Raw genomic sequence first — 72,089 nt, forward strand, 5'->3', positions numbered from 1 at the left:
TTTTTTTTTATTTGGTCGGGTTGTTGTCTCTTTGACACATTCCTCATTTCCATTCTCATTTTTATTTAAATATAATACTAACATTTAATTCATGGTATGTAGTTTGACTCAAAATATTATCGTCGAGTGACGTAGCATTGGCTGATCCAGGAGCGTATTCCGGGAGTTGAAACTCCCTTTTATCTTCAAAGTTTTTTTTTAATGACATGAACGTTTCATGGTGTTCAGGGTGTTGGACCCCCTTTCAAAATGGCCGGATCTGCGCCTGTGTAGAAATGTTAAAAAAAAAAAATTGTATTTAGAAAATAAATAATTTTAAAATATCCTCTTTAGATATGGCTCCTTATTTAAATGTATCAATTATAGGCTTTCGACTCTCAATTGTCAACAATAAACATACACCGTGTAGAGCGCCACATGCTACAAAATATAAAGTGTCGCTCGGGGTGTCAGATTTTGCATTAAAAAATAAAGAATGTTCAAGAGGTAGAGGCTTCCAATGAAAAACGAATAAATTTGCATATGAATCATGTTTAGCGGTCTTTATCTAATACTTTTTAACTCACCTGGCCCACAGGTCCAAGTGAGCTTTTCTCATCACTTGGCGTCCGGCGTCGTCGTCGTCGTCCGTCGTCGTTAACTTTTACAAAAATCTTCTCCTCTGAAACTACTGGGCAAAATTCAACCAAACTTGGCCACAATCATCATTGGGGTATCTTGTTTAAAAATTGTGTCCTGTGAACCGCCACACTAACCAAAATGGCCACCATGGCAAAAAATAGAACATAGGGGTAAAATGTATATTTTGGCTTATAACTCTGAAACCAAAGCATTTACAGCAAATCTGACATGGGGTAAAATGTATATTTTGGCTTATAACTCTGAAACCAAAGCATTTACAGCAAATCTGACATGGGGTAAAATGTATATTTTGGCTTATAACTCTGAAACCAAAGCATTTAGAGCAAATCTGACATGGAGTAAAATTGTATAAGGTCATGATGTATCTGCCCTAAAATTTTCAGATAAATCGGACAATGGGTTGTTGGGTTGCTTCCCCTGAATTGGTAATTTTAAGGATTTTTTTCCGTTTTCGGTTATTATCTTGAAAATTATTATAGCTAGAGATAAACTGTAAACTGCAATAATGTTCAGCAAATTAAGATCTACAAATAAGTCAACATGATTAAAGTAGTCAGTTGACCCCTTAAGGAGTTACTGCCCTTTATAGTCATTTTTTAAATATTTTCATTACTTTGGTTAATTTTGGTTAAGTTTTTACAAAATGTTTTCCTCTGTAACTAAAGGGTCAAGTTCATTACAGATAGAGACAATTGTAAGTAGCAAGAATGATCAGTCAAGTATGATCTACAAAGCTCATCACCATAACCAAAACACAATTTTGTCATGAATCCATTTGTTTCCTTTGCTTGTACATATACCAAGGTGAGCAACACAGGCTCTTATGAGCCTCTAGTTAATTCAAGCACATCTACTATATATATATTTATTTAGGGGCCAGCTGAAGGACGCCTCCGGGTGCTGGAATTTCTCGTTGCATTGAAGACCTATTGGTGACATTCTGGTGTTGTTTGTTCGATGGTCGGGCTGTGGTCTCTTTGACACATTCCCCACTTCCATTCTCAATTTTATCATAATGACATATTGAAAACTAAAGGTACTTAATTTTTTTCTGTTTTAAGTCATATAAGACATGTTCTTTCGATTTCATAAATAGTAAAAGATGACTCAAAATATTTTTGTTTACGCTGGAAAAGGACTTTTTTTCCTTTTCAGGTACTATCATGTTCAGCATGTAGTGACGGTTGTTGCTCAATGCACCGAAACATGAAGGATGTTCATAGATCGTGCCGGAGCCACCAATAGTCAAACTCGATCAAAGTTCATCATCAGGCTCCACCCAAAAGCACTCGTGCACACCACAAAAAGCACTAACTCCAAAACAAATTCGGTTACTCTCTTCAATGAAACACTCACCGGAATCTTTATCATTCAATGGCAATACAGCTTAAAGGAGACATGCACACGATGACACTTGTATTCTTAACAACTTCAAAGTAAGAAGGACGAAAGATTCCAGAGGGACAGTCAAAACTGCGATTCAAAATCTTGAGAAGATACAATTTGGCTGCTGATTTTCTTACTTTTATCAAAATGGTGGATTTGATAGATGGACCAAAAAGTATTGAACACATTACAGAAAACTTATGTGAGCGTAGAATGGCCGACCCCCAAGACGCAGAAATAAATGTTCCAAGTCAAAAGATACTATCAGTCTTCATCGCCATGAACCTTGAAACTTAGTATCCAAAATTTTCCCATAATCTCTGTTTTAGATATCTTGGTTCTAACGGGGAAAAAATTATCATGTTCCATGAGGCTGACATGGTTTCTTTGATGCAAGATGTCTACTGTGATTTCATTAACAGAATTTGATTGTGTTCCAAATATGTTACTTACACTAGAAAGAACCGAATTGATACAAGAAAGGCAGTTTCCCACAAGTTCCGTTAGCTGAAACAATGACGCCTGTAATCTACTGATCACAAACACAAATCTCGACTGATATTAACTGTCACCTACCATTCCTTCAAACTTTTGGCGGGTTGCGAGCTCTTTACGGTCTTTGAATCGTAGTCCTAAGACTTTAATCGCCTCGCGTAACATTTTACAAGGAAAAAGTTCAGAAAACTTGTCCATACCCAATAATTGTTTGCTTTGTATTTCTTTGGTCGTCTAATTGTGTTCTTTTTTCCTTTAAATTCATTCCAGCTTCAAAACCGTCACCACATAACATAAACTCATAATTTTGTTGGTTACGTTACATATTCAATACAGGGTTAAGAATGTCTGAAGAACGATAGAACCCAGCAAGGATCACACTTTGGGATATCTACATGTATGTGCATGGTGATGAGGTCTGATAGTATCTTTTGGCTTGGAAATGAAAAATTAATACCTACGCCTTGGGAATCGCCCATTCCGCGCTCACACAAGTTTTTGATAATGTATCCAATACTTTCTGGTCATCCATAAAATTTAAAAATTTACCGTAAAAATATCTGTCTTCAGTTTTCAAAAACCTCTTAGTTTTTTGGCGATACTACATTTCCGATGTTATTCTGTTTGCCATGAATTTGATCGTCTCCAAAAAAAGACGAAGAGAAATATTGTCGAAAGGCATATTTTTTTGCTTTTACTATTCGGATTAAAGAAAGAAAATCAACAGCCAATAAAGTTTTCGTAGATTTGAATCGCTTTTTGAAATTGATGAGAATAGCAGTGTCCTCGTTTTCAGGTCTCCTTTCAGCTCTATTGACATTTGATGATAAACATGCCGGTGAGTTCATTTGAGTAAGTTGCAATAGACCAATGCCCTGGATAGTGTTTTTTTCATATCAATGAAATCAAAAATTTAAAAAACACTAGCTATATATAGAGTCAATTGAAAAGAAAGACGAATAATATTTAGTCCTGTCTACCTATAACCATGGCAATGCTTGTTTGAGCAACGATTTGGTTTCTTGTCATGAATTTAGTTTTTTTTAATAGACGACAAATTTGATTTTATTTTCATTTGTTTCTGCATATAAAAGTCTATATGTGGTAAAACAGGTTTGAATCATGGTATTTAATGATAATTCATTTATTCGATAGACGTTGTCGCTTTAAATACACATTCTTAAGTTGTTCTGTCACGGAATAGAGTTCCTAGATAATATAAGTTCCTAAAGGAAACAATTAATTTTCTGGAATATTAGTCCCACTGAAATACATTTTACAGTAAATTTTCCTAACGGAATAAATGGTATAGAATGTTTATAATAATGTTTCCGGTGGAACCTCTGTTAGACGGAACAAGTATACGATGAAAGTTCATTGTCATCAATTCCACTAACCGATTTCAACCATTTGAAAGATTCAAAAGATTAGTAAAATCAAGCATAATATTCACTAATGTCTACATGTATTGATTTGCATATAAATCGTGTAAATCGGTCTTTATCTGATTTTTTTTTTATTCAAACACACCTACTAGGTTATGATAACATATACAAAAGTGCAAGTACTCCATTTCGCCTTTTTTTAGTCATATAAGACATGTGCTTTTGAGTTCATAAATAGTAAAAAATGACTCAAAATACTTTGTTTTAAAGCTGGAAAATGATTTATTTCCTTTCAAGTCACTATCATGATTAGAAAAAAGTCACTAATATGGCTCAATGCACCGAAACCTGGAGGAAAATCATGGAGCAGACCTCCCTTTAAGATTTTGCCGAAGCCACTTGTATCAGAAACAGCTTTGCATAACTGTTGTACATGCATACGTTTTGAAAACAAATCACAGAGACGTGGCATGATTGCAAATCTTCATAAAACCACATTCAAGGAATACTTTGAAACAATACAACCTATGAAGATGAGCCAAGCACACTAAACCATATAAGTATCTATTAAAGGCTTTGACAGACATTCAATGGCAACTAGTGATGGTAAACTAAACAAAGACCTCAATCGAAAAGCACCAATTTACAGCCTTTTACCTTTAAAACAAAATATTGTGTTCGCTTAAAACTGCAAATTCGATATCTATAATATATTTATAGACAAATAGAACATTAAAGATGATTTTTCATATGCAATAACATTCATATTGTGGTTTTCTGATGTGACAATGTCTATGGATGTATGTCTGCCAACACCTACACTTCTGATGATGCTATTTCATTTAAGTTGTATTAGTTTTAAATTCACAAGTATCCCATTATGAACATGTGTATTGATAGTTTCAGTTTCATTATGATTTTTTTTAATATACTAGAAATCAAAAGATTTATTATATTTATAAATAAAGTAACAAGCGTTTTCTTTCAGCAGCAAATACATTTTGAATTGAAAATGCTGTTTACATATGTACAAGACTGAACAATAAACCAGTATATTATCATGTTTAGATTTATGGTCTATTGTGGTTAGTCCTTTTGAATTAAAATCCTTATTGTTCAGACACTGCCATTATAGGGTTACATGATTTGTTTTGTAATTGTAACATTTGAGTGCAGACTAAGTGTTAACAAAGACGGTCATGTCTTTCATGTAAACCCCGCGTTAATATATATTGTTGAAATGCTAAATGAATTAATGATATTTAATTGTATACAGAAGAAAATGACATATCTTGTATTTTCATCCTAATTGTTATATTTAAGCATTCGACCTAATTTTTTGGAATTTTATTAAAAGTGTATTGGATTTGTTTTCAATTTCGGACCATCTATAAAACTTTTTGTTTGATACTGAACTGATAATATTAGTTACATAGTGTGCTAGTGACCTAATGCGGTAAATATGGGGTCAGTAAATTCCATATGGGGTGAGAGCAAAGAATTTACTGATCCCATATATACCGTATTTCGCCACTAGCACACTATGTAACGAATTTATCTTACCGACTATCTTAACGTGTACAATTTAGACTAGTGACCTATCAAAATGAGCAAGTCTTCAATACAGATAGCATTAATTAACATGATTAAGAAACTACTTTCTTTGATCCTACAAAAACAGATAGCAACAATGACAACTTGTTAGATTTGAATGATTTTAAATCTGTTTTATGAATTTTTTTCACTTTATCATCACTTCCTTCGTCTGTTGAAACCTTTAAAAAATTTTCTCAGTACGTATACTGTTTTATTTTTCTAAAGGGACGTAACACCACTACTAACCGTGTATGAAATAAGCCCCGCCTTCATTTTACCTTATATGGAATATAAAGGGACGTAACTCCACTAGTAACCGTGTATGAAACAAGCCCCGCCTTCCAACTAACCTTATATTAAATATACACAATTTCCACGTGGACGCTTTTTATAACCAATCATATTCCTAAAAATGTATAGGAGGTAATTAGATAAGTATTGATATTCATACATCAATTTAATCTGCAGTAACCATGGTAACTTATAATTGCTATATCTCAGATTTGGTTGAGATATTTAAAGAGATTATTCGTCTCTTATACTTGATACTTGATAAATCACAAGAATCTTTGGGTCCCATCTCTTCGTACTCTAGGTAAATATTCAGATTTTTCAGCCCTAAATCTTAATTTAGACAAGCAAAGCGTTATGTTGTTTGATTTTGAAGAAAACATATTTGGTCAAGAAATTGGGTTTAAAATTCAAAACGTCAAGTCTCAAACCAATTTACTCGTACATAGCCAAATAACTGCAAAGAAAATAAACGGATCAGTAAACATACACATACACATTAAGATAGTCGGTAAGATAAATTCGTTAATATAAACTCATCACTAATACCAGGAATAAGTTTTGTACTTACGCCAGACGCACGTTTCGTCTACGCAAGGCTCATCAGTGACGCTCGAATCCAAAAAAGTTTAAAAGGTCAAATAAAGTACGAAGTTGAAGAGTATTGAGAAACAAACTTTCTAAAAGTTTTGCCAAAAACAGTTAAGGTAATCTATTTCTGAGGTAGAAAAGCCTTAATATTTCAAAAATTCAAAAGTTTTGTAAACAGTTGATATTTAAATATGACTATATCAATGATAATTCATGTCAGCACAGAAGTGTTGACTACTGGACTTATGATACCATCGAGGAATTAAAACTTTACCAGCAGAGGCACCGACCAAGTGGTTGTAAATAAACTCATCATAGATATCAGGATTAGATTCTGAACTTACGCCAGACGCGCGTTTTCGTCGACAAAATACTCATCAGTGACGCTCGAATCCAAAAATGTTAAAAAGGCCAAATAAAGTACGAAGTTGAAGAGTATTTAGGATCACAATTTCTAAATTTTTTTTGCAAAATACCGCTAAGGTAATCTACTCCTGAGATAGAAAAGTCTTAAAATTAAAAAATTTCAAAGATTTGTAAACAGTTAATTCATAAATATGACTATATCAATTAAAACCAATTCTTCAGAGAACAATTGAAGGTCTTTTCACCTTGATAATAAGAATTAAATTTAAAAAAAGATCTTAGAAAAGGTCACTCCTTGTTGATGTAATTTGGTACCTCAAACAGATATAAAAAAAAAATAAGATTGATAGGTATATGCAGAAGACTTAATTGTTTTATAAAGAACAAAAAAGAATTTAAAGCAAAGGTCAAAATCTAGAACGGTAAGTTGATCTTTGACCTTGACCCCAATTTCAAGGTCATAGGTCAGTGATCTCAAATCAAAAGACCCTAGGTCAATCACTTGTATTGTTATGGAGAAATATCGATTTCAAATGCAAAAGGGGAGAAAACTCCTATAAGGGTTGACCAAATCACTTCGACTTAAATGGGTTGAAGTTGCCCCTTATTGTAAACAGTAATTTGGCAAACACATCATATCATTAACTGTTACAGTTTCTTTTAACTATAGATTACAAACAAAATCCAAAATTTAGAATATGACGTTGACCTTCAACCTTGACCTCAAATTCATGGTCATAGGTATGTGAACTCAAATCGGAAGGCCCGATGTCAATCACTTGTATGGTTGTGGAGAAATTATGATTTCAAATACATAAGGGGAGAAAACTCCTATAAGGGTTTACCAAAACACTTCGACTGAATAGGTTGAAGTTGCGCCTTATTGTAAACAGTAATTTGGAAAAAACATATCATATCATTAACTGTAACAACTGTTTCTCTTATCAAATGATCTTGACCTTTGACCTTGACCTCAATTTTCTTCAGATGGACCAAGGAGTTCATATCAAAAGACTGCAGGCCTCAACGACTTATATCGTATGAATTTGTCCAACATATCGGCTATCTTAAATTTTTAAAGGGAAACAACTCTCATAAGATGTCTTCCGATCACTCCAGTCAAAATAAAACAAATCGTTCTCAAGAGTAGACAAACAATTTGGTAAAAACAGTTTGTAAAAATCTTTTACGGTTTTGAAGATTTAGCGATAACAAGAAAAAAGGGACGCGGGAAGATAACTCCTATAAAAATAAGTGTTCGCTCACACAGGGTGGGTTTTAAAACCCCCATTGCTGTACAAACTCATTGGCCAGACATCCAATCCATAAGTTGTAAAACAAAAAAAAGCATCTCAGACGGCAGAAGAGAAAAAAAAAGAAAAAAAATAATAATCAGAAGAAAAACAAAAGGTTTTTCCACGAAAAGTGGAAAGACCTAATTAGTATGCATATCAGCACATAAGTGCTGACTATTGGGCTTGTGATACCATCGAAGAATTAAAACTCAATCAGCTCTTTATTTTTTCATGATTATTGTTCATCTTCTTTGCAGTACACATCCGCCAAATCTTATAGTATATGCACCAATTGTGTCTCTTTAAGGTAGATCATAAGTATATACTTTTTGAGACAGAACTTTCTTACAATTTGCAAAATGAAGATTTTACTATGTTTTTTTTCAAAAATTAAATAGAAAGTATTGGTCAGAGTGCTATTTTCCAAGCTATGAGTCGTTGAAAATTGCCACAATTTGGTTAGTTTGTTCATAAAAAAAGTGTGCATAAAAATAAATCTATGAGATAGAATTTTGAATTAAATTGTGAGAATTCAGGTGTCTTCTGACATCAGACTCGGACTTCTCTTGAATTGAATTTTAAATGTGCGTATTGTTATGCATTTACTTTTCTAAATTGGCTAGAGGTATAGGGGGGGGGGGTGAGATCTCATAAACATGTTTAACCCCGCCTCATTTTTTGCGCCTGTCCCAAGTCAGGAGCCTCTGGCCTTTGTTAGTCTTGTATTTTATTAATTTTAGTTTCTTATGTACAATTAGTAATTAGTATGGCGTTCATTATCACTGAACTAGTATATATTTGTTTAGGGGCCAGCTGAAGGACGCCCCCGGGTGCGGGAATTTCTCTCTACATTGAAGACCTGTTGGTGACCTTCTGCTGTTGTTTTTTTATATGGTCGGGTTGTTGTCTCTTTGACACATTCCCCATTTCCATTTCAATTTTATTCATAATATGTTTTAAGAAATTAAAAAGAAAACATGGTGTCACCCAACTCGTTTTCTTGCTACAAGTAAAAATAAAAAAAATCCCAATTAGCCCAGTATAAATTTTGTATTAAAAGAGTTATCTCCCCTCAAATTGCTCATTTGATAAAAATGATTTTATAACCCAAACAATTGATATTTGTTAAAATATTTTGTTTAATACAATTAATTAACAAGTTTTCTTTATAAAGAAAAACAGTCTAACCATTAAATTGAAAATCTTTCTTCAAATGTGCAGATTTAGGCAAATAACTAGACCGATTTTGTACTGTGATTGTGCAATCGAAGATGGTCATCTCAATTCTTTAGATAACCGTCATAATTCTTTTTAATTGGTTATTTCGACAAAAACGTACAGTTATCTTAGTAACTTTTTTCTTTAAATAATCTTCCAAATAACTATATTGTTAAAATTTAGCTACAACAAATTTTTAAAGGTAGATTGATGGTATACCGCCATCTTGGATTGTACAATCCCAGTAAAAATTCGGTCTAGTTATTTGCCAAAATCTGCAAATTAAGAGACAGATTTGCAATTTTATGGTTAGACTGTTTATCTATATCAGAAAAATTGATGATTAATTTTATTATTCCGAAAATTTGAACAAATATCTTTTTTGGGGGGTTTAAGAATCACTTTTGCAAATGAGCCACTTAAGGGGAGATAATTTTTTTTAGTAAAAGCTTATACTGGACTAATAGAGCAATTTTTTATTTTCACTTGTAGCATAAAAAACCAAGTTCGGTGACATCCTTTTTTCTTTTTCTTTTCTTAAAGCATATAATAAAACCTAATATCTTCTTACAATTTATTTTCAAAATTCTATCTCATAATTTCATTAACATTTTAACCAAATTTAGGCAATTTTCAACGAATCATAGCACGGTGGCCCATACTTTTTATTACATTTTTGAACAGAGCATAGTAAAATCTTCTTTTTGGTTAATCATAAAAAATCTGTCTCAAAAAGAATATCGTCGCCGGTCTTCTTAAATGTCGTATATGACTTTTTTGGCTAAAAATACTTTTTGACACCAATGATCTTGGCGGGAGGAAATCTTTGGTATTACAAAATAGCATACAGTTAGACCAATTAAAATGTGTAAAATAAGAAATATTACAAAATTGCCAATGTCAGTTGTTTGTAAAGTTTGCTTTGTTGTTTAAAAACTTGAAAATCGTTAGAATGGCTTGGGGAAAAAAATAATTGTACATTGTTTTATTTCTGTGAAAATAATTTAAGTTCTAGGATAATCCAGAAATGTCTTTTTTATTCTTTTTTTAAACATTCATAAATTATTAATTGCATTGTTTGCTGTTTTAACAAATTACTTAATGTACAGCATTCCATCAAGTATCCATGTTGCATACATGTATAACTGATATCCAGGGAGAATATACAGTAAGACTTATCTTATTTTATTCATAGCCATTTCTATTTTCTTTATAAATAAACATAATATCATATATAATCTTATCGAAGTACTAAAAGATGTTGCAGACACTATGTCGTGAACTTTACGGAGATAAATCCGTTATCGTTTTTTTAATATAATTATGAAACATATACCAAATTATGAATGAGATACAGCGTGGTTACTGTTTCTGTTAATTTTTGTTAATTTATACCTTTGGATTTATACAATTCTCTGTAAGTGTTTGTTAATACTACAGAATGGTAAGTAAAACATGATTTTTGTTTGTTTCTGATAAGGGACTGTTCAATATTTATCAGATGGATGGGCCGGTGCAAGCACTTTTTTGTGGAAATATTTGGATGGTCGAGAACTTTTTTAATCAAAGCACTGAAAGCGCTGTAGGCAGTTAACCAAAAACCAAGGACGTTCTCAAACAGGAGGGTGTACAGTGACCATAGGGACCCCCTTATAATTCATTTGATTTGTAATATTGTCCCATATAAATATATATGGTTTAAGATTGTGGATCTCAACCGTTATAAATTCTCAAACAGGAAGGGGTAGAGTGGCCCCACGAACTCCACCTATATTTCATATGATTTGTTATATTGTCCCATACATGAATATATATGGTTCAGGGGTGGGGATCTTGACCGTTACTAAGTTCTCAAACAGGAGGGGTGGAATGACCCCCAGGGAATTCCTCTATATTTAATTTGATAAGTTATATTGTCCCATACATGAATAAATGTGGTTTAGGGTTGAGGATCTCGAATGTTTCCTAGTTCTTAAACAGGAGGGTGTACAGTGACCATAGGGACCCCTTTATTATTCCTTTGCTTTGTAATATTGTCCCATACTAGAATATATATGGTTTAAGATTCAGGATCTCAACCGTTTTCAAATTCTCAAACCGGAAGGTGAAGAGTGGCCTCACGAACTCCACCTATATTTCATATGATTTGTTATATTGTCCCATACATGAATATATATGGTTTAGGGGTGGGGATCTCGACCGTTTCTAAGTTCTCAAATAGAAGGGGTGGGGTGATCCTCAGGGACTCCCCCGACACATTTCATTTGATTTGTTATATTGTCCCCTACATGAAGATATATGGTTTAGGGGTGGGGATCTCGACCGTTACCAAGTTCTCAAACAGGAGGAGTGGGGTGACCCCAGAGATTCCCCCTTTATTTCATTTAATTATATATATTATATATTGTCCCATACATGAATAAACATGGTTAAGGGGTAGGGATCTCGACTGTTTCCAAGTTCTAAAACATGAGGGGGTGGGATGACTCTAGAGACTTCCCCTATATTTCATTTGATTAGTTATTTAGTCTTATACATGAATGTATATGGTCGAGGGGTGGGGATCTCATCCGTTTCAAAGTTACTCCACCTATATATCATATGATTTGCTTACATTCAGGTATCATATAATATAGTTTCACTATTTGTGCCTGTCCCAAATCCGGAGCCTATTTCAGTGGTTGTCGTTTGTTTATGTGTTTGTTTTTCGTAATCTTTTTATATAAATATAAAGGCCGTTAGTATTTTCGTGGGGAAAAATTTGGTTGATTATATAGGGAATCATTGAAGCATTTACTGGAAACCCCCCCCCCCCCCTCTTAGGTCAGTCAGCGGGCCCCCTTAAGAAAAGTTCTTGATCCGCCACTGGCAATCATACCACATCTTTTTTTTATATAACTTTTTTTTTAACTACCCATCAAAATTGAGAAGAGAAAAATACCCCATGAAATTGCAGTAATATGTTTTACTTTAAAAGCAACTATCATGCATTAGTTTTACCTACATTTATCACTGATAAAGAAATTTTATGCTGTTACTAGGAACACATATATTGTTAGATAATTGACTGTTCCCAGCTGTCACATTGTATTGGATTTTGACATAAAAAATTGTGTACAAAATATTTTCTGCTTTTTCTTTCTTTTACATATATCTTTTGGTTTCCAGTTCTAGTGTTTATATCTATTTACCATTCATGATGAATTTTGTCACCTATCTGATTTTTTTAGTTGACCGCCAAACCCGGGATTACCCTTATCCGATTCCGGAATCAGATCCGATATTGTAATTGTCTTCTCGCCCCAGCCATTTTGTTTTCAATGTTGTTTTTGACAGATAGTGAGATACGATTTTACTCGGATTTACACATTATTTGTCGGCGATTTTCTGTAAAAAGCTAGCGGTTGAATGAATTGAACATCGCTGTCATGAATAGTAATGATCAAAAAAAAGTTTGAGATCGTTTATTAGGAAACTTAAAACTGTTTGCAAAGTTATTTTTTATTTTCTTTCAAGGTCCGTCGGGCATGTCGGGCGTAGCTAGTAACCAAGTAGAAAGTCCGACTGCAAAAGTGGAAGGTCGCAGGCCTCGGACCACCGCTAATCTGAACCCCTGCGTCCAAATTGAAAAGATGTAATTATACGAAAATTTCGTCTTCTAATTCCAATTTGCCGCCAACAGCGTGATCAGTTGAACTTATTTCAATAGACTACTGACGTAGTTGACTACGTACTGTCGACAAACAATATTCCTACGACTTTTGCAATATGGGAAATCTGAACTACTTGTCTTTAGAGATTTTCGGCGATTAAATATTTCGCACATTTGTTCTTTGACATCTTAGCCGAAAGCTCAGGGGATAATAAACTTCATAAGGATTCCTAATGTGCTCTACTTCCCATGTGCAACTTCAAAACTTTTGGGAAATTTAAGGTTTTTCTGGTTATATTTTTTATAATTCAGAATGACAAGTATGAAAAAAACCAGTCCAATCAGTTGTAAATAACATTATATTCAGCTAGATGATAACAATGGCACGTATTTGAGCATTTATTGGGAAGCACACAAATCCAGAGTGCTCGCAAAAGGCAGCTTAACTGCCAAAAAATATAAAGGGCACGGGCCAGAACATATCATATAGGGAAAATTTTGCTATCAATTTTATCGGTGTGTAGGAAATTTCTTTTGCAGGCACTCAAAACAAGTCTCAACAAACTGGTAGGTTGTTTCATTTCTGTTAATTTTAAGGAATACAAAAGCTAGAATTTTCTGCTCGGACTATCTTTTAAATTATTTTGACCTTATAGTATACCAAGTTGTTTAATAGTTTGGTGTATTGCTGTTAAATTTATGAATTTGATTGATAGGTAAGGTAAGAAAAAAAAACTCAAATTTTCATGTTAGGCTAAATTCAGACAGTCATCTTTAATTTTTTTTAAAACTTTTTCAAATCAACTTGGATTTTCATAAAACTCAACAGCAATCTCAACTATATATTGATCTTACACAAAAGCAAATTTGTTTGGTACTTTGGTGTATTGCTGTCATTTTTATGAATTTTATAAAAAGGTAAAAAAAAAAAGCTATAATTTTTAAGTTTAGGCAGAATCTAGATAGTCATCTTTAAATGTTTTTATAACTTTTTTTAAATCAACATGAATTTTTATATAACTCTACAGCTAATTCATATACATATTGATCTTACAGAATGCCAAGTTGATTGGTAGTTTGATATATTGCCGTCATTCCTACGGATTGAATAAAAAGGTAAAAAAAAAAACTCAAATCTTCAGTTAAGACTAAATCCAGATAGTCATCTTTAAATTTTTTTATAGATTAAAATATTTTGTTTCGGTCTGGGGATCTCAACCGTTTCCAAGTTCTCAAACAGGAGAGGTGGGGTTACCACAGGGACTTCCCCTATAGACTTCCCCTGTATTTCATTTTATTTGTTATATTGTCCCATACATGAGTATATATGGTTTAGGGGTAAGGATCTTAACCATTTCTAAGTTCTCAAACAGGAGGGTGTACGGTGACCTCAGGGACTCCCCCTATATTTGATTTGAATTGTTATATTGTCCCATACATGAATATTTATAGAATAACTAATCTAAGAATTCAAATAGAGAAAAATATTCAACGAGTGACCGAACAACACATTAATTCACAGTTTATTATCTGTGTTGTTCGGTCACGAGTTGAATATTTGTCGATATCTTAATTCCTTAGTTAGTAATTCTCTTTATTAAATTTGCAATTGCCTTTTTTTTAAAGAAATACATGTAAAACATGAAAGGAACTATATCTTTTTAATCTACGCATTCACAATTTGTTTTGATCAGCCGTTTTTGACGTCTAGACAACGCCTATTGTTGTATATCGTCAGAAAGTGAAATAACCACGTTTATTTCACATATGAAATTATCGGTTTTTATTCAACTGGGAAATTAATGTAATTCATTCAACCAATGTAATAAACAGGTTAAGGGATGGGGATCTCATCGGTTTTCAAATTCTTAAACAGATGAGGGTTGGGTGACCCAAGGGACTCCCCCAATATTTCATCTGATTCACTATTTTGTTCCATACATGACTATATGGTTTAGGGGTGGGGGTCTGGACCGTTTTTTAAATTCTAAAACAGGAGGATGGGGTGACCATCAGCGACTCCCCTATATTTCATTTGATTTCTTTATATTGTAACAAACATGATTATACATGGTTAAAGGGTTGGAATCTCGACCGTTTTCAAGTTCTCAAACAGGGGGGTGTGTCTCAAAGAATCCCCCTTTACTTTATTTGATTAATTATATTGTCCTGTACTCGAATATATGGTTTAGCCTTAGGGGTGTGGATCTCGACCGTTTCTAAGTTATTAAACGGGAGGGGGTAGAGTAGCCTACAAGACGCCACTTATATATATTATATGATTTGCTTACATTCAAGTATTATATAATATAGTTGCATTTTTTGTGAAAATAAAGTGAGAAATTTCTAGCTACTTTAATTGACCCATCAAAATTAAGAAAACTTGAAATACCCCTTTAAAATTAGCAATTTGCATTAATTTGTTTATACTTTAAAAGCATCTCACATGCATTTTCATCATTTATCACTGATAAAAAAAAATTACACTGTGACCTTGAACATATATATTATTAGATATACTGTTTCCAGCTGTCATATTATATTGGAATTTGACATTAAAATTTGTCAAAAAGTAATTGTTAGTGTCTGTTTGAAATACTTTCTGCTTTTCCTTTCTTTTATATGTATCTTTTGGTTTTCAATTCTAGTGTTTATATTCATTTACCATGCATAGATGTATTTTGTCATCTGCCTGGATTTTTTTGTAGTTGATCGCCAAAACCCGGAATTACCCTTATCCGCTTCCGGAATCGGAACCTATATTGTAAATTTTGTCTTCACGGCAGCCATTGTTGTTGTGTTTACAATGTTGCTTTTGTCAATCAGATACGAGTTACTCGAATTTACACATTGTTTGTTGGCGTTGTTCTGTATAAAGCTAGCGGTGAAACAACATGGACATCGCTGTCATGAATTTTAATGATTAACATATATTTTTAGATAGTTTATTTGGAGACTTTGGCGAAAAGGTTTGCAAAGTTATTTTTTATTTCTTTCAAATACGTCGGGCGTAGCAACAAACTAAGTCGAATTTTTCGCGTGCATAAATGGAAGGTCTCGGACTACCGATAATTTGCACCAATTTGACAAAAAAAAAATAATTTCGTCTTCTAATTTGAAATTGTGGCCAACAGCATGAACAGTTGAACTTAATTATTATATCATAGACTACTGACGTTGTACTACGTATTGATGACAAACAACATGCCTACGACTTTTGCCATTTAGGAAATCTCAAGTACTTGTCTTAAGAGATTTTCGGCAATTAAATATTTCATACAATTGTTCTTTGACATTTTAGCCAAAATCACAGGTCATAATAAACTGCACAATGATTGCTAATTGGCACTATTTCCTATGTGTAACTTCAAATATTTTAGGTGATTCGACGATCATTTAAGATTTTTCAGGTCATATTTTTTTGTAATCCAGAATAAAAAGTATTAAAAAAGTGTTCAATTAGTTATAAATAACATAGTAGCCAGCAAGATAATAACAATGACAAGTATTTTAGCATTTATTGGGTGGAACACAAATCTTAAGTGCTCACATAATGCAGCTTAAATGCATACAAACGACATTGAATCTTAAATACTGTATATTATCTTCAAATATACTTAAGCTTTGTAATGTTCTAACAGGTTTATCGCCTCCCTGTCTCTTTTTTGTAAAGCAATTCCAGTAGGAGTCATCCCAAAATTGTCACATGCATTAACAGATGCACCATTTTTAAGCAATAGTTCAGTAACATCCTTGTGGACAGACGATACAGACTTGAAAAGAGGTGTCTGTCCTAATTTCTCTGCCATATTTACAGATGCCTTACTTTCAAGCAGCAGTTTCGTAAGATTAGTGTTTCCTGCCTGAGCAGTCAAATGCAATGGTGTTATACCATGTTTATCAGCTTGATTTACGATTGCACCTTCTGCTATTAACATTTGAGCCATTTCTGTGTTACTCTCTTTGCATGCTAAATACAGTGGTGTCAATCCATCCTTATCCGTTTCGTTTACCTTGGAAGCAAATAACAATAACAGTTTAATAATGTCTATCTTTTTATCGCGACAGGCAATATATAGCGGAGTTAAGCCTTCATTCTCTATTTTATTTATGTCAGCTCCGTTTTGTAACAGAATCTCTATCAAGTGCGAATAGCCTTGTTCACAGCAAATATGGAGAGGTGTCATACCATATTTATTTGTTTTATCAATTGAGACATTGTGCGCACACAATTCTTCAACAACCTTTTCATGTCCACCGAAACATGCAAGATGGAGTGGAGTGCATGATTCTTTATCTATGGCATTAGCATTTGCATTGTTTTTCAGAAGAAGGGAAACAACGCCTTGTAGACCACGTTCACATGCCAAATGTAGTGGTGTTTTCTTATATAGGTTTTTGCAATTTACAATTGCATTGTGTTCTAACAACATCCTAATGATCATATTGGCATTACCATTATTACAAGCAATATGAAGTGGTGTTTCTCTACTTCTGTTGTTGAGATTAACATCTGCATTTTTCTCCAATAACACTTTAACTATGAGATCATGACCGCCTTTACAAGCCCAGTGGAGTGGGGTAGATTCTGTTCTATCACGTTGATTTATGTCAACATTGTTTGAAAGTAACAGCTGAACAATTTCAAGACATCCACCACTACAACTGCTATGTATTGGACGTTTTCCGTCTAAACTTTCTTTACAGGTGTCAGCACTGCTATTTAACAGGAGCTCAGCAATTCTACAATATTTATGCTCACAAGCTAAATATATTGCAGTTCTTCCTTTGTTGTCAGCAAGATTGATATCAGCATTATTTTTAATCAACAGTTCAACAATTTCAACACATCCTTTCATCGAAGCTAAATGTAAAGGAGTGTGTCCAAATGTATCCGTTATATTAACCTTTGCATTTCCATGCAATAATTTTTCAGCTATGCGTATATTTCCATTACTACAAACAACGTGTAATGCCGTTTTTAGATCTTTTATTCGTTGTTTTATTGTAGCACTCTTTGACAAAAGAACCGCTACTGTATCTGTATGACCACCAGCGCATGCCAAATCTAAAGGTGTATTTTCATTTTTATCCGTTTTGTCAATAAATGCTCCTTTCTTTAGTAATAACTCTGCTGTATGACTATGTCCCTTGAGACAAGCCAGATGCAACGGAATTTGACCAGATCTATTTTCTTTGTTAACCAATGATTTGTCAAAGTGTAAGAAATATGTAAGATAGTCGTCATAACCTTCTAAAGATACAGCATGCACAACTGTTGAACCATCATCAGAGTTCTTTAAGTCATTCCGTTTTAACATTGTTTTAATATACGAAATAAACGCTTCTCTGAATTGTGGAAAGGCATTCTGCGTATCCGTTATTACATCCCAGAATATCCCTTGTTTTATATCGATTAGGATTCGGTCAAAGTATGCTTTTTCTAATACTAGTGGAATCATAATTGTCAACTTTGGAGGATGTCCTTTCAGAGACAAAAACTGAACTCTATCCTTTAGAAACGACGTCTTACTATATTTCAGTAAACTTCGTAGGATACGTTGACTCATGACATGTGCAATTATATACACCAAAGTTTCGTTTATAAAGGAAAACCCATCTTCCGTTTCCATGCAATAAGATCCAACTAAGGCATTTAGACAAAAGAGTATTAGCTGTTTTGATGGTACTTGGGTATAACCTATTTCATTTGCCAAACCATGGATAAGTTCATTAAAATGTCTATCTTGATTCTGATTATTGTTATCCTGGATAAGTTTTTCTTTTTTTACATTATTGTTCGAAATCACCATTAGTGCTAATGAAAAATAATGCAAATCTTTCGTTTTATTGCACTGTTCGATCTCTTCAGCGACATAACTATACGGTGTTGAAAAATATTCTACTGCATTTTCTTTTGTATCGGGTGAATATTTCGCGCACAGTGTAGGAAAGAATCTAAACTTCATAATGACTTCATTGCCTAATTGGTCTATTATCTCTGCATTTAAATATGATTTTCCTATTTTTCGACGATTGTCTTCAGTCAGCTGTAAGTCTTCTCCGAGAAGGTTGAGATGAACAAAAGCTGACTTCACTGTTACAATGTCAACGGAATTATACATATAAGACCTACAAGTTGCTAGTATCTTAAAATCCTTATTTCTATCTAAAAGCTTAAGAACCAAATTACCTTGTTTACTCCACCACATAGTATCATAATCATGAACACTATACTTTCCGAATATATCATCAATTACAAATATCTGTTTCTTATCTTTAGATGCATATTTGACTATGTCGTCTGGGTTTGTAACAATCAATAGTTCGCACTCCTCAGTTTCCTCCAGAGTTAATGCTACGTGAAATGCCAGAGATGACTTCCCACTTCCTTGTGGTCCTGTAACAAGGATACACTGATCCTTCTTCATGCTTTCCAATATCGCTTTGGATGCCTCGGTTTCAACAAATCGATGCAAACGTTCTTGCCACTGCTTCTTTTCATAATTCTGTAGTTCTACAAAAAATTATAATCATTTAAGCAATTATTCAAATTTTTTTTCAGAATTATACTGACACAAAAAGTCAACCTGATTAACTATGTCACAGATTTTGGTGAAATTTCTTGTAACTTGATCTCGTAGTTTGATGAATTACAATCGAAAGTTTCAATTTATCTCTTTCATTTTTTTCAAATCTTATTTAAGGAAGTCTAACAGTATCTTAGTTAAAATATTCATGATCCATCTATTTATATCGAAGGGTTAAATATTTCTCAGTGATGTCCTGTCATGGCTTTGTTTGAATTTGGTTGTTAGATTTTCGGTCAATAATGTTTGTCTCTAATATTTAATTAACTGTGCATTTGTATTCAGATATCGCAGATCGAATTTATTCGTTCATTGTGTAATAATACGTTTTTTGATTGAGTTAAATCTGCCAATGGATATTTTATCGTATGTTTTTCTATGTTGTGATGTTATGCTATTGTTTCAGAAAAAGGGAGAAGGTTTGGATCCATTAAAACGTTTAATCCCGCTGCAGATGTTTGCACCTGTCCTAAGTCAGGAATCTTATGTACAGTAGTTGTCGTTTGTTTATGTAATATATATGTGTTTCTCGTTTCTCGTTTTGTTTATATAGATTAGACCGTTGGTTTTCCCGTTTGAATGCTTTTACACTAGTAATTTTTGGGCCCTTTATAGCTTGTTATTCGGTGTGAGCCAAAGCTCCGTGTTGAAGGCCATACTTTAACCTATAATGGTTTACTTTTTAAATTGTTATTTGGATTGAGAGTTGTCTCATTGGCACTCACACCACATCTTCCTATATCTATTTAAAAAAAAGTGACTTGTTGTTATGAGAGTCACTGTTGAATCCTGTGTAGACGAAACGCGCATCTGGCGCACTACATAATAATCCTGGTACCTTTGTTAACTATTGTTACCAGTTTTGTAGTGTACAACTGTTTTTTAATCGAACAGTTTTTCAAAATTTGACACTTCATTGTGATTTTTACTTATAATGATGATGCTCACTACAGTTCAAGTAGGTACAATGTTTTGTTTTTAAATTGTTTTCAAAAAACTTCAATCACATGATATTACTTTTCAACTAAAATGTACTTTAATTTAACAGACAACTTTTCTGAATACCTTAATAGGTCTTAACATTGTAATTTTGAAGTTCTCATGAGATTCCTAATATATATGCCAGCCTATGAAGGAATACTGGCAGAAATATGTTATGCTTACACATTGTATTCAAAATTGATAACGTTTAGCGTTATGTGAGTCATTGTCTTAAAATGCTTAAACATCCTGATTTAATTATTGACATGGACAAAAATACACAAGTTAAACTGAAAGTCATAGATCACAACAATATTTGGTAAAATCAAAGCTATGGTTTTCAATAATTATGGGTCATTCACTAATGCGCCTCAAAGTTAGGAACTCAAATTAAATGTGTACACAAGAAGCTACATATACATGCAGAAATATTGGACAAGTTGTTATTTTTATCAAATCACTGAGTATAACTATTTGTCTTGTATTGATTCAGTGTAAATATTCAGGAGTTAAAATTTTACAAAATACTTAAATTTAAGAGAAGGTTTTGTGTAAAAATAGCGATGTTTACAAGATACCTCATTACAGAGGTCTTTTAAGCTAGGCATTTTAAGTACCTGACGCAGCATACTAGTGAATCTTTGTAATGTACTGTTGCAGTGTAAAATACTATGGAGTTATTAAGTTTCACAAGGTACTAACTTTCTTTCAAGGGAAGGTTTTGTGTGAAAATTGGGGATGTGTTTACCTTGAGAAACAGCACCACAATGGGCTTTCAAGGTTGAATATTTAGTTACCGACTGTGCATAATTATTTTTTGGTACTGATTCATTGTGAATACTATGGAGTTCAATTTACCAGTTATTAAATATTCACAAAGTAGCAAATTTTTGAAGAGAAGGTTTGGTGGGAAAATAGAATTGTTTTATCTTGTGCAACCGCATTACAGACGACAACAGCTGCAAATTGATTGTAGTATATTTATTCAGGCCAACTTGTACAATTTGAGATAAGCAAAATCTATTTTGTATAGTATGCCTTACCTTTGATGTTTTCTGGAATTGGATTATCAAGCCTATTCTTTAATTCTAAGTTTTCTCGCATAATAATTTCATATTGTATATGTCCATTTATGCTGCCTAAAATTGAAAAGGTAATGTGAAACTTCAAGAGAATACATAGTATTTATAAATGTGTGCTACTGTATCTAACCACTACATAGTTCTTTTTAAGTCGTCAGAATAAATGTCAGTGGTTTTGTCTGTGTAAATCATTTCCATACAAACCTTGCAGATACATCAATCATTTTGCTTTGATATGAGAACCTCTGTTTACTAAAATTGCCATTGATTTCTAAACAAAATAAAAGCTTTTACCTTGAGAGACTAGTTATGACCTTCTGATAGCATATTAATCTATTGCAATAAAAATTTATAATTTCAAATAAAATTTGTAGATTTAGCTAACTAAGTCCTTATATTTGTATAAAATAACATTCGTTTATAGTGGAACATTGTTAAAACTATGAATTAGCTGCAATCAAAATTTGCTTGCTAGTCCCTCTCTGTGATTACAAATAGATAACTCTGGCTCATTTCCCAATCAATCTGTCATGAAGGGAAGTCATTACTTGCAATTTTAATTCATAGTCTATTTCAAAAATGATAAAAAGTTCTTTATATTGGTATGTAAAAATTTTAAACGTTTCAAATTTATGAAATTATATTCGTACATCAATTGTTTTGATACATCAATAACAAAAACTGAAATATATTGCATTGATTCATTTAGTAATTATTCAAAATTATATCAGAAACCTAAACGTAATTATAAAAAAAATGAACCTGTTAAGGGGAGACAATTCTCGTATAACTTTTTCGAATTGGCACATAATACCACGGAATGTCACTCATAATACAAATGGCACATCCATATAATTAATTAACAGCGCAAACGCGCTCCACTTTCAATGATGATTCTGAATTATAAATATAACCAAAAGTTGTTAATCTATAGATAGTGAAGACTAATGAAAGCTAACCCACTGTAAAAATATTTTTTTGCACTTTTTTAAAACTTCCTCAGGAAAAATTCTCTAGCCACTTGACTTTCATAGCTCAAAATTAACGTTTTTACAGAATATTTACAGATTATTCGCTTCTCAAAGTGTAAGACGCAATAAAAATCGTATGCTTGCACAATCTTACCGACATACGGATTTAATTGAGTCCTAAACATTTTGACATTTCTTCGTATATTTTTTATCGAAAACCGGTTTAAACAAATCACACGTACGTGTTAAGATCCGACTAAATACCTATTTCCCGATATGGTCAGGTAAAATTGCTACTTCTGAATGATAAAGTCATAATCTAGTACACGAGAAAGAATCAAGACACTGTTCAGTTTTCTACAAAAGTAAAATTGCCTATCTATTTAAAGAAAAATGCATGCTCTATCTTATTAAAGCAATCGGTTTAAACAAATAAAACCGAATACAGAGACTATCAAATTGAAGTGTCTTTTTAACTATTATTCTTAATTACAACAAAAGGCTGTCAGAGTGAAGCACACCGCATGCAGATGTCGAACCCTGAACTAATGAACATGAGTTAGCACAATATTTAAGGTAAAAACAGTTCTGAATTCGTATTGTGATTAAATGTTTGATACAACGTAGGTTTTTGACACTATGTAGTCGAAATACTGTAAAATGTTACCCAAAAATCAATCGTTGATGAAATATTTTTAAAATTAACTATTTCTGTTCAAAGCGAAATAACTCAAACTTATTTACACGGCGCAGTTATGTAAATCTAAAATTAGATCTGATTTAACCACTAGCACAATATTTCTCTAATTAGTTATCAAAGGTACCAGGATTCTAATTTAGTACGCCAGACGCGCGTTTCGTCTACACAAGACTCATCAGTGACGCTCTTATAAAATGAGATATAATGTTTTCAAATTATAATCAAACATAATTAATATTTTGAAATATATTTTTCTTTCACTTGTCACCAACTAAAATATGTACAGATCTGCAGCTTATCTGCACAATATAAAGTGACTCAATAAGATAATAAGACATTAGAATAACTTTTAATTTCTGAAAGGGTACAACATTCAAGTAGTACAAATTTAACTGTCCTTCATCTAGTCATATGAAACAACATATCTTAATTTGACGAAAAAAATCGTCAAGCGTTTTCATATACTATAAACCAACTTAATTTCGCGAGCGATTTATTTTCGCTACTTTCGTGATTAGAAAAATGACGCGAATTAAAATCGTCGCGAATATGTTTAACTTGGATCTTACCTTCTCTAAACACCTCTAGTAAATAAGAATGTCGCGAAATTAAATAGCAGTGAAGTTGACTAGATAGGGCTAAACGCGAAATAAAGTATCCGCGAAAATAAGTTGGTTTACAGTATATGAACGGACACTGTTTGGCAGCCGACCGCCCACACACCTGTGGTACATTCCCAAATCAATAACCAATATTTCCTAAAATTTGTTAAAAATTGAATAATAAAATAATGATCTAAAATAAAATTCTCCATAACCATGTGGCACCGGATATGTTTTAATAAAAGACGTTTTTTCTCCACAATTATAGTCCAGTCACACTAAGATTTAACCTTAAACTAATTGCAACAGAAAATGTTTTAGTTTTTAATGTTTTAATCTATAGCATTATGCCCTTTATATACATAGAAAAAAGTCCCATAAAACTTAACTTGAGAAAAACTCAAAAAGAGCATTATTTGTCAGACTCAATTATATAATATTCTGCTCATGAAATGTACAAAACCGAAGTGTTATGGGTAGTTTAATTTTTTCGTGCATTTTTCATTTAAGAAATTTCAAATTTGAAGCTTTGTAACCATTTTGAAAAAAATAATGTGAAAATTTGGTATTGTTTCTATCTGTATATTATATTTTTTACAGCAACTTACCTATCTAAAGAAACTGTAAACCACAAAAAGAAGATTACACGCTTAATTATTTTTATTAAATGTTAGATTCTTTACCTTGACATGTTGAAAAATTCAATAAATGGTCAACTAATGAATTACGAAATCTATATTATAACTTGATAAAATATATTTAAACACCTTTAGAGTTTTTAGTTATACTCTAAAGACTGCTAAAAAATCAAAAATCAATACATTTTGATGAATATAAGCGGTAAAGTTATTATTTTGTATCAATTTTTTTTTTAATTTCTGCCTTTTTGCCAGAGTTATCTCCCTTTTCAATGCAAATCTCCTTAGGAATTTTAAATGGTGATTTTTTTAGTCTTCCTCATGTTAGATATTATTGGACATTTTTCTGTATATATTTGGGATATAAGGCTAAGGAGTAAAACTTAAAAATCTTCTGTTGCAAATACTAGATTGCTAGATTGACTGGACTATAAACAAAGATTATAATTTGTTTAGAATTTTCTAATTTTAGTATTCTAGTAAATCATATAATCCTTTTACTTGTATAAACTAGCTTACCACTAAGAGACCTGTCCAGGAAAACCGCACGCTTCATGATGAAAGCTGCAAATAAGACATATCAAAAAGCTAGTTCTTGTAAATCAGGTAATAACAGTTCAGTGTTTTTCAAATGTATCTTATAAGACGACGTCTTCAAAATCACTGCCAAGACGTTAATAGGAACATTTTCATTTAAGTGCACTTACTCATATGAGCCATAGGCCGACGAATTTGAAAGTAAACCCATTGTAGGTTCTCTATGATTTAAAAACCGTCATTGTGTCGGATACACACATAATTTGAGTGATGGGCTAGCAACTTATTTGATAAGGTGAATGTTACAAAGTCTAGATCAACTGAAGTGTTATATTTCACATCTAAACTCACATCTTATTTTAAATGTGCAACCAACGAAAATTCGCCATGTGAATTTTGATTTGGACGCAGACAGTTCAGCGCTGAACGTGAGTTTAAGAAAGTGTTATTTATTTTTTCTTTGCAGTTACATTGCGGAAGTTATACTATCTTTATTTCAACTAAATATATTCAAAAACAGGCAAAACAAAAATAACTGAAAGCAATTTATAGACTTTGTGCGATATGTTTATTACGTATAACAATTTCGAACATTTCGTTGAAACCATATATAACAGGTACTATCCATCTCTTCAATATGGAAACTTGTTGGGGTTGAGATTCCGACGGTTTATGCACATACACTGTCGTAAGGTATTAACTCAGAATAAACATGCAATTCAATACGATATATTTACCTAGTGCGAACAAAATTGCAGCCACAACTAACACAGTAATGACAGTTTTATATTCGTTTGACGAGTTGTATGCTGAAAAAAAAGTTGATGTTATATTCGCTTACTGTCTTTACCACTTCTACTTAGTTAGCATGCTTACAATCATTTGTTCCTTTGATTTCAGTAAATTAATGGGTTAAATTTTATTGCAGAATTTTGTTAAAATGTATACTTGTATCAGTAAGTGTAGATCTTTTTCAAAGATTCTGACATTCAAAAATGCACTACCTTTAAATAAAGTTAGTTTTGCTTTCACACTTAAAATGTGTTGTGTCCTAACTGAACATGCTACTGAATAGTATAAATTGGCGCAGTAATTATGATAGACATAGATACCTATATTTTCTGTCTCTTTGCTATTTGGAATGAATGATGTAGTCGGTTTACTGTCTTTGTCACTGTTAAAATAGATTATCAAACTTTTATATTAACAACAATTTCGAAATTGACAGATGTCTTTCAATGGCTTGAAACTTGCCAAGAAACACTTATTTAAAAACATGCCAGGCATATTTAGTAATGATGACTGCTCGATAAACACGTATGTAGATGTTTTTTTTTTTTATTAAAAGTAAAGCCGCATTTATAGTTTGATTCCCGAAAATATGGAAAAAATATTATAAAAAAAAACAAAGTGTTTTGCATAGCTATCAAGTTTTGTTTGTTTGAACACTGGTTGAATTTGAGTTCATAAGGTTTATATCATGATATATATATTTTTTAACATTGAATGACAAAACCAGATTACAGAATTAAACACTCTATACAATGTGATAGCAAAAAGAATATTGTTCAAAGATCGCAGTCTAATTGGAAACTGGCGAGTACAAATGAAAGTCAGAATTTACAAGAGAATACATTTGGCGTAATATATGAAATACAAACTGGTAAATTGTGCTTTTTAACTTGGGTAAATCAGGAAAGTAATGTTGGGATGTAAAATATAACACACACACACGCTCTGTAACTGACAACGAATATCATTCATCGGGATGTTCTTCTTAAGATTAGTTATTTTCACCCACCATTGCAAACATTGTAAATATGAATTAGTAAGTAAGTTAGTCAGTCAGTGAGTAAATTTATTTACAGTCGGCACTTATGTTCAATTGAATATAAGGAATGTAAGCTTTCATCTATTTACAAATCAGATCAAATATTGATTTAAAGATCTAGGGAATCAATACACAGGTACATGTATACTGCTTCAATCTCGAACAATATTCACAATCACCTAGCTAATCATCCGATCCGACTCGTCTCAATTTGAATGTTTGAACAATATACCGTACGTTTTGAAAACAAAACCTTCAAAACTTGACTCGACAGCAAAACGGAATGCACTTTTTATTCGAAATTTAAAATCATTGATATAGAAGTCGTATGTTGTAAAGAAATAATTTGTGTCCTAGAACGAGATGAATTATTTTTCCAAACGTGCATTTCGAGCACATAGCAATGCATAGAACACTTCATAAGCTGATGAAACATTTGAAACAACAAATTCGGTATTAAAGTAATATGAAAGTAACAACGTGTGAACTTATATAGTATATTTATTGGAAATTCATACACAACAACATAGAATAAAAATGCTTACCGTTTAAGACGTACAGGTGGAACAAAAGATGCAGTTAAACTACAACCAATAGTGGTGAAATGCAAGAATTTCTCAGAACGTGAAATTATACAAAAGGTTTCCAAACGTTTGAAAGTTACCACATTCGGATAAACATCAAATCACATGGTCATTTGCAACTAGGTAGGGTTTTATGTACAGAGGTGTTGTAAAATGATTCAATATTAGTGTAAATATTTAATAACTGACGATTGCATTCTTAAAAAAAACATATTCAGTAGAATAACAGGAGACTAGCTATGTAAAAGGTAGAACTAAATTGAGTTTGACATTCAAAATGAGATTGTGTGATATTTCCAAATACTACGATTCTAAATGTAAGTTTAAACATTTGCAATTAAAAAAAAGTATTAACTAGGACTGCTATGAGAAACGACATTTGCAATTAAAAAAAAGTATAAACCAGGACTGCTATGAAAAATGACGTTTTTCGGTCATATAAGGGATCCATAAAACCAGTGTAAATCTTCTTTTTTTGTAAAACGAAATAGATGTGGTTTGTTTAACAATGAGACACCTCTCCACATGACTGTTAAAAATATTAATTAATATTTTGCTCGTAGATTGTTAAGTTGTGTCAGTTAATATAATGATATAAGCTTGCATCAAAGCTAATTAATAGCATGCTATATAAGCATTACATATTGCCAAATAGGATGCTCACTATAACCATGATAATAACTTATATAACATTATATGTATTGTCTTTAAAACTTATCAAATATATTACTTTTGGTAAAATGAATATATTCTATAAGTCTAGACTTGTTTGTTAAATAAATAATTCTTTCTCATCCATACTATTTTCGATATGGCACTGTTCAAAGTTAAATATGTTATATATATATATACATTTTTTGTAAATATAAACATATATATTACGAACTTCGTCTTTGATTTCTAGTACATTTTTTTGTCGATTACAGGGCTCTTTTTTATGTTAGTTTTCTCGTTTGAATTGGTTTACATTGTCTTATCGGGGCCTTTTATAGCTGACTATGCAGTATGGGCTTTGCTCATTGTTGAAGGCCGTACGATAACCTATAGTTGTTAATGTTTGTGTCATTTTGGTCTTTTGTGGATAGTTGTCTCGTTGGCGATCATACCATATCTTCTTTTTAATATCTTTTTGTATAATTGATAACACATGCTAGAGGTTGTCAAAACGAAACATATTGGGTAGATTATACAAAAAGAAAGAATCGTTATTTGAATTGACAATAAACATATAAAATTTAGACCTTTGGTGTTCTTCTTTTTTACAATCCATGATTGCAGAGACTCCCACACTTCCTAACATTATGTTAATTAAGTAAACATAAATGTGCAAACAATATAGTGACATGCATAATGTTGGTTGTAACTCACCCATTGTAGTGTATTAAAGCACAAGTAAACGTTCCTGTCCACACTGTTTTGCTTATACATTCGTAATCTGAAAGATATATATAAAATTAATGCAGAATGATATATGGGCCATCGCTTGTAAATATGCATGAGTCAATGTAATAATTTTAAAAGTGACGCCACCTAATCTCGAACTTGATCTGTATTTTGTGGTAAACAGCATTGTATGTAAGTTGTATAACAATTTAATAAGGCAAACTAAAGTTGAAAAACTAAAAACGAATAATAAAGCAACTTATATGTTCATAAAGAAGCAAAATTCATGAACAGTACACGTGGAACCACCTAATTTATACTTGAACACCTTTATATTATTTAAATGTACATTTATTACTCATATTTAACTTTTTTCAATCTAATCAACATGCGTATTCACAAGATGAACACTATTCATAAAAGTTTCACAAGGTATTTATTGGCAAGTGCATAACAAATACCAGTTTGAGCATGAGAAAAAGTGAAAACGATACATTCCATGAACAAAATAGAAATCCAGAATTTTATTCAGTGACCACGCAGCTCATATTAAAGGCAAAACAAGAAAGCCACAGAACACTTAAGGGCAACAATTGCATTCATTTTGAAGTGAGAAGTAATAGTGATTGCATGTTATTAATCATTGGAAGACAATGAATACTAGAAAATGGAGCTATCACCTTTGTCAATAATTGGGTTCAACTACAATTATTGACAAAGAAAGCTAACTCAATGATATTTTAATGAATGAGGGTTTAGATGGGGCAAATGATTAAAGAATAATGCCCTGAAAAAATAAAGATTAGAGAATAACGGGCAAATAAAATGAAGATTAGAGAAATGCCTGGTCTAATTTTGTGAAGATAAGAGAATAAAGGGGTTATTTTTTTTTTAAAGATTAGAGAAAAAAGGGGTGAAAATTAAATATTTACAGAATAACAGACCCTCCCTCCAGACCCTCATAGGTACTAGATTCGTTTACTCTGCAAAATAAATGTAATAAATTAATAGTTGATTATAAGGTTATCGTTGCAATCATATACATTACACTGTTACCACAACAATCACCATGAAATATATTTCATCGAAAAAATTATTGAAATGTTCATTGATAGGAGGTATTGAATATATGGTTCAAATTGAATGCTCTTTTTTTATTTAAAAATAATGATATATTCTGGAAAATTGATAACTATCAAGACTACTCAATCAGGGTTCTATTAGCATTAAAGCATTCTTAAAAGACACAAATGACCGATGATATTTACCAGGCGTCATGATAAAACCAAGAGGACATGGTTTTTTGTAACACGAACAGTCTTCCTTTGAAGGTACACAGTAACAACTTTGTTCTGGCTTTATAATAAAGGCATAACTCCTTGTGTAGTCACAGCGACACTGTCTGTCAGAATCAGCTGTTCCCTCAGTATGGATAACTTGTCCTTCTTCTTTACAATATGTCTTTTCAAAGATACATGCTGACATTCCATTCGTAGAAAAGGAAAATGGCTGATATCTGATACCTTCGCAATCTCTTCGATCAAGATCGCCAACAATAACTAGTTTGTGTCCTGTCATAAAAAAATATAATACTATATAACTAATATCATTGTTTATGGTTTAATTTTCTTAATTTGATAACATGTTTATCCCTTTATATGAGGTTAACGTCATTCGAGCACTGCAAAGAAGACGTGATTCGAACAACACATTATTTGTTATTAGATGCGAACCCTTACATTAAAGTTCCTTGATTTTATAGACAATGTAGAAATAACATGATAGTGAAATCACACATTAACTTTTACATTGTAAGTTTCCAGACTATATAAACTGGTTCATCACTTAAATTAATATTCGTTGCCAAATTTTGCAGTTATAAAGGCCATATATAACACCTCATGCTTACAAAACATAAAAGCGTGTTTGCTATATTGAGAGATCGAGTATAGCTTAACTTAAGGATTTGTAAACAAAGGGAAGAAGGGTAATCAAGTATCATTTTTGTTGCTTTGAATCCTAAGATAAAAAAAAACATTTTTTCTGATCAAAATTACACACGTACTCCTTCTGTTCATAAGACTTTGGTCTGACTGACTTTAAAGTTTTGTTCGACCCGAAGTCTCTCAATGAAGGCAAAGACGCTACCGGTTTAACAGAAAATATGTGATGCTTCAAAATGTATTTGATACAGATATTGTGTGTGCAATTTATATATCTGTGTACGGAATATTATCTAATAAATACCGTAAATTATCATATGTGACCACCTCCTGCATTGTTCGTTCGATGTTTAATTCGCATATAGACAGGTTTTAAAAAATCTACATAACCTTAAATTACGTATTCGCAATAGGTATATTCGAATAAAAAAATATGGATGAAATTGTACTAGTTTTCTTCCAAGAAAAAACACACACAGGTTATTTCGTGTCGATGATTGTTTTCGTAGAAGTGTATTAACACGTTGCGAACATCGTAAAGTATCTAGTTAATATACAATAAATTAACATATATAAAGAGTGACTGATAATATTTCAATTTCTGTAATCAAAACACAGGTAACAAACCTGCTGGATCATTATACGATCTCGTGTCACAAAATTCTTCAAACTCATCAGTATTTTCATCAAATAAACAGTGATAACCCTCAGAAATGTTACATTGACTGGCAGCTCTCAATTTCCATTCAGTTCGGGATGGACATTCAAACTCAGAGTAGCTTAACACTGGTGTTGTTACAATAATCTATAAATAGAACAACTGTTATGAATTACAAACACCATTAACGACTGAATAAAGAAGAGAAAAATAAATTCAATATACGTATAAGCGATGCGGTATGATTATCTAAATGTAGATCAATGTTCATCAAAAACGTGATGAGTCGCATATATGAAGGATTAAACATTGTCTTTTCAAGTTAAATGTTTAAGTTGCAATAAACTGTTTATCCTAAAAGTTTTGTTGCACGCGGTCGTTTAAAAAGTTTTAATTGAAATCAACATGAATCCTAGGGGATAATGTTATTATTTTTCAAACGTTACAAAATCTAGATTCCTAAAATTCCAATTTTGTAGAAACATTACGACTTTGGCACGATTTGTTGATTAAAATGTATTGAAAGTTCTGTTTATTATTGTTATATTAAGGTTGTTGATATTAAACTGTTATTGTTGATATCATTTTTTCGAGCAGACCAATGAAATTAGTTTCTTTAAATTGAACACTTTCACAATTCAATATAAAAAAGAAGATGTGGTACAATGGCAAATGAGATATTTATACACAGGCAAAATTAGCTCACATGAATTTCTCATGAATCTCACGTGAATTCACATGAAAAATGTCATGTGAGATTCACCTCAAACGAGCTTATACATGAAACCAACGTGAAATTTTTCATGTGAATTTCACGTAAATTGAGATTCACACGAATCTTACGTGAATTGTTTCACATAAATTTCACCTGAAATTTACCAAAACAAAATGATATTTTTCATGATTTTAATTCAATTTGGAAATTTAGATGTTATTTGACATACTATATCTTAAAACAATCATGTGAATTAAATCACATGAAAACAAATTACATGATTTTCAGGTGAAATTCACACGAGTTTCCAATAAGATTCGCGTGAAACTCACAAAAACTGATTTCATGTGAGTTTCACGTATAAGCTCGTCAGAGGTGAAATTGATGTAAATTTCACGTGAGATTCACATGAACTTAAATTCACGTGAAATTGATGTGAGTGAAATTTGCTTGTGTAGTTTTAATTCAACAAATAAAGATAGTCGGTAAGATACATCCATTACATAGTGTGCTAGTGACCTAATATGGTATATACGGGCCTGGGGTCAGTATATCCATAAAAGGCGATAGCGAACGAGCTTCGCTTTCACTCCATAGGGATGTACTGACCCCATACATATCGTTTTAGGTCACTAGCAAAAATTGTGTATTATATTTTACTAACTAAAGATATTTAAGTTTAAACATATTTTATTTGCTCAAAGCGAAAAAGGATCAGACACAAGTAAAACATACTTATAAAGTCTTCTCCACAATACAATATATATAACAATACAAATTGAACATGAGCATGCATCATATAATATAAACAACATACATATTACTTATCTATACTGAAAAAAGTAAAGGGAATGAGGAAAGAACAACAGAGATTGTAAGTTGATGATGATAAAGATGATGATGTGCGTTTTACCTATGTTGATACTATACTACGAGGAATCTTTTTGATCTCTTTATAAAATTGAATACTTGTTTAAGAATTTGCACATTTTGATCATAGGAAAGAGTTTCTTTTCCAAAAACCAGTAGAGTTAAGTCCAAATCGCAGCCTTCGGGAAGCCAGCTGAGACCATTAAACAGAATAGCCCTTTCATTTAAATAGAAAGGACAATCGAAGAAAAAATGGTACATGTCCTCAATATCCAAACCACATTTACATGTTGGATCAGATATAATGTTAGCTCTAAACAAGTCACAATTCAAGAACGATGCCGAACATCTAAATTGGGTTAATATTATGTTCAATTTTCTTGGACCATATAAATAATGTTTTAAAATAGATTGATTCTCATTTCGAATTTCGTAGTTTTTTAATTCTAGTTTGAATTTTGATAACGAGTCTACATTTCGAACTGATATGTTCAAATTATTCCAAAGTTTAATTGTTGATGGGATAAAGGATTGGGAAGTCAGAGTCAGCCTGCAAAATGGTAAAATGATATCTTGTCCATTTCGCAAGGGATATTGTGTTGTACTTTGAATTTTAGGGGGCACAAGGTTACATAAATATTCAGGGGCATTATTATTCTGAATTTTATAAAATAATTGTAGTTTTCTTCTCTTTCTTCGTTCCTCTAAAGTTTCCCAACCAACCTCTTTTAAGACAGTCTCAGAGTGTGTGTAAACAGGCAAGCCTGTTACAATTCGTGCAGCTTCAAGTTGTAGCTGTTCTAATTTAATTGAATAACCTTTTTCGCAATTGTCCCATACTTCAGTTGCATATTCAACCAGATGCTCCGCAGGGCGTAGCTTTATACGACCGCAGAGGTTGAACCCTGAACGGTTGGGGCAAGTATGGACACAACATTCAAGCTGGATTCCGCTCTAAATTTGGATTGTTATTAAATAGTTGACACAGCATAGGTTTCTGACACAGAATGAATGTATTCAAATGAACTTAAAATTTTTGTTTTCTCTTAGAGCAATTCACTATGCTGTTGAATATTAATCCTCTCAAAAAAATGTTTGAAGAAATTTTCTTTTTATTTATGAAATTTCAAATGAGAAAATTTTAACCCAATTTTTTATTCACATCCCCCTTTCCCTTATTCCAAAACTAATTTCAATTAAAATATTCTAATGGAGTTTGCAACAATTACTACTCATTTAAATACCTGATGTAAAAAAACTGCTTGTTATCACTGAATGGTAAAGATTATTTAAATTTATCAGTTGGTAGTAAAAAGTGAATATACATTGTATATTGTATATAACAAAGATTTAAGTTGATTCTGGACAAAGAAAGATAACTCCAATTAAAAAAAATTCTTGCAGATATTTCTTGCTTACTATACTGGACAAACAAAGATAACTCTTAATTAAAAAAAAAATTGCTATTTCACAATATTGTGAAATTAGATATTTCTTGCCATTGCACAATACTGTGCAATTGAAAAGACTTGCTATTGCACAATACTTATTATAATAATTTTAGATCCTGATTTGGACCAACTTGAAAACTGGGCCCATAATCAAAAATCTAAGTACATCTTTAGATTCAGCATATCAAAGAGGCCCAAGAATTTATTTTTTGTTAAAATCAAACTTAGTTTAATTTTGGACCCTTTGAACTTTAATTTAGACCAATTTTAAAACTGGACCAAAAATTAAGAATCTACATACACAGTTAGATTTGGCATATCAAAGAACCCCAATTATTCAATTTTTGATGAAATCAAACAATGTTTAATTTTGGACCTCGATTTAGGCCAACTTGAAAACTGGGCCAATAATCAAAAATCTAAGTACATTTTTAGATTCAGCATATCAAAGAACCCCAAGGTTTCAATTTTTGTTAAAATCAAACTAAGTTTAATTTTGGACCCTTTGGACCTTAATGTAGACCAATTTGAAAAAGGGACCAAAAATTAAGAATCTACATACACAGTTAGATTCGGCATATTAAAGAACCCCAATTATTCAATTTTGATGAAATCAAACAAAGTTTAATTTTGGACCCTTTGGGCCCCTTTTTCCTTAACTGTTGGGACCAAAACTTCCAAAATCAATACCAACCTTCCTTTTATAGTCATAAACCTTGTGTTTAAATTTCATAGATTTCTATTCACTTATACTAACGCTATGGTGCGAAAACCAAGAAAAATGCTTATTTGGGTCCCTTTTTGGCCCCTAATTCCTAAACTGTTGGGACCGAAACTCCCAAAATCAATACCAACCTTCCTTTTGTGGTCATAAACATTGTGTTTAAATTTCATTGATTTCTATTTACTTTAACTAAAGTTATTGTGCGAAAACCAAGAATAATGCTTATTTGGGCCCTTTTTTGGCCCCTAATTCCTAAACTGTTGAAAATAAAACTCCCAAAATCAATCCCAACCTTTATTTTGTGGTTATAAACCTTGTGTCAAAATTTCATAGATTTCTATTAACTTAAACTAAAGTTATAGTGCGAAAACCAAGAAAATGCTTATTTGGGCCCTTTTTGGCCCCTAATTCCTAAAATAATGGGACCAAAACTCCCAAAATCAATACCAGCCTTCCTTTCATGGTCATAAACCTTGTGTTAAAATTTCATAGATTTCTATTCACTTTTACTAAAGTTAGAGTGCGAAAACTAAAAGTATTCGGACGACGACGACGACGACGACGACGACGACGCCAACGTGATAGCAATATACGACGAAAATTTTTTCAAAATTTGCGGTCGTATAAAAATTGGTCTAATAAATACTAGATATAATTTTTCCAAATTTTGTCGGCTAAGTTGATATTTAAGTTTTCGCAATATATTCAGATGTTTTTAACACTATTTAATATGTTTTCAACATGGTTGTTCCATTTTGCGTCACTTCTAAATGTAACCCCTAGATGCTTATGAGATCGCACAATTGGTATTTTTTTGTTATTCATAGTAAAATTAGGGTCTTTTATCTCATTATTTGAGAACATCATAATTTCTGTTTTTTCAGGATTGAAAGACATAAGCCACTTTCTTGACCATTCATCCAGCTGTCTTAGGTCACGACTAACAACTGACTGTATAAGTTCCTCGTCATGACCCGAGTAGCTGAACGAAGTGTCATCTGCAAATAGTCTGCATAAAGAAGTTAACTGTTCAGCAATATCGTTAATATATATAATAAACAATAAAGGACAAAGAACGGATCCTTGGGGTACACCAGCTGAAACATTGCAAAAAGTAGAGGATGATTCATTAATGATAACCTTTTGTTTTCTTTGGTATAGGTAGCTAGTGAACCAATTTAAAAGATTTCCCTCAATGCCATATGCTTTTATTTTATGTAGTAAGCCAATATGCCAAACTTTGTCAAAGGTCTTCGAAAAATCACAAAAAACAAAACAGCAAATTTCTTTTGTTTCTAGTGCATTTAAGATACAATCATAGATTTCAATTAATTGATGCACTGTTGAATGTTTTGGCAAAAAACCTGATTGGTATTCATAAATTAGTTTGTTATTAAATAGATGATTATATACATGTTTAAAAAAAAAACTCGTTCCATAACTTTCCCCACGCAACTAATTAAAGATATTGGTCTGTAATTAGATGGCAAAGAAGAGTCCCCCTTTTTGAAAATAGCTATTACATTTGCAATTTTCCAGCTGGTTGGATATATACATTGACTTAGGGACTTGTTGAATATAATTTGAAGAGGTATTGCAACTTTATCTGGACAGATCTAGAGCATCCTGTGGCTAATCACATCTGGTCCCGAGGCTTTATTTGGATCAAGAATATTAATCATATCTATAATTTCTTGAGTAGTGACATGTATGTCACAAATTTTATTGTTAGATTTAGTTTCAAATTGTGGTAAGTTGATATTTTCTTCATTTAATTTGGAGATTAAATTAAAATACTTGTTCAAAAGCTCACATTTTTCTTCATCTTTATATGCTATTTCGTCTATTTTTTCGGTATTTATAATATTTTGAAGTGGGGGGATGTTATTTGATCCATTGTTAGATTTGATTAACATTTTCATAATTTTCCAATAAGTTTTTGTATTCGATACATTATTTAGAATGATGTGGTCTAAATTACTTTCTAATTTTTCTTTAGCAACTTTTTTCATATTATTGACCCTATTTCTCTGTCGCTTGTACTTCAAAATATCAGATTGTTTTTTAGATTTAAAAGCCTTTTTTCGTAATCGATCTCTTATGCGTAATTCTCTCCTAAGCTCACTATTGAACCATGGTTTGTCTTTTTTCGTATAGTTACTTGTTTAGTAGGTATGCACTCCCTTGCAATGTTCAGAAAAGTTACAGTAAATATTTCACATAATTCATTAACATCCTTGTCATCGGGAAGAATGGCATGCCAATCTGTTTCATTCATTATTTTCAAAAATTTATCTTTATCCATCTTATCATATATCCACACTTCTCTTTTGAAAGTACGTGACATTGATGACGGACACTCAAGAAATATTACTGCTGCATTGTGATCAATAATATTTGAGGGAATATCTAAAACATCTGATAGATAATATGACATACAGTCACTTATTATAATGGGGTCTAAGAGTGTACTACTTTTATCAGTAACTCTTGTTGCTTTATCAATTACATTTCTTAGATTGAACAAGTCCATAGTTTCAATAAGTTTATTATTATTGACATTAAAGAGATCAGAATTTAGATCACCAGTTATCACTATATTTTCGTTTAATTGAAAGGCAGTTTCTATTGCATGATTTAATCGTGCCCAGAAGTCAGTGTCCGCATTCGGTGGACGATATGAGTGACAAAGAAGGAAGTTTTGACCTTTGGCTCGTATTTCAACCCAAAGTGTTTCATCAAATGGATTTTCTAGTTCGCCTTTTCGGACGATACCGATATCATCTTTCACATAAATCATTAATCCACCACCAAAGTTGTTTCAATCTTTCCGTATAATGTTATTGAAGGAATCTAATTTTAATTGATCTTCAGATACACTAGGATCTAAATGTGTTTCTGTTACAGCCAGGACATCAAATTCGTCAGTGAAATTATTTAAGAATTCTAATTTGTTTCTAATACTACGGATATTTAAATTACATATTGATATGGATTTATCGATTTCACTAAATCTGACACTAGAGGGTGTACTCGATATGTTATTTTCATCTGGACCAGGGTTTGGTTCAATATTTCCGACAATAAGAATAAAATGAAGCACAACCAACAGAAAGATAATGTCAATCTTTGGATGTATAGACTGTAGACATGCTAGTGAAAGAACATAAAAGGAGCAATGTAAGTTAATTTTTAGTATTTCTAAATAAGTATAATAGTTATAATTTATAAAAGTACTACTTTTCCTCTTGCTACATGTACAATGAAATAAGCCAATGGCTGTCCTGTAATCCTTAATGCTGACTCCCATAATGTTTAGGGGGTTCAGATATTAAGTCTAACGCCATTTTTCGTATGGTAACTTGCACACATCATCATCATCAGAAAAAATAGAGAAAGTAAATATAAAACAAGAAAAATAAAAAATAATGGTGATGGAAAAACAAACGGATTTCAGAAGGATACCTGGAGTCATACTGGATGATAAAAATGGGATTTTGCTTAACTTTTACTATTTTTATAAATCAGTGTGAACCGTGATCTAGCCACTATATTTAAAAGACAAATTATATGAGCTGTAAAGTTCAAACATACTGTTGGTTTATAAAAGACGAATACCTACCAATATGGTAATAGTATTAAACACTTTATACTTGCAACTTGAGTATACAGTTTTACATGATATGTATATATATAAATCAAACATAAATATTATGTACAATTGTGTGTGCACACAATACTATTTTGTAAAGAATTTAATCAGTATCTCCTGGTTTCCTTTAATAGTGTTTAATTACAACAATAAGATTTTTTTACAGACAAAACTATGTACACGGAGAATATATTTGTACATTTACATGCATTCGATTATTTCTTACTATCATATTTTGGTTCGTGTTTGGGTTAGGCAAGGGCGGTCTGTTTGACTTTTATATTTTTAAAAACTTCTTTTGATCAAAATCGACATTTTTCGTTAATAGATTTATTTAATTACAAGCTATAAAAATGTACAATTAAGCTGATATGATTATAAGCAAAGTTGTCGAGAGAAGAACCGAACATGTGTACGTTCACTATAGAATGTCAAATTTACACTGCTTTTTGTTTTTATTTTGAGTGATTGAGAAACGGTAATTTTATCAACTGTTGAAAAGATCTTACGATATGTAAGACCATTTTACTACTTAGCCAATTTGGGATGACCGTTTTTATAGTTGTCATGATGTGGAAACATATTTTTGGGATTTTATTTTATTATTGAATTACAGACTTTGGTTGTATTTTGGCCACCAGAACAACTAGAAGAAAATCCGCTAAACGGTTATAAAGTGTAATTAATTTAACCGTTATTAGAGCATATATAACAGGGAGGAAAACAGAACAAAACAGAACAAAATGAACTAAACATGAAAATAATTAAATCAAACATAAAAAAAAACAAAAAAACACACACACACAAAAAGCCCACATATAACAAACAAACAGTGTCTAGGTTATAAAGTATTAGTAAACTTTTTTTTAAACTTTTGTTGATAAGATATCAAATTTTAAAGCTTGAATAAATCAGTTTTTGTACTGAACTGTACTGTAACAGTTGTATAAAAGACTAATCTTCAAAGATAACATACATTAGCAAAATATTATCTTAGATAGATTCTTTAATTTAAAACTGACTGTGTAGTGCATTTGTTTTAGAGATATCTAGTTCAAATGTGTAACTATAAAATAGTGATATTGATATATTGAAAACGAGTTTTAACAAGTTTAAATACTTGGTTTTGGGTAAAAGTTATCAAAAGTATAAATTGGGTTAAACAATTGTAACACAAATTCCAAAAGCATAACGGGTCATTTAGATGTGATTAAAAGTAAAGGTGCGTATCAATTCAAGAAGTTTCAACAGATATATGTAATGAACAATTATCGTTATAATGTATGTGTAGTAATGTAGATACCTTGTACATGTCTTAGGTCGTGTATTAGCTATAAACCATGATATGTTAAAATACTTACAAAAAGTAGACTCAACCAATTGAAGCAAAACATGTTGTATTTTTCACCCATAATTGTAAATCTGAAAGACAAAATACTATTCAGATTCCATAAATTATAATTCAACATCGTGTCATGGTACAAGATAATCTCATCTTAACGTTTATTGCATATTTAATGTACGCAATGAATATACAACTGCAGATTTGTTTTGTTTCGTTCTTTTGCAAGAGTAATATAAACAACAAACAAACAATTGAAATTTGAAATTTGGCTGATTATTTGTCTTGGCATTTATTCAACAATATTCAACAATATAAACCAACAAACAACCAACATCAAGAAACTGGCCAACAAGTTAAAACTTGATGACAATTGGTCACTGAAGGTAAACCAATAGTAAATGCATAACAATTTCTAGCTGCTGGACAGATCCATAACAGCTTAATGAACGATATTTGAATAAATCACTGCCTGTTGAATCATTTTGATGATGACATCCAACGCACTTTCATTATTGAACGGAATGCCATGACGATAGACACTTTTTTGTTATTCCTGCAAATTCCTTGAAAATTCATGTTTCATTGAATTTGCCGATAAATATTTAAACGTCTGACACTTTTGATAGTACATAACAATCTAATAGGAACATTCAAAACATTTGGACATATTCACCATGTAATCTGAAAAATAAACTAAAAACAGCAGCAATTTTGTTTGTTAAAGGGAGGGATGGTGGGTTGTGCTATCTTGAAAAATACTCGTGGAATGAAATTTAGCGGAAGCACGTGCTTATATATGACCAAAGTCAACGAGGCGCTTCAAAGCATATTCTTTCGTATGTTTAAATATATGGTTGTAACTTGTAATTATTTAAATGGCAAAACGTATATAATGGACTGACGACGTACATTCGAAACACAATAAACAGCTTAATGTATTTTTAATGCAATAAATCAATTTAGTCATTAGATCATTAAATTTTATTAACTTCAATATTAAACATCAATTTATAACCTATGATAAAATATTTTTAATCAAATCTCAAGAGGTTTTGTTTGATGAGATAAACATGTATGCGTTTAATATGAGACGAAACTATCTCATTTCTGTAGCCGAAAAAAATAATCATAGAATAACTAATCGAACAATTCAAATAGAGAACAATAGTCAACGAGTAAAAGAACAACACATTAACTCACGAATGCATTCTTAAAAGGGCATTGTTTGATTATTTGGCTAAACAGAAATATCTCAATTTACCATATTGTAGACTTACTTTTCTTAGATGTTTTATAGTATGAATATGGAATGAAAGTAATGCATTATTGCTGCTTTTGTTAGACAATAAAAATCTCTTACCTGTAAGAACAAAATAAACCAAAACGATACGCACAGTCAACGTTATATGTGATAATGTGGCCATATCGTCATGTTTCATTGTTGAGTGTATAAAGATATCTTAATTAAGAACACTCCAAATGAACACTTAAAGAGACATATCTTATATCTAGTATATTTTTCGGTCATAATTTTTTGTTAATGTAAGTAGACGTTGATGAGATCATCATTAAAAGAAAATAGAAAATTGTCCAACTAAAACCTAACACCCAGAATGTCAACATCCACCACAAGTTTACAGACATTCTAGATGAACACGAGCTTTAGACGAACACGAGTGGTACCTGGCCTATCAACAATGACATTGTCTCTATTGAAGTGGACATAATACCATCAAAATTACAAAAGAAACCAAGAAAGATCCTCTTTACAAAAAGTCAAAATGGCAAAATGTGAAAGACGACTTCAGAATATTAAATTCACGGCCAAATCACTCCATGATAACCTTTCCTCCTTGTAAATGACATCTGGAACCTATTTGTAACATCACTTGAAGATAGCGTTGATAAAAACTTACCAACTAAGACTACTCGTAAAAGGATAACTGCCTATGGATAAACACAGACCTAGGAAGAAGGGACAGAACATACAAGAAGAAAAGAGAAAATCGTGAGATAAAAAAAAATACTGCTTCATATAAAGACCTAAAGAGCAAACCCAAGAGAGAACTTAGAATTAAGCTATAAATATTAACTACTCATTATTCATCCTTATAACGCTATCTATTTCAAAAAGAGAATTTCTAGTTTATTCTCTTTTTTCAATGTTTTCTATTTGTGTAAACAAAAACCTCCAACAACAATTTAACTGCCATGATTGTAACACTACATATATATATAATTATGTTTGATGATGGTATCAAATAACACTATACAACAAAACTTTGAGAACAATCTCAAGAAATATACACGTGGTACTTTACATGACCAAGACACGTAGAAATTATTTTAACAAGTATTTGGGAAATTTCCCCATAATGTTGATAACAAGTCAGATATCAATAGTTTGGGAAATTTCACCAAAAAAGATGATGACAACAGAAATCAATAGAATGGGGAAATTTCTCTAAAAATATGTTTACGAAAAAGAAATCAATAAAATGATGAAATCGCCACTAAATGATGAAATTTTAAAAGAAATCAATAAAAATTTGTAAGGGTTTCTCGCCTACTTTTGCTGTAAATTGCAGGCTCAACAAAAATGAGGAAAAAAATCAATAAAAATATTCCTCTCGATACAATCTTCTGATTTTAAGAAGCTTCTGTCCAAGTTTGGTTAAAATCCAGGATAGTTTATGAATCTGATAAATGTTTTAAAAACAACTGCAGACTGTACATGTATGTATGGTTAACTGGCAGAAAATATAAGTTCATTTAAAAGAAAAATACGGAAAAAATGGATTTATTTTTTTACAAAATTTACTTCTGGATACTATTTTATGATCATAATTGATCTTCTGTCCAACTTTGGTACAAACCCAGGATAGTTTAAGAAAGTTATTAAAATTTTAAAAACTTTAACAACAGGGTAAATGTAATGTTTCCCCGCAGAAAAACTAAGTCCATTTAAAAGTAAAATATGGCAAAAACGGATTTATTTTTTTACAAAATTTACTTCTGGATACTATCTTATGATCATAAACAAGCTTCTGTTCAAGTTTGGTTGAAATCAATTATAGTTTAAAAAAGTTATTAAAATTTCAAAAACTTTAACCACAGAGTGAATATTTGTTGACGCCGCCGACGACGCCGACGACGACGGAATGTAGGATCGCTTAGTCTCGCTTTTTCGACTAAAGTCGAAGGCTCGACAAAAAGGGAAAATTTCCCCTTAAATGACGATGACCAAAAAGAAGTCAATAGAAAGGAGAAATCTCCTAGAAAAAATGATAACTAACAAGAAATCGATAGAATGGTGGAATTTCCCTAAAAAAATGATAACGGAAACGAAATCACTAAAATGGGGAAATTTTCCCAAAAAATTGATAACCAAAAAGAAATCAAAAGATGAATTGTATATTACTTTTAACTAAACACCTAGATGGACCGAGCCTATGAACATTCAAAAACAACCTTTACACAAGCCTTGTATATCATAGAAATAAGTCATTTAGGATCAATGTATTTATATATTCTGTGACTGTATCTTACATTAATTTGCAGGATCCTTTACTATAGATAATTTAGCTGATCTGTAACAATAACATCTTCATGCCTTATATATCATGTACTGTAGTACGCCGCTAGATTAAAACTGACGAGGAAAGGTAACACATGGCCAGCGAAAGCTCTATTATTGTACAGCCCAGGTGGTCGTGTGGTCTAGCGGGACGGCTGCAGTGCAGGCGATTTGGTGTCACGATATCACAGTAGCATGGGTTCGAATCCCGGCGAGGGAAGAACCTAAAATTTGCGAAAGATCTTTAGATTAATATAACAAAGAAGTGTATAAAGTTTTAAGCAATAATCATAAATTATTTTTGAGATACGGCGCAACATGTAAAAAAAACTCCCCCTTTTTTTTACAAAATACTCAATAACTCAAAAATGAAATTTTGAATCATCACCAAAAAGTATACAGATCTTTAGATTAATATAACAAAGACATGTGTAAAGTTTTAAGCAATAATCATAAATCGTTTTTGAGATATGATGCGACATGTTAAAAAACCCTCCCCCTTTTTTACAAAATACTCAATAACTCAAATATGAAATTGGAATCAACTTGAATAGTCTTTTTGCCAAACCCAAAAATAGCGGAAATGGTATCATAACCAGTTAAAGCATGAACTGCAGGGAGAATGTTAGCTAGCAAAGGTGAAAGAGATTCACTTAACTCATGGATTGGTATATACCTTCTACAGTCCCTAAGAGAATTAGTTGATCCCGTCAAAACCCACCTTTGTTCAGTCCACACAAGAACCTTAAAATAATGAACACAGAGCACAAGCACATCTGTATCGAAACACTTGACTATGATTCGTCCCCTTCTATTCAACTGCTAAATTTTATCAGAGTGTATAACATGAAGCAAGATTCTTGTGTCTGCTTCTTCGTGCGAATAGAAAAGTCTGGGAGACCGATTTCATGCTCATTAGAGAGTTGTCGCACTATTTCTGGATTTAAACTAAATATTTATTTTCCTCCTGGAATATATCAGACAAATTGCTGCTCAGATAATAACCAAGGAAAGTAATCAGAGCTTGCTTGTTTTTGTTGTTTGATAGAAATTCTTTCCAGTCTGGAACAGTTCGGCTTTCACCGATATGATCAACTTTTAGCGTAGTTGTTGTTGCCGATCGTCTATGTCGCTCTGCTGATTTTATGGAGTGTTCAGTGTCATAGCGATCGAAGACAGCAACAACCTTGTCTGTAAATCGGAAGCATGATTGTACCTGCATAATGTAAGATTTGGCCAAGTCTCCACATGTTAAGATCCTTTTAACATCAAATGACTGAACTGAGTTCATGCAATCTCTTATTAGTACGGTACCACTGTGGTCGAATGAAGGAATGTTAGAAACTGATCCTACTAAATTTTCCAATTCATGGGCAAGATCAGACATATTTGTCTTCCTCATACATTTGTTGTCATAGTTTCATCGTCATGAAATAATGCAGTGGGAATGGGACAAATTGAATAGGACAAAACAGTTTCCACAGGTACGTCATCTCTACATTTAATTAGAGATAGTGCACGTCTAAACACAAGCTCGGGATTCAAATGACCTTTTACAACTTGCCCAGATTTGCATTTAAGTTGTACTTTGGGGTTCATATCTTCAAAGGTCTTTAGTCCTGATCTTTGAATGGGATTATAGTAAATGCTACTTGCCTTGTCTGTTGATAGAGATGACTCAACAAATATCTTCATTTTAGTTCTTCCAGTTTCAACTGATTTTAACAGTGAATCTTCAATATCGTTAGTAATGCTTAAAATGGTCTTTCGGTAACACATATACGAATATTTATTTAGTTATATGTTAAAACACGACTTGTGTTTTGGCAACTCAAATGTTCTTGTGCATATTTATATAAGACTAGGAAAAAAAGTCACCGGAAAAAAAGTCACGATATATGTTAGAGTAAAATTATTTATGAACATGAAAATGTCGCTACGTATATATATGCAATAAATAATTAAACTCTTAAAGACCTTCCGTCTAGCAAGCCCAAACGGGTCATCGACTGTAGCCAACGTACACCCCACGGGCGTACATTTATATTTTTATTTTTTATATTCTCAAACTAAGTATTTATATATACACTAGAACACACCCGTTATATCGCGGGTCTGTGACTGAATTAAAGAATATAACTATGCGTAAGCCTTATTTTAGTATGTGTGATGTCATCTGATAAAGTCAAGCCGATTATAAGATGCACAGTTTTCTCTGCTTTCATCATCTTCAAAGTTCTGTTTAAACCCGTCGACCTGGAACTTATCAATTATTGGTATTACTAATTTTATTTGGAAAACAAAAGCCTTGAAAAGAGCCTGGAAAGGAGAATTGTTTAGTCAACAGCATTTTCCTTTATGAGTTATAAATAAAGTTGAATTATTTGATTCGCTGTTTTACGTCATTCCGGATAACAAATTGAAAACTGTACATGCTGTACCTATACGCCTTATTTTAAGTCAAGATTTTTATCATTCGTATTGTCATCTTAGAAAGCCATACTGATTAAAATACTACAATCGGGAACATTGTGAGTGACAATGATTGAATTTAGTAGTGTCCACCCTGTGATTACGACCCTCGTATATAGCAAAAACATAAATACAGTAATTGGTGGTGCGCCTGTCAGATGCGGAACGTACAGAAAAGGTAATAGGTAACAGGTGAATATACTAATGGTATCGGTATTGGATTCGACCCGAAACTTCTTAATTATTGGCAATATCAGGTATGTGGAAAACAAAAGGTCTGGAGTGGTGTAATAATTTTTTAGTCAACAGCATTGTACTATATTAGTTATATATAAAGTTGAATTCTTTGATTCATCGTTTTTACGCGATGACGGCTGACAAATTGGACCTCGTAATTTTAGTATTGTTACGAATATGGTATTATATCAACAGTTTATTCGGAACTATATGTTCTTGGCTTTTACCCTTATACATTTACACTACTACGTCATACCAAGGAATTCTGGGATTCCCCATGGATTATTAGGCAGTCATTACCCACGGGGGGGGGGGGGTCTCTTCCTATATAAAGGTAACATACATGTATGTGCAGCTGGAATGGGTCCCTTTTTTGATCCGTCAAATATATCAATGGGGTGCAATTTTACCGAGGAAATATATCAATAGGTAATAATTGACCGATTGTGATATATCAATGGGTGATAAATATATGAATGGGTTATGATTTCGCTGTGAAATATATGTATAGGTAGAGATTTCACAATTATTCAATATATGAATGGGGGTATTTTTAAAATCCCAGCTGCACACCTGTACCCAAAATCCCATGTTGAGACTCCCCCGTGTCATTACCCAAGTTGTTATCCAGATCGGACGTCCCAGATTGACGAGCGGCCTAAAAGACGACTTATGACTCAAGCATAGAATTATGATATTATAGGTAATATACTACATACACATACCCCTATAAAATCATTACAGTATTATACAGTCATTCACAAAAAATGGGTACAATTACAAAATTACAGTGTCGCCGGCAAATAACCACAAAATGCAAGCTTAACATATGTCGCAGATAATCTTTTTCATGTTCTTAGTGATTAATATGTATACTAAAATAAAATTATATTCTTTTGTGATGTAAATCGTAAATATATTTGTGTGATTTTCTATTCAATATACGGAAATCACACCGTAATTCCGAATGTCGCCAAGAAAAACTCCAAATATCGGTGTGAATTAAAATACTTCATTTCATCTAAATCATGATTAGATTTGCATTTTTTATTTGACACTATATTGATTTTTATCAACAAAAATATTTTAGAATCAAAAGTTATAATATACACTTTGATTTACCCATTAAACCAATGTCGCCGATAAACGTATAACCTACCGTACGTAACGTATCTTTAGGTACAGTCAAAACATATTTATATGATTGGATATCATGCCCAAACTGACTTTAAGCAAAGTTGATACATCAAATATTAAAATCCTGCCTTTAACTTTTATTGCAATGAAACGAAAAATAAAAAAAAATCTTCTTTTTCTCTTTTTTTCGATTGTCGCATATAAGAATCTAACCTACGTAACGCGTATTTTAGAAAAGCTATTACCTGTATATGATAATACAATCAATGCTGTGTATACGTATTATCATTGAAGTGTCAAGGTTATAACCTGTACACATTCTCTTCATTTAAGATCATATTACGCATCACTAGAAATGTAGGTTTTTGTAGCTTTTTACCGCGCACATTCCGACCCATTTATAGTATAACCGTATACATACATTTGCTGCTTGCTTACTGATCGAGGCCCCGGATGGAGGTGAACATGAAATTATCGATGTAACATATTTATCATGTCAAAATTGTAATTATAGATAAATCATACTTACCGATTTTAAGATGTAATACGGTTTATTGAGAATCAAATATGTTCACATAACCAAATATGAAAAGTCTTTCTATATTATAACCAATCCGTATGAGTGTTTTCGTCGTCGTGCACACAGCCATTCCACATATATATCTATTTTAGAAATAGGTATTTCCCGAAATTCTAAAAATAGTTTTATATTATGTACATGCTCTTATCGAAGTAGATTTATCGTTCAGAGCATAGGGTTAACTAATTATCTAACGGCAAATAATGTTCAACGCTGTCACAAACACAAGCAAAGTGCATGCATCCGAAGCGCTTTTCCTGCATCTGCATCAGAAACGATAAAAGGCGAATATTTGGTAGACATGATCATCCAATATAAGAGTGGGCGTATTTTTAGAAAATTGATATTTAAACACGTATTGTCTTATGAACAGAAGAAAGTTACAGAACGATAGAACTTATAGGCCCTTTTATGTAAATATTTTGTTATGCAAAAACACATTTTTTTTAATGACCGTAAAACAACCGTTAAGGAAATCAGGTTACTAAAATAGAGGGACTGACAAGTCAATTATTTATCCTCTCATTCCCACATCGCCACTTTTTTACTCATATTGTCTAGAACTACTTCGATTTTACCCCTTTTACATTTATCAAAAGTTTGTCCTTGAATTCCCTCTTTTTTAAATTTGAAGTGCACATACACACACACCAACACACACACACACACACATAATATATATACATGTAGACATGTATACTGACCGACTTTAGAAACGCAACACTAGATTATTGTTTTTTGTAATTTTTAAATGAATGTGTCACCGTCAAAAGCGAGGACTGCCTGTTACAAACGCCAAAATGATTATCAGAAAGGTCAACAAATTCTGTCTGACATGTTTTGGGCTCTGGTTTACGCCTTCTTATTTGTTGAACCATTTAAATGGTTTTGGCAATTATGCGGTCGGAACTTGAGGGCTTTCACGGGGGGGGGGGGGGTCTCAACATGGGATTTTGGGTACAGGTGTGCAGCTGGGATTTTAAAAACACCCCCCATTCATATATTGAATAATTGTGAAATCCCTACCTATACATATATTTCACAGCGAAATCATAACCCATTCATATATTTATCACCCATTGATATATCACAATCGGTCAATTACTACCTATTGATATATTTCCTCGGTAAAATTGCACCCCATTGATATATTTGACGGATCAAAAAAGGGACCCATTCCCGCGGCACATATGTATATACCTTTATATAGGAAGAGACCCCCCCCCCCCCTTAGAGGGCTTTAAAGGTTTTCCTTCAGCCAATTACTTGGCAATTCAGATGACGGGAAACATTTATGGCATAAATCTGTATGCAATGGGGTCCGTGTAACACTTTTCAATTCAAAGTTTTAAAAAGTTTTGAAATTTTAGATTTTTGGAATTTTGATCAAAGTTTTAAAATATCAAAACTTCAAATTGTGTTAAAGTTTTGAAATTTTGAAATTTTAACCAAATTATTAAAATATCAAACTTCTAAATATCGTTTATAAATTTGATATTTTAGAAACTTGATCAAACTTTTAAAATACTAAACCTAATGTGCAATTTTGATTATTTCACTTTTTGAAAGTTTAATTTTTTAAATGTTTGCTAAAAATTTAAAAAATATAAAGGGGCGACAAGAGGGGTACCTGTAATCACTGATGTAAACACGGCTCTGATAAGAACTATTCTTAGTTATAAATAAATAGCATGAAATATATCAAATCATTCTTAATTACAAAATAAATAATGAAAAGAAGAAGTCGGTTTTTTTTATGAAACATATTAGACATCACATGGGATAACAGTATCCTGAAATTTTAAGGTTGTGCATCTATAAAAAAAAATATAATTAAACCTATGTAAACCGGAATCAACTAAGTTGATTTAAATCTCTTATATAAGGTTAGCGTTTGAGATAAATAATTCAAAACTATTTTGTGTTCCCAGTGCCCAACATTCAGAAGTACCAGTGAAAAATGAACAACTCGCAGTAAACCATATAGTATTATTTGCCTTTTTGACGTTCCTGATGAAGGTAGATCCAGAAAAAGCGCCTCGGTGGGCTGGCATACAACTTAAAACGTTTTCCTTTCTTGTTTATCGATTGCATGATGATAATATATTGCCTTTTATGGTGTATTTCAGTTCCAAGAAATGATACGGAAGGAATACTTAAATATAGCGTCGCAATAAAAGTTGTGCTAGGCGTATTTCAGCTGGCCCCTCGACAAAAAAGTGTACTGGTTCAGCGATTATAGACGTAATACTAAACTCCGAAACATAACAATGAACTAAAATCAAAATCATACAAGTAACGTAGAAGGACAGAGGCTCCTTGATTGGGACAGGCGCACAAATGCGGCGGGGTTTAACATGTTTCGTGAGATCACAACCCTCCCCTTTACCTCTAGCCAATAAAGAATGAAAAACACACAGTAATACGAACAGTAAAACGCACTTCAATAGGAAATATAAGTCCTATGTCAGAATAGGAAACAAACTAAGAAACTAATTAACATGCATGACAATGATAATAAAATAACAAAGGACTACGATACATAAGGCTAGCAGTTACTGTCATACGCCAGCTCCAGACCTCAATTAAACTAATTGAAAGGTTTTATATGTCCTCATTATGCACACTCTCTCCCTGTTGCATTTATTGCTAATTTGTTCCAGAACATTCATGAAATATTTGTCACTGACAACAACAAAAAATCGATAATTTAAAATAGGTTGTTTAAATACAAATTGCGAAGAAACGTAAGATTCAACTTCCGAGGACAAAGTTGCCCTTATAGATGGATTTAAATATGTTTTAACTTCACTTTGGTCAAACATCTCTTTAATTGTTTCGTTCTTATTTTGCTTGAATTTCAAATTTCAGTTTCAGCGTTCCGTATGTGAATTCTTTACTTCAAATTCTGCGTTTAACATTGTACTGGTTTTTCGAGAGTGACATTGGTGTACGGCCAAAAATGGAGAAAATCCATCATGCAGCTGACAGTTAGGCTTCTCTTTGCACGCCCAATTCTGACTGGGTGTACATGTGAACTTTTAGTTTGCTAAAAGTCGATTGTCGTACGATAACTTCAAATATAAATACCCAAATAACAAAATGCAAATACGGGACAGTAATATCCTTTAATACAAAAAAATCTATTCCTTTTGTTTACTATAATAAAACAGTGGTTGATTTAGAACCTATAATGGAGCTACGTGTATGATAACCAGTCCAAACGTAATCTTTAAGGTAGCAACCATGTAACTTTAAAAGTGGGGTGAGGTTGTTTTGTCGAAGCGCTAACAATTTTATTAAGTTTTTCATCGCCATTTATCAACTGTCTGGTTCAAAATTTAACACTAAAAGGCATGGATAATTTTTCTTTTGTCCTCTTCTGGCACAGAATATTATATCATCAAATTAGGGATCAGAATATTTTAATGTACCATTATCGAAGCCCCTAGTGGTAGTATCAAATAAAAAACAGGGACTATCTAAATAGTTTTCGTAATTTTCACGCGTATTTCGACATTTAAGTCCTGTAATATGCGTTGCGGAACATGTTGACTATACATTTTGTTCCTCTCGTTATAAGCTTTCGAAGGAGGTATAAATTTTATCTATAATTAGGGGCTAAAGGGTCGCAGCAGTCCATTCCATTATTCAAAATATCCATTCCATTATTCAAAATATCCATTTCTTTATTCAAAATTGGCTATTTCTTAACTTTCACGCGTATTTCGACATTTAAGTCCTGTAATATGCGTTGCGGAACATGTTGACTATACATTTTGTTCCTCTCGTTATAAACTTTCGAATGATGTATATAAATTATCTATAATAAGGGGCTAAAGGGTCGCAGCAGTCCATTCCATTATTCAAAATATCCATTTCATTATTCAAAATTGGCTATTTCTTAACTTTCACGCGTATTTCGACATTTAAGTCGTCTAATATGCGTTGCGGAACATGTTGACTATAGACATTTTGTTCCTCTTGTTATAAGCTTTCGAATGAGGTATAAAGTTTGTCTATAATAAGGGGCTAAAGGGTCGCAGCAGTCAATTCCATTATTCAAAATATCCATTTCATTATTCAAAATTGGCTATTTCTTAACTTTCACGCGTATTTCGACATTTAAGTCCTCTAATATGCGTTGCAGAACATGTTGACTATAGACATTTTGTTTCTCTCGTAATAAGCTTTCGAATGAGGTATAAGGTTTATCTATAATTAGGGGCTAAAGGGTCGCAGCAGTCCATTCCATTATTCAAAATATCCATTTCATTATTCAAAATTGACTAACATGTTTAGTCCCGTCACATTATTTATGTATGTGTCTGTCCCAAGTCAGGAGTCTGTTATTTAGTGGTTGTCGTTTGTCTATGTGTTACATATTTGTTTTTCGTTCATTTTTAAAAATAAATCAGGCCGTTAGTTGTCTTGTTTAAATTGTTTTACATTGTCTTATTGGGGCCTTGTATAGCTTACTATGCGGTATGGGCTTTGCTCATTGTTGTAGGCTGTACGGTGAGCTATAGTTGTTGATGTCTGTGTCATTTTGGTCTTTTGTGGATGTTTGTTTCATTGGCAATAATACCACATCTTCTTTTTTATATTTCCTCATTGTTATGCCTATTGTGGCATTTAGGTCGTCCGTAAACCCTCTTATGATCATTGCGAATCAAAATATAGCTGTAGTGTCACGGTCAAATTTTTTTATATTTTTTTCACTATTCACCGCTTCAATTTGAATAATGAAACATAAACCATTTCATTATTCATTATTCATTTTTCAATATTGAATAGTGAATAATGAACTATTTCATTATTCATTATTGAATAATGAATAATGAACTATGAATAATGGACGTACTTCAGCCCGGTATCTAAATATTGGTTCCCCAGACAATTACCATTTATCGCTGATAAAAACTTTTGAACACAATTTTCAACTTTCAAAATGCCGACACCTACAACTGGATAGATGGGTGCTTAATGTAGTACAGCGGCAACTATTACATAAACATGAATGCAAGTTGGGTGCTTAATGTAGTACAGCGGTAATTATTACATAAATATGAATGCTCGTGAAAATAATGTTTATGGTGTACGTTTATATATGATATATGAAAGGTTTCAACTTTTACAAAACCAGAGCTATACGTTGGATTTAAAAGTTTATTTTATTTGGCCTTTTCAATTTTATTTGACTTTATTTGCCTTTTTAACTTAATTTGATTCGAGTGTCAATGATATAAGTCTTTTGTATTAACGAAACGCGCGTCTGGCGCAAAAACCGGCAAAATTTATATTCCGGTATCCATCTATGATGAGTTTTTGTAGATACCTTGTAACAGTATATTGGCTCCAATTTGCTGATATTGGATCCTTTTACCGTCTTAATTTCAGCGTAAAAAAGATTATATTAAAAACCTCCCATACTGTGGACTAGCACAACCTTAAACCATGCATTCAGTATCATGAAGCGCTTTTCTTGATCGACCTCCTTACGGAACGCTTAAAGCTGAATATTTAGGGCAAACAACTTACAAAGAACAGATAAAAACGTTTAAGATGATCTTTCATTCTGTACATGAAATGATATATTCTTTAGCCAACATGATTGTAGAAAGTAAGAAGTCGTAAAGCAAAACAGAAAAAAATGAAATCAAAAGAGATAATACATCGTGTATTGGGCCTTTTTATGGCTTAGAGTTTAGTAGAAAATGTATATACATGCTCAACATAACCATACTATTTGACCCCCCCCTTTTCCTTTGTTCTGGGTTGGGAAGTCCCCTTTTTAAAATGGCTGGGTCCGCCCCTGCTTAAGGTCTGATTCAGTTTTTTTTATTTCTCAGTCTTGGCATTCAGCATTTTTTTAACTGGGTTAAGTGAGGCAAAGGATTGAAAGAACTGTTTTACAAAGCAAAATTAAATGAAACAATCTTTCATGGTTCCCAAATTTCTCTTTAAGAAATTCGTGCGACTTCAAAAATTCGGTATGTTAAATAACCACAGGTAAGTCAGATTTTGATTTCTTGCAAAGAGAAAGAAGTATGGTATGCATGAAAAGTAGTTTTGAATCCACAAATAATCATAAAAATTGGATTTAAAAGACCTTCAAAATGATACATGTCATATGTTTATAATAATGTCATTGTACAGAGAGAACATTAACCAAATAAAGAATGAAAAAAGAAATAAAAAAAAATTTCCGAAAGATTATACATTTTTTATTTCTTTTTTAAGGAAGCTCGCTTGTCATGTTTTGAAATTTTGGTCAGATTTTAGGAATCCTCTGGTTTTAACCATTTTAGTGCCTTAATAAATTTTGCCCGGTGACCCCCATTTTTATGTCATCCGATGGACTATGTCGGGTGACATATTGCTTTTCCTTTGTTTCTTTTTCTGTATTATTATTATTATATTTCCACATATTTTGTTCGGCAGTTTTCTCGGAGCCAATGAAACCAATCTTAATGATAGTTAGGTATAATGAGGAACACAAAATTTCGGGTTGCAGTAGGTCTTAAGACCATTAAAAATGGCTGCCGTAAATTCCAGTTTTTGGTTTTGGTGAATTATTTGGATTTGCTTTAACTTCTTTTGGCAATCATTGGAACTATCATGTTGACATGGAAACTACACCAAAAAATTTCAAAATATCAAAATTCGATAAATTTAATAAAACGTCACAGTAATGATGAGCAACATTGATAGATGTGCATTTTGGCGTTGGAATTTTCAAAACATCTGCTGTTACCATGGAAACAATGCAGAAATGGTCAAAATGCTTCAAAAACCTTCAAGTGGCATTTACTCACTTAAAATGGTAGGTCAAATCCATTGAAACTTTGATGGTATGTTCCCTCCCATGTACCAAAGCAGCATCTGTCATTAAAATTTTGGAATGATCTCTATTACCATAGAAACCAGCTAGAATGTCAAAAATTTCAAAAATTTCAAAATGCTCCATAATTTATAAAACTTAATATGATTGTTGACTGTCGAGAGTGCATGAGACTGTTGAAGTTTGAATTTCCAAAATGGCCATTGTTGTCATGGAAACTGCAAAAATGTCAAAAAGTTTCGAAATGCTCCAAACTGAAGACACTTAATATTATTGTTAGCTGGCATGTATAGATGATATTTTTGACTTAAAGTTTGGAATTTTCAAAATGGCTGCCGTTGCCATGGAAACATCAGAATATGAAACTTTTTACAATGATCTAAATGTACAGAAAATTTACAGAAAGATATATCGCAATTCATAGATCTGTATTCACTGTTTAATTGTTTTGAACTGGCTGCCGCTTAGTGGCAATAGGGGAAGGGTGATATCCGCTATAATAATTGCTTGCAATGGCAATTCTAGTTGTATTTATATTTTTTTCACATATATAATGATAAGCTGTCTGTTTAAATTTTTTAGAATTTTGTTTTTTTTCATAGTTTTTTGGGACTTAAACTTGTCAATGATAAAGCTATGAAAAGTCAAGAGAGAACATGTTCCCGCCAAAATTGTAATGGCTAATATATCGAAAACACAGTGACGTATATATTTTTTTTGCTGTTTGAATTCCTATATAATTCATCCCCTATTAATATAAACTAGTGTTTTTCAAAGTTAATTACTTTGAAACTGAGAAGCGAACTCCCTTAAGTATAATGTTTTGATCATCTGCATAAAGCTCACAAAAAAAAATATCGGTTTATAGTCAGAATAAAAAAGAACACCTTAATAAAATTTTTTTTATTTCTCTTCAACGCAATAGCTCATTTAGGTGAGTGACTTTAACCATAAAATTAAGTTTTTAATGCACCTACCTAACACACGGCTAAATTATATATCATTTTAAAGCTACACATATGTACTATCTGTTTTGCCCGGTCGTAAAAAAATCGTACGGTGCAATTTCCGTCAAATCGAGATCAAAGACCAAGGACGAATAAGTGCATATTTTTGAAGATTTCAGCCTGATTGCATTATATGACTTTTATATACTTAATTCACAAATGCAAACAATTTAAACTTTTAGCAGAGCGATTAACAGTCATTATTCAAATGCATTTTTTAATATTTAAAGCGTGTTTTTGACAGAGTGCACATGTTTCCTGAAATTCGAGTAAAAGTTAACAAAATGTGTGAAAACCCAAATTTTTCTTTCTGGTGCAACTGCTTATCACTTTAAACTAAGCAATATCCTGTAATGACTATCAAAGAAGTTTTTGACATCATAAAATTTCCTAAAAGTATGCTTACTTCTAATCAAACAGCAAATCATAACAACTCATACAGTTGCCCAAAATACCGCCATCTGCGAAAACACTGCTTTTAAGTATTTCTTCCTATTTAAACATTGTATGTGGTCAATATAAGATTTAATAAACAAATTCTTAAGAATCTGAAAAAATTAGAGTAAATAAATATGTGCGCGAATCATCTTATTGCTTGATTAAAGGGGGTGAATCTAAGAGAATTGCAATCTGCATTGTAACTACCAGTCTGAAATAAACATATTTTGACTTTTCTAATTGTTTGATTTGTAGCTTTATTATAAATATTGATGTAGTGAAAAGACCATTTTATTTATTTTATGTGAATTGAAAATTTCGACCAAAATAAATAAAAATAAATTGATGAAAATTGAAATTTCAAAGAATTTAAAAAAACTAGTAAACACATTATAAAACTTGATTTCTTGATTGCTTAAATTGCGTTGTTCATTGTTTACATGTATTAATTCATAAAATAAGAATAATTTTGAAGAAAAAATATCCATTTATACGCAAAGATTCTAGTTACAACTAGACTTCCTGAATAGCTTGAATGACTAGTTCATTTTTCATACGAGGATGACTTCATGCAAGAGTTTCTGATGACGTCTGAAAAGAAGCTTTCATTATCTTGAAACTTCACTTTCCACTATATAGATGTTGTCATCTCACTAAAGAGCGCAAAATTTGTGACAATGTTGGACTTGTATTATCCATTGAAATTGGAAATAAAAGACTCAACAGATATGGTTTACTCCATCACGTATCTTGAAATCGATGATGAGGGTTGGTTGAGAAAAAGTTTTACGACAAGAGAAATGTGCATAAAACAACCCATAGAACCACCCCTTACTACAAAATTATAAACTTCTCATTTCCATCTAACAACATTATAGCAACGCCTGCATATCTATACTACTAAAGGCGGAGACCGATTTTATTGAGCCGCATCTCCTCTGAAATAAAGGCAACTATAGTATGCCGCTATTCAATAGTGATCAATCGATTTACTAGTAACTGAAATAAATCCGGGTCACAAAACTAGGGAAACGCATCAACTATAAAGGGAACACAACGATATAACAGAAACACTAAACTGCTACAAAAAACACACGCCATCATTCAAAGAAACAGAGTATTCGATACCAACTGTCATATGCCTGACTTGGTACAGGACATTTGATAAAAATTGTGGTTAAAACATGGTTCTAAACCAGAGTTTAAATGCAAAGTTGAAATCAGCCCTTTGAAAATTTCATGGACGCCACTACGAGTTGGTTGACAATTATGAGATATCTGTTTCGCCAGATGACGACTGATAAGTTCCATCGACGTAACCAAATTGCCGTCATCTCTGCCGTGAATGACACCAACCGAATAAGGCTTGGCACCGAGTTAGAAAATACATTAGCCACAAGACGGGTAAAAGAGAGCAGTGGTGTAGTGGTTAGTGCATCGAACTACTAACACAAAGGTTCCTTGTTCGATTCCCGTTCCGTGATGAAAATTTCAGGGACTGAATTTTTGGCTCTACTAGACACCATTTGTGAGTATGGTCTTACGGAAACAATGAAAGTCCATCGGAAGGGGACGATAAATGGCTGACCCGTGTAAAGAGAGAGCCATATCTCTTGCACGTTAAACACACGTTTGTAGATTTCGAAAAAGAGCAGACTAATGCCGCTACAAGGTAGCACTTGCTCACGCAAAATGGAAAGAGATTAATTTAAGTTGCAAAACTTGTTTCCCAATCCACTATAAATAAATATGTTTAAACTAAGACGGTTGTCACATGTGGAACATAATCTGCCTACCCTTTGGGAGCCCTGAGTTCACTCAAAATTTTTTGGGTAGATTGTGTTACTCAATCTGTAGCTTTATATCTTGTGTTTTGTATACTGTTGCTTGTCTTGTTCGTTTGTTGCCCGGCTTTGTCAGTTCGTTTTTAATTATAAGTTTAAACCCTTGAGTATATTTCGTCCTTATTCAAGTAGTAAAAGGTTTTGAAATGATAGATCAGTGTAGCTAAATGTATCATGATAACGATTTGGTCTATATATATATATCACCGTGAGCAAATTAAGTTATTTAGTATTTTCGCGGATATTTGTCTTATTGCGTTTATCTTCTTCAGTTTACTTTGAGGTGATTTTTGGCCGATTTTCATTACTGCAACTTAATGTCTATTAAGTAAAAAATATACCAAAGGGGCAATCAACATCTAAAACCATGATTAGAATCAAATAAAGTTAATTAAAACCATGAACAAAATAAAGTTAAAGTCCACGAGACGAACAACAGTCCACAAAACACAGCATACCATGAAAACTATCACTCCTTAAACAGCGAATGATCTTATAAGGGAAAGAAGGGTATTTAACTTTGTCATTATGTTGTTATACACTGCTTATAGTGTTTTACATCCACAATGACATGCTTAATATGTATTTTAAAAGCTTATGTAGAAATTTCTCAAAGCATCTTTTATTCAAATAATTAAAGCGAATAAACTTCTAAACACAGTTAATATTATTTAATATAACACGATTTTAAACTAAATAAGAAACAGCCGCATTTTATTTAGTTCGTTTACATCACGCTCTAGACAACCAAGTGTTTCTAACCAAGGTTACTTATTTCAATGTTGCCTACGATTTAGTAGCAAAGTCATGTTTGCATTTAAACATAATCATTACAAAAAGTAAAAAAGTTTGACTCAGTAAAAGACAGTTTAACCTCAATTACCTCGCATATATTAAGTTCTAACTTTAAATATCCCTTCTTTTATTATGAAATCTCATTCTCCTCCCTGATATTCTCAATTAACGATGTGCTATTTTAACATAAATTAACAAAATGATCGCTATTTGAAGATGGTAGGTTTTTGGGCAACTGCAAACACTTCAATAGAAGGCTGTTCTATGAACAAAAATAAATAATAACATCTTAAAATTACAAAACAAATATTCCTTGACCTAAAATATATACATTTGTCTATTTTTTAGCATACAAATATCGATTCCCCAAGCTATATTTTACTTTTTGAAAAAAAATTTTTTTTTTAGGGATTTGTGATAAAAATCAATTTTCGGGAAATTTTGCGCATCAAATTTCTTATTTTTTGTTGGATTTGGAAATAATGTATCATGTTCCATAAAGTTCATATGATCTTTTGAAAAATTTTAGGGTACAAGAATAAGAAAATACCGTTTTATTTAATTGGCATTTTTTTTCTTGACCTTTGACTTTGAATTAACAGAAAATGCACCGTACGATTTTTTTACGACCGGGCAAAACAGAAAGTACAGATTATCAGCTTTCGAATGATATATAATACAGCCGTGTGGTAGTTGGGTGCATTAAAGTCGTTAACTAAGCGTCTTTTTGAAATAAGTCACTCGCCTAATTGCTAGTATGTAAAGACACTTCCTTACATTGTATATTGAACAAGGTTTAAAATATATACACCGTAAAATCATGAAAAGAATGAATTTAATGCTGTTTATTTAAACTTCATTTAAAGTCAGTTTTATTGGGAAAAATGGTTATGAGTTTAATATAAAAAAAATCATTTAGATAATTAAAAACGGAATAGATTTAAAATGTAAAAAAAATACTTTTAATTTTGTCTAAACAAAACAATGCCCCTTTCGTTCCATCATTTTGGTTTTTTTTAGAATTCATTCAATACACATGTGCAGTTAGTTTTATGAAACATATCAATCATTTCAGAAAATCATCTATCAACAGGAGAACTTATGCGACCTTAAGATTTATATTCGGACAAAATCACTCAGGAATTTAGATAATATTTGACCTTCTATTTTTAACATAACATGGACAATGAAAATATCAACATGGATAAATAATATATAATTACTATATATTAGCAGCCTTGGTATTTATAAATATGACTTCCTGGATAAACGTTTTCAATAAATATACGTCATGTCTGTAAATATTTCCTTATTGGTTTAGGTACAATGGCTTCGCATCGGTTTTTGTTTGTCGCATTGCAATTTATGCTCATCAATAGCATTCATTCACAGACTTGCAGCAAACGAGAAAGGTATGTCTTCAAATTTTTTCAAACTTCATTTGATTTGTTAAAAAGATATTTACATATTGAATAAGGGCAAAATTAAAACTATGATCATTCCAATATGCAACAAAAAAATTCTGGAATTTCTTCGTGCGTTCATTCCAGAAACAAATACATTCGAAAAAAAAAATTATCGACACTAAAGATAGTAATTGTCTTATTCTATATTACGAGAGAGTACCACGAGAAAATTGTGTAATGGCAATTATTTAACAAAACCAGTTGTTCGTGAAGTCATTTTATATAATGGTACTCGTAAAAGCAGGAGACGTTCTGCGAGATGAATATATACTTTCTCCGCAGGTGATTAATATGCTTATTTATTAAAAATCCGTTTCATATATATATATATATTCATATACTCAATGTAGGTATAACAAATATCTTGAATACATATGGATTTTTAAATATTTGGTTTAATCAGAGTATCTATAGTTTTAATCCAAAATGGTTATATTTGAGCATTAAACAAAGATTTTTTTACCAATTTCGGCAGACTTAGAAATCAGAAATGGAAAATTCTCTAAAAGCATTATGTTACAAACTGTTTAAAGAAAAACTTTGAATTTGAAGAATATTTAGATTTATTACCATACATAGATAAAATAACGTTATATAGTTTAGAACTGGAAATCATCGGTTACCTATAGAAACCGGTAGATGGTGTAGAATTATTAGACAGGAAAGGTACTATTTACTTTGTAACTCTCAAGAGATAGGCGAGGGTTTTCAACTGTACAGCTCTAACAGAAATTAAAAGAGCTTATCTTAAATCTTACTATGTAAGCCGAGTAAATGATTTGAAATTCGGCACTTTATTTATTTCAAAAAATATTTGTGTATTGAAAAAATTGTGTATTTATCAGAATTATCAATATAGAAGTTTGTTCTCCAGGTTGATCACCAATCTCTCATTCTTATTGCTATTTCTGTGCAAACTTGTCATGCGCAAATTATGTATGTTATTATATGTAAAAATATCTTTCTTTGTACCATTTGGTTTTAATAAAAAGTAAAGAATCTAAAGAATGTGTGCACACATATTTGTGACCGCTCAGTGGTTTGATTGGTCGTCCTTCAAATCATTTTTCAGATAATTTTTTAGCCTTTTTAATTCAATTTAAGTTTTTTTTTTTTTTTTTTTACCTTATATCGGTACATTTGTTAAACATGTAGCTGCAATTCTTTCCACCGTGTTATTTCAGTGTTGATTAAGTGCAGTTAGTTGACTCTGACATAATCACATGTAAAGAACACAGCGTCTTGAGCCTGTCCATGATAAAACCCTGCTAAAAAGTTCGGAAGCAACATATTTGCCAACCTTTCTGAAATCTTGTTTATAAGTTAACCTAATCTTATATATTGTAAATAAATATAAACTTTTAGTCTGTTTGTATATAATTGCGGTAGGGGGCGCCACCTTAGATTGTATAGATTTTCAGATGAAAACCAATAGAAAATACACTAATTTAGAAAATAAAATAGAACATTTTGAGACAGTATAAATATAATAGTAATGAAGATATTATCAACAAAAGAGGCATCACATATAAAATATAATATAAGGTCCTCTTCATAGCCATATCTGCCATAAACAAAAATTGAAGAAAGACAAGGGCAGATAACTCGAAAAATTTAGCAGATTTCCTATTTTCCAAGAAATGCCCTAGTTCACAGAGTTTTACATACTAAGAAAATGTATTTTTGTTTAGTGTGTTTTTATCTCATTAACTCCTCATACAAAAGCAACATTATACAGTTGATTTTAAGAAGTGAGATACTGGCCTTCAAAAACCAATATGTAACTTGATAAAGATATCGGTAGGAGTTTTATTATTTCAGTAATGAGAAAGTGACCTATACATGTATTTGATTCATTAAGGTACGAATATTTATAAAACTTACTAATAGGGTAATGTGATTTAAACATAATATTCATATTATGCTGGTAGCTTTTTTTGCTGAAATGTTACAACGTCAGATGAATGTTTAAGAGGCCAAGTTGCACAGAGCCAACTCCTTAGAAAACCTTAATAAACCCGTCATCTTTTAATGTATTTTCAATACTTGCAGATTTGTGTATGGAGAAACAACAACTTATTCTATAAAATACTATTGCTGCACTAATGCCATTGAAAAGAATGGAAGATGTGAAAGTATGTATCATATAACAATACATTGGACTACGCTGTTAGCATATTGAAGTAAAAACATCAAATAAAAAGCAAATAATTGAATATCGGAAACAGAAATAACAACTATTTCTTCGAGATCATACCGGTGTACGATATAGGACTACAAAGCATCCCACTTGTAACAAAATATTCGCAAAATATTTCTGCAATTTGTTAAGAATTTACATAAAAAAATATTTGCGCAAAGATTGACTGGGTATACAATACGTCTATGACGAACACCCCATATTGCACTCCAGCCTACGCTAGTAGGGTCAATCAAGGAGGGACTTGGGAATCCATTTAATCTCTTTAGAGATTAGTGTTTTAAATTTGTTATTTTTCTTGTATATTTTGTTTTTGTTTTCGTTATTTATCAACATATTATAGGTAATGTAATCGGTGATGGTTGTTGTGGTGATGGTGGTGTTCGTGATAAGTAAAATCTGCTGTAATATCGTTATTGTGCTGGCCTCACGTAAATCATCAGTATGCGTTTTTTGTTACTATTCCTCTTTTGAAAATTAATGTGAACAAGGTTTTTTTTCTTTTTCAAAATTTGTAATTTATCATGGACTAAACTAGAAATAATCTAAATAAAAATAACTAGTCGTCAGCAATGAAACGCAAAATTCTTTATGTTATATACTATTTTTTCCCCCGAATGGTGCCGTAAACTATTTATATAATATCGTATTGTGTCTATTCAGTCATTTGTCGAGAACTTTTTTTTATGATTCTTTTGAAATGTCACAATTAAGCTAAGGATAAAAAAAGATATTCACTCTTATGATTACAATGTCCGTCAATGTACACAAAAACAATCAAGCCTCTGCACCAAATAATTAATTAAAACATACATTTGTAAGTTGTTTCCGTTTTTCAACGACACGAAAAAAGCTCTACGGTTCAATCCCAATACATGTACCAAAATGTAAACTGATAGATTAACTTGTATGTTCTTGATTATAGCATGTCCAAAGGGTTTCAGTAATAAGAACAACCATTGCCGTCAGTGTGCAGAGGGTATTTTTGGAGAAAGATGTGCATTTAAGTGTTTGTGTGAGACAAACGAAAGGTAGGTTTAATATGTCTTATGAGTAAATTTTGCTTATCTACAATTTATGTACCTATAAAAAAAATAACCATTGTATGGTTTCTGTATGATTTTCATGACTATGAGATGAACACATGATGAACGCACTGTTTTTTTGCTTTATGTGTTTGTTGCTGGTCACATTTCGGCATTGTGCCATGGATGCATATACCTTATCCTCCCTTTTCTTTAATTATACTCACTTGATGAAATTAAGACATAAGCATTTTTCATTTGCTCCTTTTCCAATAAGTATGCGGCATTAAGGAGAAAGGCCCTCTTACATTGTCCATGCACAAGGGAGGCAGGTGAGGAAGGCAACCTATATATAGGGACGCTGGGGTTGGATGTAAGGGTACAGTATATTTTTCATTAAAAAATGAAAAAAAACCTGCAGTTTGCATATATTTTCAATATTAATTTTGTTTGACAAAACATTGAAATATTTTCCTAAATGTTTGAAAAGACTTCGACATTTTCATTAATTTGATTTAAAATGACATGTGGCATCGATACCATAAACAAGTTCCTTTCGAAGATTGTCATGATACCATTTGACTTCATTTTCTAAAACGGAATAATAAAGTACTTAGATCACACATAACTGTTTTGTACAGATTTAAAAACAACCAAAAGAGATACATTAAAAACGAAATGTCAGAATTGCCGCCAATGGAAGAATATATACAATTGATTTCCTTTATGGAGTAAGATAGAAAAAACTTGTTGGCATGAATAGTGTGTCGAGGTAGTGATACATTGTACATGTCTTCGCCATTACTGTTATTTTATGAACTAGCGAATTAAAAATCCGACTCAACGTATAGGTCAAGTACAGAACAGAGTTTTAGCTCATATCACATTATCATCTACTTGTCCTGAACATATGTTTGATTAACCACAAGACGTTAAACATCCATTCATCCATCCGTCCATCAATCAATGAGCAATCAATCAATCAAATTGCTGTTGTCTGCAAATTATCGGTTTTCTAAACATGTTAGAGAAAAAAGGCGTGCCGAAAATTTATAGTTACTGTCCGGTAAACTACCAGAAATGGAAACACAGAATACTTCCTTCTTTGCACAATTTCACATACTAACGTGAACTGGCATATATCAGATGAATGTAAATGGGTTTTGTTAAACCTTAATCTTGGTTTTATAATTACATATGGATATACCACTTTTATAATAACCTGACGATTTTTCCTTTCCGATTGTTATGTCTCCTTGCCTTTGCTTTGATGATAAAATTATGTTGGCTTCTTCATATGGGATTGGTTTTTTTTCATTTGGTTGTGTCTTAATTACTAAACAACAATGCCAGTAGAAATATAAATATCATAATTTGATTAATTTTTGTTCAAAATTAAAGTTATCACAACTATTAAGTTTTTTCATTTGCTTGTGTCTTAATTACCAAACAACAATGGCAGTAGAAATATAAATATCATAATTTGATTAATTTTTGTTTAAAAGTTATCACAACTATAACGTTTTATTAAGAAAGTATGATTCATATTTCAAAATGTAATAACAAATGGTTTTTTTTTCATCAAGCTTTAAACGTTGATTTTCATATCTGTTTATCTTTTTGGCTCGTATTGTTGTTTAATAACGTTATCACAATTTTGATTAGATTAGCTAATTTGTAGCTGGGGAATACTTCAATGTTTCTTTTGGTTATTATTTGTTGTTGCATAATTTGTTTTAAGCATAGCAAAAGCCGTGCTTTTTTATCTTGCCGTTCTCTTTATGACATTGTTAAGAGCACGACTAATAGGCAGGAACAATGCTTTGAACATGATTGAAATATTTAGATTTGATTGAAGATGTATTATGTTCGTATGCGAATGACTCCAGAACATTTGATTAGCTCATGAGCTGTTTATTATTAATGATTTTTGACTTGTACAATTTTGAATGATTTGTATGGCCTACGCTTAGCTTGCAACATTACAAAAGTTTTAATTTTACATCTTTTCTTGTATAGCTGTGACCATGTACTTGGCTGTATTAATTCCACCACAAGTACTGAACTGTCTTGTAAGTACTTCTTGTTAGACAGCGTATTTAACAAAAATAAAAAGAACTACTTAAGATAAACAAACAAAATATTTTGACAAAGATATGAAATAAACCTGATCCCTGGTGATTTTTAAGAATTGCATTTCTGCGCTTCACTTTAAAAATGTGTGCACGTTAAACGTTTAAAGACTCATTCATTAACAAAGTGAAAAGTTAAATCACAAAAATACAGACCTCCGAGGAAAATACAAAATGGAAAGTCCCTAATCAAATGGCAAAATCAAAAATTCAAACGAATAGAAACGACTGTCATATTCCTGACTGGGTACAGGCAAACACACAATGCGTAAAATTACATTTTTATGCTACAACCATACAATCACAAATGAAATCATGCCTTTCTGCTGATTTTTCTTCTTCTATATAAAAAAGAAGATATGGTATGATTGCCAATGAGACAACTATCCACAAAAGACCAAAATGACACAGAAATTAACAACTACAGGTCACCGTACGGCCTTCAACAATGAGCAAAGCCCATATTGCATAGCCAGCTATATCGCTTTAATGCTGTCATGGAAATATAGCACATGCATGCGGTCATATGTCGATTGTATACGTAAAATCGAGTTTGAACCTATATATCATCATAGCTTCTAATTTTCACCAACTGAAGAGACACCCCCCCCAAAAAAAAAACAACAACAAAAAAAAACAAAAAACAATTTAAGACCAAAGACAGACCGAATCGACAAAAACGTCCATTAGGTAAACAAAAGCACACACAGAAAACTGTCGTTCCCGTTTCAAAATATTTGTTAAACCGATTCATTAATCTGTAATGCTATGTAGTCCCTATTCCGTTAGTGCACTTGTCTTATTCTACACATACGAATATTCGTTCAGTCCACTGACACATTGAGACAGATATGATCTATATTTAAATTGTACTAAATGTCTAAAAACTCTAGTGTTGGTTCCGGTATATCATAATAACGAGACAAATATAAACATATACTTCCGCAATATCCTCTTCAAAGTACTTTGTAAACAAGTGTCTGTCGAGGACTTGGAGGGGATGAAAAGTTCGTTACCTTGTTCTCTACTTGGTAGGGGTTGAATGTTACATGATAGTGTTATTATCGTTTCCGTTTTTGTTATTTTCTATGTTGTTTTTTTATTAACTTCGTGTGTTTTGTTTGTTGTTTTTCTTACATTTTTTTTAATTCTTCTGCATTTCTTACAAAAAATTTGAGAAGCTATAGCTGATGGTTGGAGCACAATTTCTCTAAATATATCGGGAAAATCAATATGATTCTAGAATATATATTATAAAAAAATCAATCGTTTAAATAGCTTGTTTGTTTACTTTTTTCTTTTCTTAAAAATCATTGAACTTGCATTAATTTGTATGGTTTAAACAGACATGCCAAAAGTACTAGGATTTTAATTTAGTACACAAGACGCGCGTTTCGTCTACATACAACTCACCAGTGATGCTCATATCAAAATTGTTATAAAGCCAAACAAGTACAAAGTTGAAGAGCATTGAGGATCCAAAATTCCAAAACGTTTTGCCAAATACGGCTAAAGTAATTTATTCCTGGGACAAGAAAATCCTTAGTTTTTTTCGAAAAATTCAAAGTTTTGTAAATAAGAAATTTATAAAAATAACCACATAATTGATATACATGTCTACACCGAAGTGCTTACTACTGGGCAGGTGATACCCTCATGGACGAAACGTCCACCAGCAGTGCCATCGACCCAGTAGTGTAAATAGTTATCAAAAGTACCAGGATTATAATTTAGTACGCCAAAAGCACGTATATATTGGAAGATATGCTTACTTTTATAAGTTCATGTTTTACAGCACAGTTAACCATTACACCAATGAAAGAGAGAGATCCCTCAAACAGTAAGTTCGATATTTGTCATTCGAATTACACATTTCATGAAAAGGTCAACTATTTTTTAATTTGAATTTGATAAAAAAAAATAAGTTCAAGATACTAATTATGTTGTTACTTGCAAGGTATAATTGTACACAACGTATACCATAAAGCAAAATATAAGTGCAATATATACACTAAATGCAAGCAAATTTTTTGTAGTCTGACTGGACATAGTTTAATGGTATTATACTAACACAATTCTTTATACTTTCTCCTAAAGGTACGCCGCAAAGTAATTACGTAGTGATATACATGTCCTCTATTGCCACGGTTGGTGCAACTGTTATCATTGCATTAGCACTGTGGAGACAGAAGGATTGGATAAAGAAAAGACTAAACAGTCGGAATCTGAGGTTTCCAAGGTTACAAGGAAAGTCTAATGCTGATGAGGAATTGAAACAAAAGGCCTTTGTAAGGAAAAGTGAAAACGTATATGAAGACATCAATGAAAGATACATGCTCAAGGATTTTGAAAAAATGGATTTTATCTAGCACGAAATCCTCTTTGTAAACCAAATTTAATATGACAAAGAAGGACTTAACTCTATTTATATATTTTTCACATTACACTTGAACTGCTGTTATTCAAAGAAAATATTTAAAAGAGACAGGTTATTTTTCAATCTAAATTGATGCAAGCCAAAGCAAGATCAAGAAGGTTTTTTTTATTAAAGGTCCTTTTTGTAGACTTTTAAGGGGTTGATCATTTGATTTTCAGACAAAATTACCATGTTAACCTGTTTAAGTTTTTCATATGTGTCACTCTGCTATAGAAAAAACCCAACATTTACCTGAAGTCTGAAGCATTGTTTTGTATGATGAAATGTAATAGAAAAAGAAAAGAATAAAGTTTAAAAAATATTGTTTAAAATTAAAGTCATTGAAAATATTTGAAATTCATCTTTAGATATATATATATAAGTATTGTATAGATCCTTCAAAGTAGGTATCTACATACTGTAATTTGCTTAATGCGAAACTATTTTTATTGAAAGTTAACCCTGTTTGTCAATTTGAAATGTGGTGAACTTGTAAAGATTGTTAAACTTTTAATTTCCTTTTAGTTTGTGTCCTCAAATTTTAAGTACTATGACTCCGTGGTAAATGACTTTTTCACAAAATAGAGAAAAAGGTGTTCCATTATAAAAATATTATTTTAGCGATTGAATATGTTGACAAAACAAAAACAGTCAGGGGACAATATGACACTTATTATGTTTTCCTCGTTCTGATTTGTTGTCGGAGTTTATTAACAGCAGCAAATTTATAATTTTTTTTAAAGTTATTGTTTTTATAATATACATAATATATGTATTGTCAAATAATTAAAAAAAACATTAAAACAAAATAAATTCTTTTGTTGAATTCTTGAATTGAAATAAAAACAATAGTTTTAAGAAGAATTGATAGAGACCATACATGTACATGTACTTATTTATTTTTCCTAATTTGTGGCAAATGCTAAAATGAATCTTGAAAGTCAAAGGCAAAGAAAATACTTAATCGATTCCCAACAAAATGTAAAACGTTTAGAATATTCATTTCCGGATATTTTTATACAGAGTAAACTCTAGTGGGACTGGTGCTTTAGCCTTTTTGGTAATTTCATAATTATATGAATTTGTAGTGAATGTTATTTGAATATAATCTAGGTGAAGAACATATTTTATTTTCCCAATATAAGAACCTTATTTAACTTGAGACATTTAATTTCCATTAATATTCCAAATGTCTTTTTTTTCTTTTCTTCTGTTCATATAATTCTTTGATGTGTCTACAGTTGACGACAAAACAGCAAATCAACCCACTGCTGGTGGACGTTTTGTCCCCAAAGGTATCACCAGTCCAGTTGTCGGTGTTTACATGAAGATCAATTACATGGTAATTTTTATAAATTGCTGTTTGCTAAAGTATGAATTATTCAAATTACTTAGGATTTTCTTATCTCAGGCATAGATTACCTAAGCCGTATTTGGCACAATGTTTTGAAATTTTGGGTCCACAATGCTCTTTAACTTTATACTTGTTTGGCTTTCTTACTATTTTGATCTGAGCTTGACTGATGAGTCTTATGTAGACGAAATGCGCGTCTGGCGTATTAAATTATAAGCCTGGTATCTTTGATAACTATTATCATTGTCAACATTTTTGTCTATGCTGAAATATTCAAACATCAACGTTGAGCATAAGCGGTATTTGTTTTCAGATTTGGATGCAATATACCTGTTCTTGTGTTGTTTTTTCCTGTCTTCAATTGAATGATTTTGATTCAATGCCCTACTTTCCATAAATTTACTTGCAGACTTCTAATTGTTCTGGGTAGTATTTTGTGAACTTTTGTTTGTCTTAAATTCTTTTTCCTTTTTTAAAGCAATTGTCTGTCCTTCTAATTTCTGATCGTGATTGTCTTAAATGTATGTTATTGCATATTTGAATAAATTAAATAAGGAGTGCGAGTACTTATTAATGACATTTCATCACAAAAAGTAACCAATTTTAGTCGAAAGTCATTACGAAAGTCATTACGGAAGTCATTATGGAACTCATAAAGAGACACATAATAAGTAAAATCATTTGGTGATTTGGAATTTAATTCGTGATCTCGGGTAATAAATGCGTTATGTCGGTTCCTAATCCGTAATCTAGGCTTCAATATCCGTGATCTTTGATTCCAAATACGTGGTCTCGTATTTTCAATCCGTGATCTCCATTCCCCATTCGTGTTCTCGGATTAATATTCGGATGTAGTAGATATTTTTGGAAGCCATAAAGGTAGTAATACACAATTAGAAGTGTAGTGCCTTAGCTGTATTGGCAAAACTTTTAGGAATTTTTGGTCATTAATGCTCTTCAACTTCGTACTCTATTTGACCTTTTAAACATTTTTTGTTTCGAGCGTCACTGATGGGTCTTTTGTAGACGAAACGCGCGTCTGACGTTAATATAAAATTTTAGTCCTGGTATCTATGATGAGTTTATTATCGCATGGTGATTTTTTCTAATATGAATGTCATTGTGCAATAAAATTTATTTTTAGACATCTGATGATTAACTTAGACTTCATATGGTTAAGAACAGCAAATAGTTATAGGAAGATGTGGTATTATAAGAACAGCACGATTATTCCTGAATTTTTTATAGGCTATTTTATGTTTGACTGTCCGTTTTTTCATAGATAAATCGACCAAAGGTCAAGAAATAATGTAATGTTAACAAAGATATTTAAATCTTTTACACAAATTTGTTGATGCATTTTACCAAAAAGTATGACGACAGACATGTGGATTTTATTTGATCTCTTGATTAACATTTTCAGAAAAGGTATCAGCAATTTGATATAACATGCTTCCTACCGATTAAGTGTAATAGAATACTTTAGTATTCTTAACGTTTCAATCTTTCTCAATTATGCTTTAAATGTAAAGATTAAAAGCAAATAAAACTCCCTATATATGTCATAAGGAAATAATTAAATGATTACAACCTATCAGTACCTTTAACAATAATATACAGATCAAACAAGCATGTATGCATGTCTGTTGAACTACGAATCAATGTCCTTAGTTTATGACCCTGTGCTTCTTTCTTCAAGATTGGCATTGATTCATACATGTTTGAATCTATAATACAAAAATATCTAGTCGATATTGTCATCTTTATTTTAACTTTTCTAAAAAACGTAAAAAACATTTAATTTTTAATTTTCATCAACCGTTTAAAATTCATAATCATTTAAACATTAGAAAGTGATTGCATTCTTTCTCTAAAATTTGTATAGGCATATTTCTCCAACAATGGTTGCATATTCAGTCTCAGTTTCTTCATCGGTTAGCACTGATTTACATGAGCTATAATCATCAGTACTATTGCGTTGTCCTCGCAGAGGCTCATACAGATTTTGGGAGGTATCATCTACAGCTTTCGTACTACTTGTTGAATAGTTTTCATACCAATTTTCCTCTTCTTTTCTCCCAGCATTTTCATAGAGTGATGCAGTAAAGATATTGAGATGATTTCCCGTGTCTCTCGAATATGGATCAGAATTTTCGACACAGCGAGATCTGAGATTCAGTTGTTCATTGATGTCGCTTTGCAAAGTGATAGATTCATTAATATTCTCATAATTATTTGTCTTTTCATTTAGCATATTCATACGTTGGTCTACTACTTCGGATTCCGCAGTGTGAGTCATAACGTTAACATGAATACTTTTGCTTAGATACTCCTTAAATATCAGAAAAATGACTACAATTATCATTGTACTACCGATCACTATTATTATAA

At 31.9% G+C, this 72,089-nt stretch overlaps 3 protein-coding genes across 3 annotated transcripts; 1 reads left to right on the plus strand and 2 right to left on the minus strand.

Moving 5' to 3' along the window:
* Window positions 1–16,534: 16,534 nt before the first annotated feature.
* On the minus strand, window positions 16,535–26,212 carry LOC134697504 (ankyrin-1-like). The gene is made up of 5 exons (XM_063559783.1): window positions 26,131–26,212; window positions 25,756–25,827; window positions 25,001–25,045; window positions 21,532–21,627; window positions 16,535–19,434 (listed from the first exon to the last, which is right to left on the minus strand). The coding sequence occupies exons 3-5, from the start codon at window positions 25,035–25,037 to the stop codon at window positions 16,535–16,537; spliced, it is 3,033 nt and encodes a 1,010-aa protein (XP_063415853.1). The 5' UTR covers window positions 25,038–25,045; window positions 25,756–25,827; window positions 26,131–26,212.
* A 2,585-nt stretch (window positions 26,213–28,797) lies between these two features.
* Window positions 28,798–48,247, minus strand: LOC134697505 (uncharacterized). Its single transcript, XM_063559784.1, has 5 exons — window positions 48,127–48,247; window positions 40,191–40,251; window positions 31,387–31,564; window positions 30,085–30,387; window positions 28,798–28,868 (listed from the first exon to the last, which is right to left on the minus strand). The coding sequence occupies exons 2-5, from the start codon at window positions 40,239–40,241 to the stop codon at window positions 28,798–28,800; spliced, it is 603 nt and encodes a 200-aa protein (XP_063415854.1). The 5' UTR covers window positions 40,242–40,251; window positions 48,127–48,247.
* A 12,168-nt stretch (window positions 48,248–60,415) lies between these two features.
* Window positions 60,416–69,060, plus strand: LOC134696487 (uncharacterized). The gene is made up of 6 exons (XM_063558321.1): window positions 60,416–60,517; window positions 62,624–62,706; window positions 63,697–63,802; window positions 65,816–65,868; window positions 67,724–67,768; window positions 68,026–69,060. Exons 1-6 carry the CDS (start codon window positions 60,432–60,434, stop codon window positions 68,295–68,297), a joined length of 645 nt encoding a protein of 214 aa, XP_063414391.1. The 5' UTR covers window positions 60,416–60,431; the 3' UTR covers window positions 68,298–69,060.
* Window positions 69,061–72,089: the final 3,029 nt, after the last annotated feature.

The sequence above is a fragment of the Mytilus trossulus genome, chromosome 14 (genome assembly GCF_036588685.1).
Source record: "Mytilus trossulus isolate FHL-02 chromosome 14, PNRI_Mtr1.1.1.hap1, whole genome shotgun sequence".
Classification (NCBI taxonomy): Eukaryota; Metazoa; Mollusca; class Bivalvia; order Mytilida; family Mytilidae; genus Mytilus; species Mytilus trossulus.

Excerpts from the sequence above, each read along its gene's own strand:
- LOC134697504 (XM_063559783.1), bottom strand. The coding sequence starts at position 25,037 with ATGAAGCGTGCGGTTTTCCTGGACAGGTCTCTTAGTG. Across the intron at positions 21,628-25,000 it reads CCTGGACAGGTCTCTTAGTG|GCAGCATAAATGGACATATA; the intron begins GTAAGCTAGTTT and ends TTTCAATTTTAG. Across the intron at positions 19,435-21,531 it reads AATTCCAGAAAACATCAAAG|AACTACAGAATTATGAAAAG; the intron begins GTAAGGCATACT and ends AATTTTTTGTAG.
- LOC134697505 (XM_063559784.1), bottom strand. The coding sequence starts at position 40,241 with ATGGGTGAAAAATACAACATGTTTTGCTTCAATTGGTTGAGTCTACTT. Across the intron at positions 30,388-31,386 it reads ATCGTATAATGATCCAGCAG|GACACAAACTAGTTATTGTT; the intron begins GTTTGTTACCTG and ends TTTTTATGACAG. Across the intron at positions 28,869-30,084 it reads TGGTTTTATCATGACGCCTG|ATTACGAATGTATAAGCAAA; the intron begins GTAAATATCATC and ends TATATCTTTCAG.
- LOC134696487 (XM_063558321.1), top strand. The coding sequence starts at position 60,432 with ATGGCTTCGCATCGGTTTTTGTTTGTCGCATTGCAATTTATGCTCATC. Across the intron at positions 60,518-62,623 it reads ACTTGCAGCAAACGAGAAAG|ATTTGTGTATGGAGAAACAA; the intron begins GTATGTCTTCAA and ends CAATACTTGCAG. Across the intron at positions 67,769-68,025 it reads AGAGAGAGATCCCTCAAACA|GTACGCCGCAAAGTAATTAC; the intron begins GTAAGTTCGATA and ends TTTCTCCTAAAG.